General features: G+C 43.3%; 1 protein-coding gene across 1 annotated transcript; it reads right to left on the bottom strand.

Annotated features, from left to right (window-relative positions):
- Positions 1 to 42495: 42495 nt before the first annotated feature.
- Positions 42496 to 69226, bottom strand: LOC145813680 (uncharacterized). Its single transcript, XM_082909480.1, has 8 exons — positions 69095 to 69226; positions 66973 to 67629; positions 66683 to 66844; positions 65996 to 66589; positions 65816 to 65914; positions 65468 to 65607; positions 42875 to 43684; positions 42496 to 42703 (listed from the first exon to the last, which is right to left on the bottom strand). Exons 2-8 carry the CDS (start codon positions 67477 to 67479, stop codon positions 42496 to 42498), a joined length of 2520 nt encoding a protein of 839 aa, XP_082765606.1. The 5' UTR covers positions 67480 to 67629; positions 69095 to 69226.
- Positions 69227 to 72089: the final 2863 nt, after the last annotated feature.

Here is a 72089-nt window from a genome sequence, read left to right as displayed (position 1 = left end):
TCAACTTTAACCAATATGTATTAATTTCTATTTCTGCCCCTCATAGAAATAGAAATTATACAACTAGTATCTACACATTAGGTCCATAACACATATACCCTTAAGCCTATTAACTAAATTGAATCACTTAAATTGTAGGCTTCTTATAAATGATAACACCAGATTTAATTATGTAGTCCCATTGAGACATTATCTAACATTAGACCCATTCATGATTAATGTTGCACCCACCAAAAAAAATTGTTTGTTTCTAAAATAAAATAAAATTTTCAATGAGAACCAAGAATTCTTCATTTATGTCTAAGTGGAATAGTTTAATCATTAATGCCAATCTCTGATTATTTTAGTGCATTATATGGTTGCTTGACATGAGTTATGTATAACTTTGCTGATAATATCAATATTTTTCATTCTTTTATTTTGTTTTGCTTTGTTTGTTTTATTTTCTTCTTCAAAAGAGGCACGATGGTCAAGACAACTCATCTAATAAATAATCAATTAGTGTGCAAATTTTGAATACGACCTTGACCTTATAACAAGAAACTTAGGGTTGGTTTGGGGTGTACTAAAAAAGTGTACTTTTTGTCTTTTTATGAAAAGATGTGCAGAAAAGTAGAGAGGTGATGTGATGGAAAAAAGATAAAAAGATAAAAAGATGGATTATATAGTAGATGACAAACAAGACTTTAATACTGTATCATGTCGGGCACTATAAACGGTGGGTGAAGAAAAATGAAAATAATAAGTTAAAAAAATAAATATAAATAAATTAAATGGGAAACTTGTTCTATTTGAGTGATATTACTAATTAATAAAAAAATGAAATTAGATGGAACACTTCTTATTTTCCGTTAATCCAATTGTATCTTACTATGAAATTTTTCATTTCAAACCAATTCAAACTAGACCATTTTTTTTTTGATCAGTAAAGAAAAATTTCATTAACAGCATGAAATTAAAGATACAGGAAGATGACATGCATCGAGAGAGATTCGGAAAGTATAAAATATCCCTACTACTGCTACTCATACTCATATAACCAACCCCTTGGCCTCACGTTTTTTTTTTAAACAAAAAAAAAGTTAAGAAGAACTTGACTAAAAAAAAAAAAAAATACATGAATCCTCACCAAATTAGCCCACAAAACCCAAAGCCACCGCCAACACCCAATACCAAAACCAAATCTGCTTCACTCTCTACGCCAACTTGCTATTTTATAAAACCAAGTCTATTAACCTATGCTGCTACAACGGGAACAGATCGTCGGTCGCCCCCAAAACGACGTCGTTTTGGGGGCGAATTTTCAAAAAAAAAAAAACGCAGAAGAGGGAGGAAGGAGAGGAAGAGGGAGGGAGGAGGGAGGAGGAGGAGGAGGAGGAGGAGGAGGAGGAGGGGAAGGGCCGGACTGGAGGGGGCCATAAATACAGGGGAGGAGGAGGAGGAGGTGGAGACGGGTCGGAGGCGGAGGTGACGGCGGTCGCAGGTGGTGCGACGAGGTGGAGCTGCTGCGACGGCTGCAACGGCGGCGAGGGACGAGGACGGCGAGCTCGCAGCCTCCTCCTCCTCCTCCTCCCTCCTTCCTCCTCCCTCTCCCTCTTCCTCTTCTTCCTTCCTCTTTTCTGCGTTTTTTTTTTTTAAAATTTGCCCCCAAAACGATGTCGTTTTGGGGGCGACAGGGGAAGGCGACAGGGGAAGGCGACGGGTGATCCGGATTCCTGCTACAACACCCAACGACACCTGCTACACTCCCACGCCTGACAACACTAGTCTATTCACCTATATGCTGCTACACACCCACGCCTGCTACACTCCCACGCCGAACCTGCCAGCCATGGAGAACCCTGCACAACTTTGCCAGCCCAGAACCCTGCACAACGCCCACCTGCCGACTCCTCCCTTCACATTAACACTCCTACTAGTAATCTACCACACTGTGTGAGCCGATACAATAAGTACAAAAGTTGTGCAAAATATGATCCTATAAAGACACATCACTGGACGTTCCATGGCCGGAAAACTCCATAGCCAACATGGCCGGAAAAACTCCTTGCCTCCACCGCTGCACAAACCCGGCAGACCTGCCTTCTCCCACGCCTAAAGAAACTCCTTCCACTAGCCGTCTCCCACGCCTGACATCTCCGTTCTGCTGTGCTGCTACTCAAATTCTTTGGCGGAACTCCCACGCCGTAGCACTGCTCCCTTTGCAGTACTTCCAATATCGAGACACCCACCGAGACAAACACTTACACCCAACAAGAACCCCCACGATTTGCTGTTCTGCTATGGCCGTAACTCCCACGCCGGACTTCACCCACTTCGGACTCCCCCAAGACCAACAACTCTTTAATCGGCCCAATGCCGGCCTCCACAGATCTGACTGAAATCCACCCCTCAAACTCCCACTTGCATAGGAGCGCACGAATGAAGTTCCAAAACAAATCCAACCCTCCCATATTCAAGGCGCCTTCCATGATCGAAATCCCCCAAGACTGAAACCCACCCCAAACACCCAACAGAACTGAAAAGAAATGAAAAAACTATGGGGATTCAAGTTTATTAAAATAGAAAACAACGATCATGCACGAAAGAGGCGAGGCCAGCCGACCGCCATCGCCAAAGGCGACGGCCGGCTGGCCAACAGCGAGACCCGGGGTGGAGGTTTATATCCAATGCATACTCAAAATTTGTTCATTTTGTTCTGATCTTGTCCCATGGATTAGGCTCTGAAAATAAATTACTCACATATATTACTCAAAATTTATATAAAATAAATTAAATTACTCACATAAAATGAAAAAAAATTTATATCCAGTACATACTCAAAATTTATATCCAGTATATCCAGTACATACTCACATTTATTACTCACATCATCAGACCACTTACTTCCAACCGGAGATTCTGCTTCTCTTGCTCGGATCCATCTGATGGTTACTTGTCTCCGTGTTGGGACATAGCGACCCTTAGTTTGCACTGATGACACCGTGTGTTATCCATTACTCCGGGCTTTGGCTGCTCAACTTCTCCTTGTGATGAACCTACTTGCTTCTCTTGGGCCGTTTATTTTCTAGCGTGAGATATGTAAGATATCTGAATGAATATTGTATTTTTTATATCTGTTGGTTACAAGAGTGATGCTCATTTATAGGGAAAGCACCGAAAGGAGAAGACATAATAATGAAAGTGTGTGAGTGGTGTTTGACATAATAATGAAAGTGTGTGAGTGGTGTTTGGTCTTTACAACCGAAAGAAGAAGAGAATCCTATGCCCTATGCTTTCTATATTTTATCTTATAATATATTATACTATATACATTACATTATACATTAACAGCCCTCCTCAGACTCAAGGTGGAAAAACATTGACCAACTGGAGTTTGGAGACAAGTTCAATGAAGCGGCCAGGAGAATGAGCTTTGGTGAAGATATCAGCAGGTTGATCAACAGAAGAGATCGGATGAAGATGGACAGTACCACGAATAACGTGTTGACGAATAAAATGACAGTCAATCTCAATGTGCTTGGTGCGATCATGAAAAACATCATTGTGAGCAATTTGAAGAGCACTGTGATTGTCACAAAAGAGGTCAGTAGCACCAGATGAGGTAACACCCAGATCAGCAAGAAGCCAACGAAGCCAGAGAAGCTCCTGAGTAGTATCAGTAAGAGCACGGTATTCGGCCTCAGTACTGGAACGAGCAGTAAGAGATTGTTTCTTGCTGCGCCAAGAAATAAGAGAATCACCCAGAAAAAAGCAGAACCCAGTAGTAGAGCGGCGGTCAGTAGGATCTCCAACCCAATCATCATTGGAAAAAGCACGAAGCTGGAGAGAGGAGCGGGCGGAATAATGAAGACCATGAAACATGGTGCCTTTGAGATACCGAAGGATACGAATTAAGGCAGTATAATGAGGGGTACGAGGAGCCGACATAAACTGGCTGACAATATGAACGGCATAGGCAATATCAGGACGAGTAACAGTGAGATAGACAAGACTGCCAACCAGCTGACGATATAGGGTAGCATCAGAGAGAAGAGTGCCATCAAGAGGTGTAAGACGACTCTGAGGCTCGAGGGGAGTGGAGGCAGTCTTGCAATCCGTAAGACCAGCACGGGTGAGAAGATCAGAGGTATACTTAGCCTGAGAGAGAAAAGAACCCGTAGAATCATGGAAGATTTCAAGACCCAAAAAATAGCTGAGAGGACCAAGGTCTTTCATCTCAAAATGATGGCTAAGAAACTGTTTAAGGCGAAGAATACCATCGATATCATCACCGGTGATAATCATGTCATCCACATAAAGGAAAAGCAGGGTGGTCCCTTGTGCTGTTTTCCGGATAAAAAGAGCAGTATCATAAGAGCTGGAGGTGAAACCACATTCATGAATAGTAGAGCTGAACTTGGCAAACCAAGCGCGTAGAGCTTGTTTGAGACCGTATAAGGCACGCTGAAGTTTGTAGACTTTATGAGGTGGATAAGTAGACCCAGGGGGAGGTTGCATATAGACCTCCTCGAGAAGAACACCATTAAGAAGAGCATTGGTTACGTCCAGTTGATAAAGATCCCATTGGCGGGAGGTAGCAACAACAATCAAGCTGCGAACAGAGGTGAGACGAGCAACAGGAGCAAAGGTCTCTTCATAGTCAATACCATATTCTTGGTTAAAGCCTTTGGCAACAAGGCGGGCTTTGTAGCGCTCAATAGATCCATCAGAACAAGTCTTGATTTTGTATACCTATTTGCAGCCAATGGCAGACTTGCCAGGAGGAAGATCAACAATGTCCCAAGTATGAGTTTTGGCTAAAGCCTGCAATTCAGTAGTCATAGCTTGCTGCTAAAGAGGATTAGAGCGAGCCTCACGATAGGAGGTCGGTTCATAAGTAGAAAAAGCAGTAGAACCAACAATAAAGTCACGGAGACGAGTAGAAGGTTGGGTTACCCGGCGTGGTCGAGCAGACGGAGGAGGAGCCAGAGGAAGAGACTCAGCAGGAGGGGAGGAGCCCAAGGGAGCAAGAGCAGGACCATCAGAGGGAGCAGGGGCATGGGACAGACCAGGAGGCAAGGCGATCTCGAGAGAAACTGGCAGGGGCGGTGGAGTAAGCGGATCAGAAAACTCGAGAGAGACTGGCAGGGGTGGTGGAGTAAGATCATCAGAAAACAGATCGGTGGAAGGATCAGTAAAAAACAGAGAGGGTGAGGGAACGGACAAACGGAAGAGAGAGAGAGGAAACCATTTTGTGTTCCCAAAAGACCACATGACGAGAGATACGAAGTCGTTGGGAGAGAGGATCCCAACAACGATACCCTTTATGTTCAATACCATAGCCCAAGAAGCAACAAAGGCGGGAACGAGGTTCAAGTTTGGTACGTTCATGAGGTTGGAGAAGAACAAAACAGGCAGAGCCAAAGACCCTAAGGTGGGTGTAAGGGGGACGGGTGCCATGCAGACGCTCATAAGGAGTGTGATTATGAATGACAAGTGTAGGGATACAATTGATAGTATAAGCAGCAGTGAGAGCTGCCTCTCCCCAAAAATGTTCCGGACAAGAGGAAGATAGAAGAAGAGCACAAGTAGTGTCGAGAATATGCCGATGTTTCCGTTCAGCACGTCCATTTTGTTGAGACGTATCGGGAGAGGAACGATGAGGTTGAGTACCATGACTCTGAAAGAAGGAAAGAAAGTCAAAATCTTTATATTCCATGGCACTGTCGGAGCGAAAAAGCTTAATAGTTTTAGAAAATTGTGTGTTAACCATTGCAGCAAAATTGTAATAAAGTTGTTTGAGCTCAGAGCGAGTTTTCATAAGGAACAACCATGTAAAACGGGAAAAATCATCTATAAAAACAACAAAATAGCGGGCTCCGCCCATAGTGGGAGTAGGAGAGGATCCCCAAATATCAGAATGGATGAGATCAAATGGTGCAAGAGAAACAGAGTCACTTTTATTAAACAACAAAGCAGGTTGTTTAGGAAGTTGACAGGACACACAATTTAAAGCATCAGAACTTACAGGACCTAAATGACCACTAGAAATTAAAGTTTTTAAACGACCAGCAGAAAGATGGCCTAAACGACAGTGCCAAAGCTGAAAATGAGATAAACGAGGAGCAGTGGTAGCAGTGGTAGGAGCTGTGATCTGAGAGGAATCCGGAACATGAAGATGGATAAGTTCGTAGAGGCGTCCATGCTTACGGCTTATCCCAAGAGTTTGCCCCGTCTGAGGGTCCTGCACCAAACAACCAGTATGAGAAAAGGTAACAGTTAGACCATGCTCACATAATTGACTAATGGAGATAAGATTTAAAGTGAGAGCAGGCATAAGATAGACATGGGATAAAGATAAGTGAGAGGTGGAAACAGAACCAACATGACTTACAGACAGAAGAGACCTATCAGCAGTATGGATAGAAGGAACATGAGGAGTAAAAATAGTAGAGTCAAAGGTCATGTGATTACAACAAGCGGAGTCAAAGCACCAGGAAGTGTTACCTGCGGTGACAGACAAAGCAGTAGAGGAAGGGGTACCGGATTTTTGCCAAAAATGTTGAAACATGGCTTCGACATCTGTTTGAGAGAAGACTGGAGTGGAAGGATCTATAGGGACAGGGGAAGGTAAATCCTCTAAGGCAGCAGCAGCAGTGCGTTGAGCAGGGAGTGGTTTAAACGGAGTCCCAGAACGATGTGAGGTGCTGCGGGAAAAATGCCCGGGGGAAGGACCATTGCGAGAAGCACGGGCGGGATTGCGGAAGCAATCTTGCTGGAGATGACCAGGACCAGTCTTGTTGCAAAACCGACAGAGGCGAACAGGACAATTAACCAGAAGATGAGTCGACGGAAGACGGCGATTTTGACAGTAGTTGCAGAAAGTTGACTTCTGTGGTGAAGGTGAGGAAGGAGAATTCCGAGTCTGGGGAGTAGCAAGAACAGAGTCCACAGGGTGCGGATGGAGAGTACCAAGACGGGTTTCCTCTGACAGGAGTTCAGAAATTGCTTGCTCAAGAGTGGGTAAAGGAGTGCGATGAAGGAGAGATGCGCGTACTGGCTCAAAATGGGAAGTAAGAGCCATGAGAAACTGAACCAAGCGATGTTAGTCACGGTAAGTAGTAAACAAGGCAGCATCCTTAGTACAATCCCATGGAGGTTCAGAAAGAGCGAGCTGATCCCAAACATAATACATTTGGGAGAGGAAATCATTAATGGTCTGAGTTGTTTCTTGGCGCATACGGTGAAGATGACTCAGAAGCTGATATTGGTGAGCAAGGCCAGTAGTCTGATAGCGTTCTTGTAAAAAATCCCAGATGGCCTTGGCTGGAGAGGAAGCAGAGTCACGTTAGAACCGACCAAACTGAAGGCTGATAGATGTAATAGAAGTATTGCGAAACCAGGTAGTGATCTGATAGTTTTTACTATCCCAATCCTCCAGACGGTCGACATATTTGGCAGCGGAGTCCGTGGTGGCAGCGGATTTCGTGGTTCCTTGGATGGGTTTGCACACATCCCCAGTGATGATGCGCCAAAGTTTCTTTCCTTTGAGAAACCCAGGCATAGCTTGTGCCCATAAGACATAGTTAGTCCCGTCAAGAACAACGGAAATAGGGTGGTTAGAGGAGTCGAGGCGATCCATGAGGGAAAAATCGTACTTTCGAGGTAGAATTTAAAAAATCCGAGGGTACCAGTGAATTCAGAGGGTCGAAATCAGTGGGAAAGGAGTGAACTGACAAAAAAAATAGGACCAGAAAGGCACTAAATTGGCTTGTCAAAGTGAGTGGAGTGGTCTGGTCAACAAATCCGGTCAAACAGATGATGTCACGGGCGACAGTGATGATGTCACAGGTGCGGCGCACGTTAGCAGAGAGGTGCGCGGCGCACGATAGCAGAGGAGAGCAGGCGGCGCACGAAAGCAGCTAGGGCTGACGTCGGCTGACGTCAGAAACATGCGGCTCACGTTAGCAGAGGAGGCCACGGTGCACAGTAGCACGGGACAGTGTAAGAGGCGCGTAGAGCGCGTCGGAGAACGAGGATGCGCGTGGCCTGAAGTTCTGGCGGCGCGTGGAGGCGCGTGGAACGTTGGCTGGTGATGAATTTGGTGGCGGTGGATTCATCGTGAGGAGACGAAAGTACTGGTGTGGTCCAATAAGGAAGACAGATAAGGTCGAGATGTGCAACAATCTGTCAAAATGTGATGCAGACGAGAGACACAACAATCTGCGAAGAAGAAAAGAAAAAATGTAGTGCAGCGGAAGAAAAGACTAGGCAAAACACCTGTGCTCTGATATCATGTGAGATATGTAAGATATCTGAATGAATATTGTATTTTCTATATCTGTTGGTTACAAGAGTGATGCTCATTTATAGGGAAAGCACCGAAAGGAGAAAACATAATAATGAAAGTGTGTGAGTGGTGTTTGGTCTTTACAACCGAAAGAAGAAGAGAATCCTATACCCTACGCTTTCTATATTTTATCTTATAATATAGTATACTATATACATTACATTAGACATTAACATCTAGAATGTCGTACTGCTATGGTTGATGAGTTTAGTGCTCTCCTTAAAAATCAAACTTGAATCTTGTTCCTCTCTCACTGCATCAAAATACTGTGGGCTGCAAGTGGGTTCTTAAAGTTAAAGCGATAAGTTGATGGCACCATTGAATGCCACAGAGCCTGTCTTATGGTTTGGACTATGATGGGACCTTTTGTACTGTTGTTAAGCATACCACTATCCGGATTTTTCTAAGAGTGGCCATTTTCTTTGGGTGGTCTCTACGATTGTTCGTTCGATGTCAAGAATGCCTTAATGGTTTTTGTCAGAAGAATTTTTTTGACTCAGTCTTCTAGGTTTGTTGATACTCAGTGCTCATCATGTTTGTTAGCTTTAGAAGCCTATCTATGCTCTCATACAGGCTCCTTGTGCTTGGTTTCAACGGTTTATCTCATTCATTATCCGATATAGGTTCACTCAGGCGCACCGACCACTGTTTGTCCTTAAGAACTCCTCTTTCTTAGATGATTTTTATTTTATTTTATTTTATATGTTGATGATATTGTGCTTATTGGGAACACACTGTCTCTGATTTCATCATTTATCTCCACGTCTGGTACGGAATTTGTGATCAAGGATCTTGGCTTGCTTTACTATTTTTTGTTTTTGGGTCTTGAGGTGTTTCTTTGAGTTTTGGTTTACATCTCTCCCATACTTGATACTTTATTGATCTCTTGCACCATAGTTCCTTGAATGAGTGCAAGCCCTGTAGTACACCCTTATTTGCAACTTTCTGCACTCTTCTGAGTATCGTCACTTGGTCGACTCTATTCAATATCTGACTTTGACTTGTCCTATAGTGCCTTCGCAGTTCATGTTGCTTAGTTCATGAGTGCCCTTCAGACCACTCATCTTGCTGTTGGTAAATGCATTTTGCGTTGCCCCAAAGGCACCCTAGATCAATTAAACCAACTGCAGCAAAATATCACTTGTAACATTACTCTCATATTTTTAGATGCAAATTACTGATTAAGCTTACACAATCTAACTTATCTGCTATCCCCTTTTCTATAGATAACATGGTTAATCTATTCAATCTTTGTTATGACATGGATGACTGAAGATAAGATTATGGACTTTCAGTAAGTTGGATTAGACCCTCATTTTTGGACCTTCTACAAAGCTAAAATTATTTGGGGCCCTTTGAATTTTTTCAAAATTTGGGGGTCCAAGGTGGTGGCCTTCTTGGCTAACCTTAGGGCCGGCCCTGCTCGACGGTGTGTGCAAAATCAATAGCCCTAAAGCTACCAGCATGCATCATTTAACTGTCATATAATCATGTAATGTTAATCGATGTTATGTTGGGATCTGCATCATTGCTGCTATTATGTTTTTTCAGCCTTTTGATTAGGTGTGGAGAACATTGAAACTTCGCTTCTGTAGCTGTTGAATAATTTCTGTTATTGATTATCCTCTGCAATTTCTCCATTTGAAGCAGGTGTCCTATTTTATTATTATTATTTTTTGATTAGCAAAGAAAATCCTTTATTGATAAAAAAACATACAATACATATGAGATAACATCAAGAAGAAAGAGAAAAGAGGGCAAGAAAAGGGACCGGGCATAGTGTTGGTGAGAAACCAACACTAGCTTACAAGACCACAAACACTTGAAGTCGAAGCCCAAAAACTAGCTAACAAAGCTTATGACCCACTGAAGACTCCCTCTAAAACTTACTTATTGCCATCCTATAACATTTTTACGACCAGACCCTCCTATTTGGATCTCTCTTTGTCCATTAGTTCTAGTTCAATAATCTTGTTTGGCACATCATCTTCTTCCCCATTGAAATTGATGCCAAGAGATTTACCAAGTTGAAGCAGGTGTCCTATTGATGCTATTGCATTTAATTTTTGTTACTTTCTATGACCTCCTTCTCTTCTCCCTTTTTAGCTTAGCCAATAAGTACTCAGGGCCGGCCCTCAGTTATTAGGGGCGGAAGGCGAATTTTTTAAATTAGGCCCTTCATGTATCATTACTTTAAAAAAAAATTATTTGGATAAAATAAAAAGGATAAAAATTTATTTCTATTGCATTACAATTTAACAAAATTTAGATAACAAATATATATATATATATATATATAAAATAGTTGAACTTCAATTAGTCGAATCAAATTTTTTTTTTAGCTTACCAATGCTATGAAAACTAAAATTAATTTGGGGTAAGGATGAAAATTTTCGACACAACTCAAGCAATATATAAAATTAGTAAGTTAGGATTGACTAGTTTTCAACATGAATCTAAGCATGACACGACTCAATAATATGAATTATTATTTATATATTTTAATGTTTACTAAGGGATGCCATAATATTTTTTTAATCTTTTATTTAACTCCATCTAACTGAATAAAAAAGTATGTAAAATAATAATTAAGGCTAATATCTTTTTTTCATTTAAGATATGTATTTTTTTATTACCTATTTTAGAGAAAATCTAATAAAAAATATATAGTAATAAGGTACAATTTCTTTAATTAGAAAAATGTAATTGAATTAAAATAAAAAATTCTATGAATAATTTCATGTAGTAGAAATAAATTTTATAAAATTCCACTTATGGGAAAAAGTTTAATCTCTTCATACACTGCTAAGTTAATTTTAACTAAAATTAAAAGTTTTCACATTAAATATCAATTAGACATAAATCAAAATAACACCATACAACAATATGAAAATAAATAAATTGAACTAATATTAAAGTAATCATAAAATAAAATGACATGATACACTCCCTTAATTGGGGACCTTAAATTTTGTTCAAAATTAGGTTCCCGAGGCGACCGCCTTAGTGGCCTCACCTCAGGGCCGGCCCTGTAAGTACTGTAAAGGGACAATTCTTCAATCGTTATCTTGTGTTTGGTTGATTGTGAGTATAATTCACGGTTTCAAGTAAATGAGTAAACCCTTGGCTCTGTTTAGAGGAAAATGAGGTTTTATTTTTTTTAAAAGCAAAAATTATAGAATGTAGCATTTGTGGGATACATGTAGCAACTATAATAATGGAGATTGTGTGCATGCTGTTGCTGCATTTCCCCCCAGAGGGGACAACCTGCCTGTGCAAAATTTTGTATTAAGATTGTTTGGCTATGCACAACGAAGACCAGTAACAGCAGAGTCTTTAACTTGTAAGGAAGACTGACAATATCCATATTGGCGATTTGGCAGTAATGATAGGGGGAACAAGAAGATCAAAATTAACATGGATTGAGATGGTAAGAAGCATGGTAACATGTGGTTTTAATTTTAGAGAAAACAAGTAAGCATGTTGTCTAACTGAAGTGATGGCCCTCAATAAAGCAAATAGGTGAAGCAAGATACATGTAGGTGACCACAAGTAACTGGGACAAAAGTCATTATTGTGTTGAGTTCTTTTTGTGAGTTTGTTAATTTATATACATAAAGTGGAACAATTTAAAGCCAGGATGTTGACATGTTGGAAGTAGATCCTTCAGGATGGATTACAATGTTTTGTTTTAAATGTTAATCCAGTTATTGTATCACATTCACATAATTATGGCCTAATCATTTAATTTTGGTTTTAGGTGCTCAATCCTTCAGATAAAGCAAAGCCTAAACTCGGGCAGCCTCAGCCTCAGCCTCAAATATCATCTTCTCACTTTGCTAATCACTCTCCTCGTAGTGGGCCTGTGAAGTCTGATATTTCAAGGACGTCTAGTGTGGGAAAGCTTCATGTGCTCAAACTGACATCTAGTCATTTTTTCAATGATTTTAACTAGCTTTTTAATATTGTTTGGATCTCTTAAAATTGTTGGGCGACTACTTTCTTGTTTCTCTGTGCAGTACATTAAACCTAGAAGCCATCCTCGAGAATTTTCCAAGTAATGCAGCCGAAGTTTTTAGTGCCGCTCAATTTGCGCATGGGGAGTGTTGGTGGTGGTGCTTCATCCGGATCAAGCTCATCCAACTCCAAGTTAGAATCTTAATTAACCTAATCTCTCACCCTTGATAGGTTCTTTGTGGGTTTTGTTTTATTGAATTGAAATTGAGTTGGAAATCTGAGGAGCCAGTGAGGGCACCAGGAAAAGAGAAGTGGATATATGCTTGTGCTATTTTTTGTGGAAGTAAATAGAATAAGTTACAAATGGTCCTTTTTGCCCCTGGGTGACTTGGGATGTGCTGTTGACTTTCTAAAATCTTTTTGAGGTTAAAGGTTTGATGGAAGAGAATAGGAATTTAGGGTTTCTTTAGGTCTGCTGATGTTAGAAGCTGCTGTGGTAGATCTGGATGCTTGTCAGTTTTGGTTTTTTTTTTTTTTTGACAGGGCCTCAAATCAACAAATTGGTTCCTTTTAATTTTAGTTATTTTCAACAGGAAAGAAAAAAAGCAAGAAATTTTTATGTTCTTTTACATTCTCTGTGCCCTTGCTGTTAGTTTGCTCAAGTTCTGTTTTCTTTGTTTTGCCCATGCTAGTTCTGTGTATCTGATGACTCAATTCTTTCACTCACTCTCAAACACACATGCACTGCTTTTGACATGCATCCGGAATTTTGTTTTTGTTTAGTTTTTATTTTTTTAATATTTTTTGTGGCCACGGGATCCAAGAAATCTAGCTATACTATACTACACATGTGTGGAGAATTTGTGGAGTTTGAGGGGGCCTCAAATCAAAGAGGCTATTTGGTTATCTTACAGTACAGAATGGAAACTCCTGGTTGCAGTATGGCCAAGTAATTGATGGCATTGCCTGCATTGTCGTGTTTTCTTGCATATCATATGAAGGTCATCGGTTTAAATTGGTGTTAGGTTATGCTATTGTGGTGTTTGGTTAACACCCCATCGGTTTAAATTGGTGTTAGATTATTCGGGGCTAATTACATATATATTTTTTCTTTCAACAATTCTTTTTTTTAAAGGTAAAGGATAAAAGATTTGTGTCAAAATCATAAAAAATACTTAATATTACATTATAACAACTAATAAGTATTACTTGATCCTCGCTCTTCTTGTATTTTTAGAAGCAAATAAATCAATTACACTTGTATAATTTAGTTTTTTTGCAAAATCATTTTCAATGGGTAACAATACTAATCCATTCAATCTTTCTTGTGACATGGTTGATTGAAAGTAATTTTTGATCATTTTCAACTTTGAAAAGCTTATTTCTCCCTATGCAACTGTAGCCGTAATGGTCAAAGGTATTCTATAAGCAACCCATGAATTTGGAAAACAATTTGTCAATAACTAAAGATGATTGAGCACTTCAATTGGTTTAATGACTTCTTTTAGTAATATCTCTTTCAAGACTTTTAGCTCCATTAATAAATCTCTTCCATAAATATCGAAAATCTCATCATGTTTTAAAATTTTTTGAAGGTTCACACATCCCGCCTTCAATGATTCATCACTGCATTTTTTCAAGTCAAACAAAAAGCCAACGGTTCGCCTCGTATATTTTGAATTGTTCGAATCTATTTTTGAGTGAACGAAGGACTTGATCAACAAAATAGAAGAAGTAACTAACTCTAAGTTAGCTTGGGATTTTTGATTTTGAATGAGCCTTTTAATTTTTTAATAGATCAATTTATTTTAAGTTGGTTTAGGCCTTTTTTAATTTTTTTTAAACTTAAAATATATCTAATATATGACATTAAATTATAATAGGAGGGGCTCCTTTTTTAGGTCTATTTTAAAGGATCCTAAGCCATGGCCTAGTAGACTTATGCCCAGGACCGACCTTGATTATAATGTTGGTGTTAACTAGTAAATGCAAAGTTGGTCACGGTCCAATGTAATATATTTAGTTATGTCTCATACAGTGATAATTAGGACTTACTGTGGCAACTTTTGGCTATGACGAAGTTAGTATTCGGTTATATACTAAACTGGTATTGTCTACAACCTAATGGAGCGATTAATGACTTACTTTCATTTTAAATATTTGATGACTGAAAATAATAGTGTATATGGTTTTTATACCTTTTTATGGTATGTAGTAAGATTTTCCTTTCTTTCTACCTTTTTTGTGATGTGTAATATGATTTTCTTTTTCTTTTACTACAAGAATCTGTACTTTTAGCAATTACTTTTCACGACTAATATAAAAGTTGGTAGCTAAAAGTTATCTTTTGGTGACCAAATATTAATTAGTCGCGAATGATCATTATTTTTGGCAACTAAATATGAGTTGGTCGTAGAAGGTCGTATTTTGGCGACCAAAAAATGAGTTGGTCACAGAAAAATTATTTTTAGCAACAAAAAAAAAATTAGTCGCCAAATTAGTACTTTTAGCGACTAATATTTTAGTCGACGTTGATTGAGATTTAGCGACTAAAAAAGTTTGTTGGTGAAGGTACCATTTCTGTGACTAATCTGGTCTTTTAGTCGCCAAAAGTTTGGGAGGGAAATTTGAAACGTGGACATTACAACAAAAAAGGCCTTTGGTGACAGACTGATTTTTTCTCCAAACATCAAAATTTCGTCACTAAAGTGATCTGTGACGAAAAAAATTTGTCACCACGTTCGTGGCCTATATGTCGTCACAAAAAGTACCTGGTGACGAAAAACAGTTTCGTCACCTATTTTTCATTTTTGGCAACGAAATGTTTCGTCTCCAAATGTTGAATTTTTTGTCCTCTAAAACACCAATTTCGTCACCAAAACTAAATAATATTTTATTTTAATTGTTTTTTGCGACGAAATATTTCGTCACCAAATATATTTTAGTGACGAAAGTTTTCCTCACCAATGATATGGATTAAGGTGACAAAAAAATTCGTCACTAAAATGAGCGAAAAAGAAAATTATTCAATGATAAAAAATATTTTGTCACCAAATATTTCAATTTAGTGACGAAATATTCAGTAAATGTGACGAAATTATTTGTTTCGTACTATATTATTAGTGACAAAATTATTCGTCATGTTTTTTAAAAACTAATAGCGACATTTTTTATTTCGTCACTGATAAAAATTAAAATTTTTGAAAATGGGGGTACTATTTTCTTCCGAATTTTTTTCTTTTCAGTAACAATTCTCTGCGCATTTCAATAACCTGTTTAATAAAATATCTATTACAAATCAATACAAAAATCTGTTTATTTTCATAAACATCACAATCGAATTTTAGCACTATCCACAAAAATACAATATGAACTACATGCAGATTATAAACATGTCTCCTAATATCCACAAAAAATGTCTACTAATATCCACAAAAATATAATATAAACCGTATGTAGATTACCAAACACATCTCCTAATATCCAACAAAAAACAAGTCTACTAATATCAACAAAAATAAAATATCCAGGGCAGATTACCAAACATGCCCCGTAATACCAAAAAAAATATAAAATTTACAACACAACCAAAATACAGGTAAGGTAATATGAACAAAAACAAAAAATGAGCTACCATCTGCCCTCCAAATTACCAAACACGTCTATATCAAATCTCGAATCTGCAAAAAATGAAACACAACAAAAAAGAAAAATGCCAGTTAGACAATTATTATCTTATCCATAACTGTAGACACCCCATTTTTGACCGACCTTAAGACTCAGACGTCACCGATTGAGCGCTTGGTGATGTTGCATATTGTGCTCGTTCGGAAGTCGCGGAGTATTGGCTGCGAGCCTTGCCTTCGAACTTTCGGACTCTTTCACGCCTTATCTCGGTTTGCGAACCAGGCTCGGTTTTCTCTGTTTCTCTTCCCGAAGGGAGGGAGAGGTCCCGCAGATTATCTCTCAGTGGCTGTAGGCTACGTTTCGTGGTCGTAGGTCATTTTTGCCCGTTTGGAGTCCGGCTCTCGGTTTTTCGGAATCGTTGGCCGTGTTCCTCGGTTCGGGACCGCTTAACCATCTCCGTTTGCTCCGGTTTTTGGCATACTTCTTATTTACTCCCTTTTGAGGGACACTGCTGTCCGAGAGACCAACTTCGTGGTCGGACACCACTTCCGGTGCCTAACAGCCCACTTTCGGGGCCCCGAACTGCGCGTTTCGGCCCCCGAACCTTCATTTTGCATCGGTTTTGGTTCGTTTTTGGCAGGGACCTCTGTTTAATTGGTAAGAAGGCCGTAGAAGGGTGGGAGGCCAGTAATTGTTCTGTCAGCCAACTTTATCCCTTCATCGCCCTCCGTCGCCCTATTTTCCTCGCTTCAAAGCCAATGTTGACCATCCTTAGGCCATTTTCTTGCACCTAAACCCTATATTTGTGATGTACACATCTGGGAGGCCACCAATATTTGGTGGCCGGCCCGTAATTGTTGTTGAACCTTTTGAACCCCTTTGAAAAGTGGGTTGTTCTCTCTCCTGGTTCACTATTTCCAGTGTTTAACCACAGGGTTGTGTTGTGCACACATCAGAGGCTCTCTTTTTGGGGTGGCCGGCCACTAATGCTTCTTGACCCTTTTGACCCCTAGCCGACCGGCCATGGGAGGTAGCCGGCCGGCCACCTAAACCCTAGATAGCTGGCCGGTCATGATCGTTGCACCCTGTTCCTTACAGCTGTATATTCTGTTTCCCCCCAGATTGTGTATCCGGGGGGGTGCATTTTTGGGGGAAAACTTGATTCATTTCCCTCCATTTTTCCCCCCTTTTTCCTCCCTCTTTTGTCTATATAACAGCAGCTCCAGCTCTGTTATTAGGGTTACAAAATTTCCCCCCAAGCCTCTTGCATTACATCTCCCTCTCTCTACACTTCAACCTTCCAAACCTTTAAGTTCCTACACCCCATTTCTTCACTAACCCATAGCACCATACCTCCAACCTCCATTGCAGCCACTTGAAGCTGTTTTCCAGAGCTAAGGAGTCACCAAACTCAAGCCAAGAGGCTGTCAAGGCATAGTCTTCAAGGGTGAGCACCATTTTCTCTCTTTTTAGCTTGTTTTTGCATGCTTTCTAAGTCATACTTGCTTGCTGTTTTGGGCTCCAACCCTAACTGGAGTTAATCTTATTTTGAGATATTTTTCATGTTTGTTTAAGGGCCTCTCACTGTTTGAGGCCTCCTTGTTGCACTTGCTTCATTACTCCCCTTGTATGCCATTTTCTTGTGTAGTATTTTTGGCCTATGTATAAATTGTTTTGAGGTATGCCATAAACTGTAAAAAAGCTTATTTTGAGCCCTTCTTCAACATTGTTGAAGGGCTAATCACTGTTTGTGGCTTCCATTTGCCACTTGCCTTTATATCTCTCTTTTGGCTCTATTTTTGCATGATTTGTAAGCCTCTTATGCTTCTGTTTTTGGGCTCTGGTCCGAACTACAAATGACCTTATTTTGACCCTCTATTCATGTTTCATTAAGAGTCTTTCACTTTTTGAGGCTTTCATTTATCACTTGCCTTTATAGCTCTCTTTTTGGCCTTTTTTTTGCATAGTATTTTGAGCATTCTTGTACACTGTTTTGGGTATGGCCAACAACTGGAAAATATCATATTTTGGGCCCCTCTTCAACTTTGTTGAAGGGCCCTCTCTTATTTGGGGTCAGCAGCTGTGACTTGCTTCTTTATCTCACATTTAGGGCCATTTTTGCATGCTAGTTTTGCCCTATTTGTGTTTATTGTTTGACCTTTCTTAGAACTGTGAATGTGCTTATTTTTGGGCTTTCTTGACTCTGTATTTACATTCCATGTTCAAATAGTGCATGTTTTGTATAGCTATAGGCCATTGCGCATGCCTAATTTTGCATTTCGGGTCCCATTCCATGCATCGGGTGCCATTTTTCCATGATTCGGGACTGTTTTAGGTCATATTTTAGTGCTGAAATTTGCATTCTTGTATGCCATATTCCATGCCTTGCCATGTCTTGTTAGAGTGGCATTTTGTGCCTTAGGATCGGTCCTCGGTTTGCGTGCACGCGTGCGCGCATCTCGAGTTGTCTCATTTTCATCTCATGGCCTCTTATGTGAGTGTGGCTGAGGTCCACTCATGTTGGTGTAAGTCCATTATGCATTGTGTATGCCATTTCATTTCATAGCATTGCGTATGCTAGGTTGTATGTTAGCGCATTGTGTATGCTATGTTATCTCGTGCATCGTGTATGCCATTTCATAGCATTGTGTATGTTAGGTTGTATCTTAGTTGCATTTCATGCATATCATGCATATTGCATTGTGCTTGGGATAGGAATTAGCCCAGGCACGGGAAACGAGGTACGTTTCGTACTCCGAGTGACGGAACGTGTCTTAATTCCCAGTCACCGACACTCCGGATTGTCCATGATGGAGCTAGGTTTTAGTTGAGTTTTTATATGCATTCATTCTATATTGAGTTGCACAATTCGACTCCTCGGCCATCATGCATCAAGATGCGTGATTGGTGGCAGGATGATGGAGGCATGCATACATTTGTGAAAATACATTGGTATGCCCCTTTCTTGCTCTCTGTTGCAGCAAATCAAGAATTAGCAACCTCCTGGAGCTTGGCGCTTTCCAAGAATAATTGCAAAACAGAGGCTAATTAGGGCATCCCAGTGGATTTCCGCGCAAGGCAGCCCAAACATACATCATTCATCAGAGTCGAGGCAATCCCTGGCTTGCATGCCAGTTTATTGTTTTCCTAGTTTAATTGGTTAATTAATTAGGATTTTTGTACATATTTGGACTGTATTATTTATTCGGACTGTATTATTTGGACTGTATTATTTATTTGGGACTGTATTATTCTTTTGGACCCTCTGCGCGAGGGCAATGTTGTAATAAGTGTGCGTGTGTGTGATGTATGTCTTCCAACCCCACGTTTTTCTCCCTTTTATTTACCCGTTTATGATGGTTAGATTAGGGCATGTTTTAATTAGCATACAGTATGATAACATGTTTGCATTAATTCATCTGTTTTGCATGCACCGGGCTCGGCGCATCATACTAACTGCATTGTATTTTCAATTCCAAGTTGAATACATGTTAGCTGTAGCATTTCATATGCCATGTTTAGAATAGCCGAGCCTACTATAGTTGCATTTTTGCATGTGTTGCATTAGGCATTTCCGTATAATTAGGATCATGCATGGATTTCTAATTAGCTTCTGTTTTGGCTTGGAGTACTCAGTAAGTTTTATGCTTTAGCATCTTTGCATGCGTGTGAGTGACTGCCATGATAGCATGTTTACCATGAGGCTAATTGCTTATGTGATATAACTGCCTGAATGCCTGTGGGTGAAGGTTGGGTTATTTGGATTGGAACAATTCATTCACTGTGTGTTTTAAGCCCACTAGATAGTGGCAAAATCATGTTTTCTAAGCCCACCTGAGAGTGGCAAATCCACGTCTTAGCCTACTTGCGAGTAGCACCATCAAACCATTTTCAAACAAACAAACATGAAATGTTTTGTTCCAATTCAAGCGATCCAGTCTATACTTGTATGCTGTGCGCATCACATAGTAAATCTAGGCTAATAACCGGAATAAGAACGCATAATGTTTTCAAAAATAGATATCATGGTTAGTAGAGGCCGATCTTTGATCGGGCGAGCGGGGGTGCTCACGAAGTGACCTTCCCCAATCGTACCCATGCTCCCGAGCCGAGGCAACTTTGGTGATGACGGACACGTGGCCTGAGGCAGACGAGTCAGGGTTTCCTAAATTTTCCCAAAATAAAATATTTAGGTGGTGACTCTGTATCTGGCAAAGCAGTCCATGTTTGGCACTTCTTTCAAAAAATCTGTTTTCTCAAAACGATTTGCCGGATTTGGACTCTTTGGTTCAGACTTAGAACCGTGACAATTATTCGAGTCTGAACTGTAGTGAGCCCAATATCGAACGGAACGGGGGGGACTCGTTCCTCCCGGGGGCGTTCGGGGACGTCTATAGTTTTTGGCGACTCTGCTGGGGATTTAGAGAACTTGACTCGAACTCATGATATCTTGTTGTGATTACACTTATGTGTTTCTTTGCATTGCATTTGCATTGGTGTGCCTAGGACACCGTGTTTGCCATCTGCTATTCCTGAACGGTTTGCTGGAGGCTTATCTTGTCAAGGCATGACCATAAGGCTGATCGGTTGTGGGCTCTGCCAGTATGGGAACACAAACCCCGATTTTACCGGGGCACCCTTTTTGACCATTCGACCTAGTGCATATTCAGAATCCGTAGTGACCATTCCAAACTAGGACAGGTTGCTTACCCGATAGGTTGTTTGAAACCACTGCGTGCGTAGTGAAACTCTAGCTCCTGACAAAATAGGACAGGGAAACCCTACCCCACCATAGGGGTGTTTTGGCTCTCATTTTCTTGTTATGTGCTTTTAGAGTGCGTCTCTACAAGAATGCATGTATCAGTTTACAGGTTTGGGCATCAGGCCTGCGGGCACCAGTTCAGTGTTTCTGGGTATCAAGGGCCTGCGGGCACCAGTTCAGCATTTTGGGAATCAGTTATATCTGCGGGTATCAGATTCAGTTTTGGGGAGGGAGTAATTTTGGGAACAGTGATCAGTAGTCGAATGCAGTTATTCAGTTATGCTCATGTCTGTATTAGTGGGATTGGGCTGAGATGCCGCATATTTTCTCTTTCAGGGGGGGTTCAGAGACTCGGTTCAGAGCAACCAGTGTTCTCCTTTACTGAGGCAAGACAGAAAAAGGCTCACCGGTTCTTTAGATCCGTTAGTCACCAGTCCGGTCCATCTGATCCATCAGTCACCGGTCTGGTCCATCTGATCCGTCAGTCACCAGTCCGGTCCATCTGATCTGTCAATCACTAGTGACATCACCTCTGTTCAGTTCAGCAAAACTCGTGATGACGCAAAATTCGGAAGAAATTATGGCAGCCGCATCAGACCAAGGAATCACATTGCAAGGTGATACCGATGTTGAAGTGCCACACCCACCCAGGTCACCTGTCGTACATCCGATCTGGGAACCCCAGTTATGTCTAACCCGTGAGCCCACCACATTCGAGTTGATGGGAATGATTGGTGACCTTCAAAGATCTATGGCGGATCTAGCCTGCGGAATGTCGGCTCCGCCACCAACCACATCGTATGCTGGGAACTTCATACCGGAGGAGCCCCCGCTACTGGGACGAATTGTAATCGAACTTAGCCAACCTGAAGCCATCCTAAGTTCCGGCAATGGCATGTCGACAACAACGGGGCTCCGCTTTGATGTAGCAACTCAAACCTTCTACCAAGTCGAGGCGAGTGGTAAGAACAAGATGAAGGTGGACACCGATCCCTACGAACAACTCCTGTGGGTTGTTGAGGCTTTGAAAGCCGGAGGATTGAATAAACAGCAGGTGTTCGCTGTTGCTGTAAAAACTGTGGATGACATCTTCCCCACCCAAGCCGAGAGCAGTTTAAGCCGAAAGGAAAATCGAGATGGGGACCGTCGTACCAGAACAGTTCCTTCCAATCCTAACCCTGCACCTGGAAAAGATCAGAGAGCCAAGGCAGCACCTGCCGACCCTTTTTCGAGTGCGTCCGGCAAAAGTTAGCAAACCTTGAAGTATCCGCCCCGAGGTCGCAGGGTCTTCCATGCCCTCTACATGCCTTTGTCTAAGGCCCTTCAAATCCTCGTCAAAGGCACCTCAAACCCCTCGAGCCTCGGCCTCTCCCGAGTCCCCTTCCAGCTAAGCATGATGGTACCCAGTATTGTGCATACCATCAACAAACCGGTCACAGCACCGACAACTACTTCCGTTTTCGCCACGAAGTGCAAGATTTGTTTGACAATGAAGTCATCCTCCCTCCAAGCTCGGCAAAGTCTGTCACCACCGGGTTGTTGGATTTCGAGGATAATGCAAGTATGTGAACGGGGGATGAACCACCTGCAGGCAGCGCTCGATTAACTCCAGACGTGGGAATGGCATGCACTGTTCTGAGCAATATGCAAATACCAGTTTTTGTGCTTTCTGACTTGGGCATTGGGTCAGTCTTGTTGTGTCGTACAGAGTCAGTCTTTTCTTACTGAGTCAGTTGGGTCTGTCTTGTTGTACCGAGTCAGTCCTGAGTCAGGTGATTCCAGGGGTGTTACCTCGGGCATCACTGTTTTTTTTTGTGTTTGTCTTTTTGCTTTCTTTTGAGTCTATTTCTGTCTTGGAGCCAGTAATGCCAACATATTTGAATGAACAGCAGAGATTTTCACATTCTTGTGTTCGCTTTGCCTTGTGTCAGTTGTGCCAGAAGTTCTGAATGAAACGACAGTGCTTTTCACCTGCTTTTCTGTGCTTTGAAAATCATTGCATTGACCTAAGTTTTTCAAAACCTTTTAAACATTGTGATGAAAACAAAGAGGAAGGAATTCCTCGGGATTTGCAAAACTTTGATCAAATTGAGAGAAAGAGAGGTGTGCTAAGCCCTTAATGAATGAAATCATGTTTGTTAACGTGAGTACTGAGAAGGATCCTGGCTTGATCCAAATTGGTTCCACACCGTCTTCAGCGCGAGCGATTAGTCGCTTTCTTAAAAGATTTCAAAAAAAAATGTTTTGCGCGGTCCTGCGAAGACCTGTGTGGAATCGCTCTTGAGATTGTGCAGCCTAGGATCGCTCTCAGCCTCGAGACTCGACCCCTTGCTTTCAAACCTCAAACACGGCCTCAGAAAGTTCAAAGGTCAACCATAATGCGAGGCCTGCGTGGCCAGATTCGAAGCAGCCCTTGGACTAGGGGCAAGGAAAGTCAGATCAAGAAGATCAAGTGTTTTCAAAGGAAGCTTGCGAAGCTAGATCAAAAGCCCTCAAACTAGGGGCAAAACTGTTAGATGTGCTTGAAGAGTCAAAAAAATTGGGATGTTTCTCAAGCTAACAAAGATCGGCAAGAATGCCAAATCCTAGAGGGGAAGAAAGAAGAAAGTATTGCTAAAGAAAAATTGAGCTCCGATCTATAACACTAGGGGCAAATTCAGCCCCCCCATTGGATAGACTCCTACATCATCAACGAACAGCAGCCATTCTCTTGGATTCAGATGGATTCGAGATCTCAGAACCATTTGACATGGACCAAGCTACACTTTTACCCTTGAGAGGCTTGCTGGGCCGAAAACCCAGAAGGGCGACCCAGGCAAAAGTTAGAGCGAGACAAAAAATGCAAAAAGAAAAGAAAAAGAAAAATGCAAAAAAATATATCAAAAAAAAAAAAAGAAAGAAAAATTGAGAAAAAGAAAAAAGAAGAACAAAGCTCGCAAGGCTGAAAACCCGGAAGGACGGCTTTGGCAAAAGTTAGAGCGCAAAAGGAAAGGTTAAATACCCGAGTGTACCTTAACCCCGAACTACGTAAGGCTTGATTCCCATCTTTGGGATATGTAGGCAACTTCATTCTGAAGTCCAGCCGTAAAACACTTCAAATTCGATTGTGTCCATGCGATGGTTTTGGTCATCTTTGTCTTCTCTGTATCTGAGAGTCTGGTTGTGTTCGTCGCTCTGAGGACTGACTACAATGCGCTGCGATGCTATCCAAACAAGGGGCAACTTTCCGTTGCCATTCAAAACGCCGCAGTGTCATTTCAAACAAGGGGTAACTTTCCGTTGTCATGCAGTGTCCGTCAGACAAGGGGCAATTTTCCATTGCTATGGGTCTGAAGTTGTGCATCTCAAGAGTAGGTTCCGTGCTCGTTGAGCAGTGGTCGTTTGCAAAATAGTTTTTGAGAATTTTTACTGAGGTTGACTAATCTTCTCGAAAAGTACTCCATTTTTCAAAATTGGACCATTTCTTGGACCCAAAAAAGGAAAATTTTCAGTGCTCATAACCTAATTTGCATGATTTGAAATCAGAAAATCGAAAAAGCATGTTAATCTAACTCTCATGTTGGTCAAAATTGTTTTAGCAGAACGTCAAAAATAAAAAAATGGTCAAAATAATGAACTAGGGGCTCAGTTAAGTCAGGTGTTCTGTCTTCTCCCCGTTGTCAACATATTTGCCGGAAAAGGGCACTCTACTTGCCAGAAAGGACACTCTACTCGCCAGAAAAGGGCATAACTGAAGTTAACAACAAAAGGCTGAAAGCTTTCTCATCCTCCAAGCAGCGAGGTATCAAGCCAAGTGCGAAGCACGAATTGGCATGGATCGAGATGCTTCATTCCCTCATCCGGCGCATCGACAGATGTCACCAGAGGAAATAGCTGCGAGCTGATTATGTTGGGCGTGAGCCCGCAATTTCCTATTCATCCATCAACCACCCAGGGGAGGGATAAAAAAATGAGAGATTAAAGAATAGAGAGATGTGCGCTGAGAGAAAAAGTGAGGAAAAGGGCTTTTTCAGCAAAAACAGAGCCTGAGGGCCGAGTAATGTGAGAATCACAAATGAGAAAGGGCGGGAAACAATACCCGAAGAAACTGGCTCCTCGCGTACTGAGAGGTCTCTCGTCTTTGCAACACGTCTGTGTGTCGTGTCTTTTGTTGTGTTTGTCTCGATTCTTGCTTTGAGTTGTTCCGAGTGTGTCTCGATGCTTTTAGGTTGTTTACCTTTTCTTTTTCATGGTTCAGTCTTTTTCGCTGTGTTCAGTCGTAGGCTCAATGCCCAGTTAAGAACACATTTCTTAATTTCAAAAAATTGTCTCGTGCTCAGAGTGCCGTATCGTTCTCCACATTTGTTCAAAACAAGATTTTGTTCTTTCGAAAAAACGCAGGGTTCAACCCGAGCCATGTGGGAACAGTAAAGCCAGAACCCATCTGAAGCTATATAGGTTCCAAACTTCAAAGCAAAAGGAAAAGAGGAAGATGTCGGACATTTGAGTTTGTTTCAACTTTTGCAAGTTCCGTCATCGCATCCTGTAGGTTCAGAATGAGCTGTGTGTTCAAAATTAAAAGACTACTGAGTTATGGGCCGTGTGTTCAAATTGAGCAGTGTTATGTTATGAGCTGCGTGTTCAAAAATTGAAGTATATGAGCTGTGTGTTCAGAATTGCAGTACGTGAGCTGCGTGTTCAACATAAAGTATATGAGCTGTGTGTTCGGAATTGAAGTATATGAGTTGTGTGTTCAGAATCGAAGTATATGAGCTGTGTGTTCAGAATTGAAGTATGTGAGCTGCGTGTTCAACATGAAGTGAATGAGCTGTGAGTTCAGAAGTGAAAATTTATGAGCTGCGTGTTCAGAATTAAGAATGAGCTGCGTGCAAATGAATGAGCTGCGCGTTCAGAATTGAAATATGTGAGCTGCGTGTTCAAAACCGAAAAATGAGCTGTGTGTTCAGAAGTGAAGTGTATGAACTGTGTGTTCAGTATAAGCTGCGTGCAAATGGTATGAATGAGCTGCGTGTTCAGAAGAGAAATGTGTGGGCTGCGTGTTCACAAGTGAAATGTGTGAGCTGTGTGTTCAAAGTGTGATGTATAAGCTGCGTGCAAATGAAATGAATGAGCTGCGTGTTCGACTTCTAAAAACTGTGGGCTGTGTGTTCACCATCAAGAGTTCGGACTGCGTGTTCAACTTTCAAAAATGGGCTGGGTGTTCAGAAGTTCAAAAGTTTGAGCTACATGTTTAACTTTTAACGAATGTGTGCTGTGTGTTCACAATCAAAAAAATGGGTTGCGTGTTCAGAAATTCAGAAGTTTGGGCTGCGTGTTCGACTTTCAACAAGTGTGCGCCGCTTGTTCACAATCAAAAAATGGGCTGCGTGTTCAGAAGTTCAAAAGTTTGAGCTGCGTGTTCAACTTTCAACAAGTGTGTGCTGCGTGTTCACAATCAAAAAATGGGCTGCGTGTTCAGAAGTTCAAAAGTTTGAGTCGCGTGTTCAACTTTCAACAAATGTGTGCTGCGTGTTCACAACCAAAAAATGGGCTGCGTGTTCAGGAATTCAAAAGTTTGGGCAGCGTGTTCGACTTTCAACAAGTGTGCGCCGCGTGTTCACAATCAAAAAATGGGCTGCGTGTTCAGAAATTCAACAGTTTGGGCTGCGTGTTCAACTCTCAACTAGTGTGTGCTGTGTGTTCACCATCAATTTGGACTGCGTGTTTAGAAAATCAGTGTTTGGGCTGCGTGTTCAACTCTCAATCAGTGTGGGCTGCGTGTTCACCTTCAATTTGGACTGGGTGTTCAGAAAATCAGTGTTTGGGCCGCGTGCTCAACTCTCAATCAGTGTGGACTGCGTGTTCACCTTCAATTTGGACTGCGTGTTCAGAAAATCAGTGTTTGGGCTGCGTGCTCAACTCTCAATCAGTGTGGGCTGCGTGTTCACCTTCAATTTGGACTGCGTGTTCAGAAAATCGATGTTTGGGCTGCGTGCTCAACTCTCAATCAGTGTGGGCTGCGTGTTCACCTTCAATTTGGACTGCGTGTTCAGAAAATCAGTGTTTGGGCTGTGTGTTCAACTCTCAATCAGTGTGGGCTACATGTTCACCTTTAATTTGGACTGTGTGTTCAGAAAATCAGTGTTTGGGCCGCGTGCTCAACTCTCAATTAGTGTGGGCTGCGTGTTCACCTTCAATTTGGACTGCGTGTTCAGAAAATCAGTGTTTGGGCTGCGTGCTCAACTCTCAATCAGTGTGGGCTGCGTGTTCACCTTCAATTTGGACTGCGTGTTCAGAAAATCAGTGTTTGGGCTGCGTGCTCAACTCTCAATCAGTGTGGGCTGCGTGTTCACTTTCAATTTGGACTGTGTGTTCAGAAAATCAGTGTTTGGGCTGCGTGCTCAACTCTCAATCAGTGTGGGCTGCGTGTTCACCTTCAATTTGGACTGTGTGTTCAGAAAATCAGTGTTTGGGCCGTGTGCTCAACTCTCAATCAGTGTGGGCTACGTGTTCACCTTCAATTTGGACTGCGTGTTCAGAAAATCAGTGTTTGGGCCGCGTGCTCAACTCTCAATCAGTGTGGGCTGCGTGTTCACCTTCAATTTGGACTGTGTGTTCAGAGAATCAGTGTTTGGGCTGCGTGATCACGACAAAGAGTATGAGCTGCGTGTTCAGAAATTCAAGTGCTTGAGCTGTGTGTTCAAAAATGAAAACCAAAATGAGCTGTGTGCTCGGAGACGAGCTGTGTGCCCGAAGAAAGGAGCTGTGTGCCCGATAAACGAGTTGTGTGCCCGGAAATGAGTTGCGTGCTCGGAAAACGAGCTGTGGGCCCGAAAAATGAGCTGTGTGCCCGAAAAATGAGCTTTGTGCCTGAAAAGGAGTTGTGTGCCCGAGAAAGGAGCTGTGTGCCCGAAAAATGAGCTGTGTGCTTGGAAAATGAGCTGTGTGCCTGAAAAGGAGCTGTGTGCCCGAAAACGAGCTGTGTACTCAAAAAACGAGCTGTGTGCCCGAAAATAGCTGCGTGCCCAAAATAAGCTGCGTGCCCGAAATGAGCTGTATGCCCGAATGAGCTGTGTGCCCGAAAGAGCTGTGTGCCCAGATTAAATAGAGTGTTGTGTTTCGAGCTGCATGCCAAATGAACAGAATATTGTGTTGTGAGCGGTGGACCAAACGAACAAAGTGTTGTGTTGTGAGCTGTGTGCCAACTGAATGGAATGCTATGTCATAAGCTGTGTGCTAAGTCTTGCATTGCGCATGCATCTCATCGCGCTATTTCGCGCACCTCAATCGCACCGTCCTGTGTACTCACCTCGTCTAGGAAACCTCAAATCCTCCGGTCTAAGGAGACCTTAAATCCTGCATCATCATTCGCGCCATTTCGCGCATCGCACTTGCATTTCATCGCACTATCTTGTGCGCTCCTGGTCTAGGAGACCTTAAATCCTCTAAGGGTGCAATTCCTTTGGTGTTGGTCGTGCCCGAACGACTTCCAGTGGTCGGGTATAGCCACCTACCTGTGTTTACGGTGAGTTCCTAGGAGACCAACTGAGACGGTGGAAACTAGAGTTCGAATGGTTCTTGCCTAGAACGCAAAAGTTCGGGATTTCCGAGACTAAAGTCTGGTTTAAATACCCAGGGGTATATCCTCGGCTTGAAATCTGTATGGCAGCCCCATAGATTGAGATAGCATGTGTATGCGCCTCAATTCTAGATACTGAATCAACCTAGTCTGTCACCCTGTTGGAGAATAGGGAAAGCTGTGACCATAGTCAGGGAGAAAAGTAGTACCTGTGGTTCAACCAAAAAGAAGCGAGAAATCCCCAGCACCATGAGGCACGATATTGTATGTACGGTTCATTTGAGACTGGTGCGACCAGACGAACCGCGTAGGTATTGTATCTTCTCCGTGTGAGACGTGGCGAAAATTTAATGATTCTTCACACTCTTCAACTGCATGAAATGTAGTTTCGCTTCGCATTCTTGCTTAAAACTGTTGCATCTATTGTGAATATGTGCTTCATTACAGCTTGCTGTATTTGCATGATCATGAGCTATATTCGGCTCTGTGCATATCATTTTGCATCTTGCCCCCCCTGCCCGCGGGCATGCCTGCGGGCACATCTCTATTTATCACGCCTGTTTGTCTAAGTCTTCGGCCTTGTCAAAAATGGGTCGTCTCTGGGCTTTGACATTCACTCCCGTCACTTATGACTTTCGAGTTCTGTCAAAGAGGGGCAACTGTAGACACCCCATTTTTGACCAACCTTAAGACTCATACGTCACCGATTAAGTGCTTGGTGATGTTGCATATTGTGCTCGTTCGGAAGTCGCGGAGTCTTGGCTGCGAGCCTTGCCTTCGAACTTTCGGACTCTTTCACGCCTTACCTCGGTTTGCGAACCAGGCTCGGTTTTCTCTGTTTCTCTTCCCGAAGAGAGGGAGAGGTCCCGCAGATCATCTCTCAGTGGCCGTAGGCTACGTTTCGTGGTCGTAGGCCATTTTTGCCCGTTTGGAGTCCGGTTCCCGATTTTTCGGAATCGTTGGCCGTGTACCTCGGTTCGGGACCGCTTAACCATCTCCGTTTGCTCCGGTTTTTGGCATACTTCTTATTTACTCCCTTTTGAGGGACACTACGGTCCGAGAGACCAACTTCGTGGTCGGACACCACTTCCGGTGCCTAACAGCCCACTTTCGGGGCCCCGAACTGCGCGTTTCAGCCCCCGAACCTTCATTTTGCATCGGTTTTGGTTCGTTTTTGGCAGGGACCTCTGTTTCATTGGTAAAAAGGCTGTAGAAGGGTGGGAGGCCAGTAATTGTTCTGTCAGCCAACTTTATCCCTTCATCGCCCTCCGTCGCCCGATTTTCCTCGCTTCAAAGCCAATGTTGACCATCCTTGGGCCATTTTCTTGCACCCTAAACCCCATATTTGTGATGTACACATCTGGGAGGCCACCAATATTTGGTGGCCGGCCAGTAATTGTTGTTGAACCTTTTGAACCCCTTTGAAAAGTGGGTTGTTCTCTCTCCTGGTTCACTATTTCTAGTGTTTAACCACAGGGTTGTGTTGTGCACACATCAGAGGCTCTCTTTTTGGGGTGGCCGGCCACTAATGCTTCTTGACCCTTTTGACCCCTAGCCGACCGGCCATGGGAGGTAGCCGGCCGGCCACCTAAACCCTAGATAGCTGGCCGGTCATGATCCTTGCACCCTGTTCCTTACAGCTGTATATTCTGTTTCCCCCCAGATTGTGTATCCGGGGGGGTGCATTTTTGGGGAGAAACTTGATTCATTTCCCTCCATTTTTCCCCCCTATTTTGTCTATATAACAGCAGCTCCAGCTCTGTTATTAGGGTTACAAAATTCCCCCCCAAGCCTCTTGCATTACATCTCCCTTTCTCTACACTTCAACCTTCCAAACCTTTAAGTTCCTACACCCCATTTCTTCACCAACCCATAGCACCATACCTCCAACCTCCATTGCAGCCACTTGAAGCTGTTTTCTAGAGCTAAGGAGTCACCAAACTCAAGCCAAGAGGCTGTCAAGGCATAGTCTTCAAGGGTGAGCACCATTTTCTCTCTTTTTAGCTTGTTTTTGCATGCTTTCTAAGTCATACTTTCTTGCTGTTTTGGGCTCCGACCCTAACTGGATTTAAGCTTATTTTGAGCTATTTTTCATGTTTGTTTAAGGGCCTCTCACTGTTTGAGGCCTCCTTGTTGCACTTGCTTCATTACTCCCCTTGTATGCCATTTTCTTGTGTAGTATTTTTGGCCTATGTATAAATTGTTTTGAGGCATGTTATAAACTATAAAGAAGCTTATTTTGAGCCCTTCTTCAACATTGTTGAAGGGATCATCACTTTTTGTGGCTTCCATTTGCCACTTGCCTTTATATCTCTCTTTTGGCTCCATTTTTGCATGATTTGTTGGCCTCTTATGCTTCTGTTTTTGGGCTCTGGTCCGAACTACAAATGACCTTATTTTGACCCTCTCTTCATGTTTCATTAAGAGTCTTTCACTGTTTGAGGCTTTCATTTATCACTTTCCTTTATAGTTCTCTTTTTGGCCTTTTTTTTGCATAGTATTTTGAGCATTCTTGTACACTGTTTTGGGTCTGGCCAACAATTGAAAAATATCATGTTTTGGGCCCCTCTTCAATTTTGTTGAAGGGTCCTCTCTTGTTTGGGGTCAGCAGCTGTGACTTGCTTCTTTATCTCACATTTAGGGCCATTTTTGCATGCTAGTTTTGCCCTATTTGTGTTTATTGTTTGACCTTGATTAGAAATGTGAATGTGCTTATTTTTGGGCTTTCTTGACTCTGTATTTACATTCCATGTTCAAATAGTGTATGTTTTGTATAGCTATAGGCCATTGCGCATGCCTAATTTTGCATTTCGGGTCCCATTCCATGCATCGGGTGCCATTTTTCCATGATTCGGGACTGTTTTAGGTCATATTTTAGTTCTGAAATTTGCATGCTTGTATGCCATATTCCATGCCTTGCCATGTCTTGTTAGAGTGGCATTTTATGCCTTAGGATCGGTCCTCGGTTTGCGTGCACGCGTGCGCGCATCTCGAGTTGTCTCATTTTCATCTCATGGCCTCTTATGTGAGTGTGGCTGAGGTCCACTCATGTTGGTGTAAGTCCATTATGCATTGTGTATGCCATTTCATTTCATAACATTGCGTATGCTAGGTTGTATGTTAGCGCATTGTGTATGCCATGTTATCTCGTGCATCGTGTATGCCATTTCATAGCATTATGTATGTTAGGTTGTATCTTAGTTGCATTTCATGCATATCATGCATATTGCATTGTGCTTGGGATAGGAATTAGCCCAGGCACGGGAAACGAGGTACGTTTCGTACTCCGAGTGACGGAACGTGTCTCAATTCCCAATCACCGACACTCCGGATTGTCCATGATGGAGCTAGGTTTTAGTTGAGTTTTTATATGCATTCATTCTATATTGAGTTACACAATTCGACTCCTCGGCCATCATGCATCGAGATGCGTGATTGGTGGCACGAGGATCGAGGCATGCATACATTTGTGAAAATACATTGCTATGCCCCTTTCCTGCTCTCTGTTGCAGCAAATCAAGAATTAGCAACCTCCCGGAGCTTGGCACTTTCCAAGAATAATTGCAAAACAGAGGCTAATTGGGGCATCCCAGTGGATTTCCGCGCAAGGCAGCCCAAACATACATCATTCATTAGAGTCGAGGCAGTCCCTGGCTTGCATGCCAGTTTATTGTTTTCCTAGTTTAATTGGTTAATTAATTAAGATTTTTGTACATATTTGGACTGTATTATTTATTCGGGACTGTATTATTCTTTTGGACCCTCTGCGCGAGGGCAATGTTGTAATAAGTGTGCGTGTGTGTGATGTATGTCTTCCAACCCCACGTCTTTCTCCCTTTTATTTACCCGCTTATGATGGTTAGATTAGGGCATGTTTTAATTAGCATACAATATGATAGCATGTTTGCATTCATTCATCTGTTTTGCATGCACCGGGCTCGGCGCATCATACTAACTGCATTGTATTTTCAATTTCAAGTTGAATACATGTTAGCTGTAGCATTTCATATGCCATGTTTGGAATAGCCGAGCCTGCTATAGTTGCATTTTTGCATGTGTTACATTAGGCATTTCCGTATAATTAGGATCATGCATGGATTTCTAATTAGCTTCTGTTTTGGCTTGGAGTACTCGGTAAGTTTTATGCTTTAGCATCTTTGCATGCGTGTGAGTGACTGCCATGATAGCATGTTTACCATGAGGCTAATTGCTTATGTGATATAATTGCCTGAATGCCTGTGGGTGAAGGTTGGGTTATTTGGATTGGAACAATTCATTCACTGTGTGTTTTAAGCCCACTAGATAGTGGCAAAATCATGTTTTCTAAGCCCACCTGAGGGTGGCAAATCCACGTCTTAGCCTACTTGCGAGTAGCACCATCAAACCATTTAAAAAAAAACAAACATGAAATGTTTTGTTCCAATTCAGGCGATCCAGTCTATACTTGTATGATGTGTGCATCACATAGTAAATCTAGGCTAATAACCGGAATAAGAACGCATAATGTTTTCAAAAATAGATATCATGGTTAGTAGAGGCCAATCTTTGATCGGGCGAGCGGGGGTGCTCACGAAGTGACCTTCCCCAATCGTACCCAAGTTCCCGAGCCGAGGCAACTTTGGTGATGACGGACACGTGGCCTTAGGCAAACGAGTCAGGGTTTCCTAAATTTCCCCAAAATAAAATATTTAGGTGGCGACTCTGTATCTGGCAAAGCAGTCCATGTTTGGTACTTTTTTCAAAAAATCTGTTTTCTCAAAACGATTTGCTGGATTTGGACTCTTTGGTTCAGACTTAGAACCGTGACAATTATTCGAGTTCGAACTGTAGTGAGCCCAATATCGAACGGAACGGGGGGGACTCGTTCCTCCTAGGGGCGTTCGGGGACGTCTACAATAACATATACAATTTAACATGCATTTTTGAACTTCGTTTTCAAACCGGGAGTCCCGTGCTAGTTCCGTAAGTTTTCACAACTCATATTGGTCCATCTCGAGGTGTTTGAGGTGTTTCCCGGGCCGTCTCGTGGCTATTGCACGATTTTGGCCCCCGAAGGTCTATTTTCAAGCTTAAGTGTGAAAAAGTACATTTTTGGACTTAGTTTTCAAACCGGGAGTCCCGTGCTAGTTCTGTAAGTTTTCATAACTCACATTGGTCCATCCCGAGGTGTTTGAGGTGTTTTCGGGTCGTCTCGTGGCTGTTGCGCTATTTTGGCCCCCGAAGGCCTATTTTGAAGCTTAAGTGTGAATAAGTGCAATTTTGGACTTAGATTTCAAATCGGGAGTCCCGTGCTAGTTCCGTAAGTTTTCAAAACTCATATTGGTCCCTCTCGAGGTGTTTGAGGTGTTTCCTGGGCCGTCTCGTGGCTGCTGCACGATTTTGGCCCCTGATGGCTTATTTTCAAGCTTAAGTGTGGAAAAGTAAATTTTTAGACTTACTTTTCAAACCGGGAGTCCCGTGCTAGTTTTGTAATTTTTCAAAACTCACATTGGTCCCTCTCGAGGTGTTTGAGGTGTTTCCCGGGCCGTCTCGTGGCTGTTGCACGATTTTGGCCCCTGAAGGCTTATTTTCAAGCTTAAGTGTGAAAAAGTGAATTTTTGGACTTACTTTTCAAACCGGGAGTCCCGTGCTAGTTCTGTAAGTTTCCAAACTCACATTGGTCCGTCCCGAGGTGTTTGAGGTATTTCTCGGGCCGTCTCGTGGCTGTTGCACGTTTTTGGCCCCCGAAGGCCTATTTTCAAGCTTAAGTGTAGAAAAGTGCATTTTTGGACTTAGTTTTCAAACCGGGAGTCCCGTGCTAGTTCCGTAAGTTTCCACAACTCAAATTGGTCCCTCCTGAGGTGTTTGAGGTATTTCTCGGGCCGTCTCGTGGCTGTTGCACGATTTTGGCCCCCGAAGGCCTATTTTAAAGCTTAAGTGTGGAAAAGTGCATTTTTGGAGTTAGTTTTCAAACCGGGAGTCCCGTGCTAGTTCCGTAAGTTTCCATAACTCACATTGGTCCCTCCCGAGGTGTTTGAGGTGTTCCCTAGGCCGTTTCGTGGCTGTTGCACGATTTTGGGCCCCGAAGGCCTATTTTTAAGTTTAAGTGTGGAAAAGTGCATTTTTGAACTTAGTTTTCCAACCGGGAGTCCCGTGCCAGTTTCGTAAGTTTCCACAACTCACATTGGTCCCTCTCGAGGTGTTCCCCGGGCCGTCTCGTGGCTGTTGCACGATTTTGGCCCCAGAAGGCCTATTTTCAAGCTTAAGTGTGGAAAAGTGCATTTTTGGACTTAGTTTTCAAACCGGGAGTCCTGTGCTAGTTCCGTAAGTTTCCACAACTCACATTGGTCTCTCTCGAGGTGTTTGAGGTGTTCCCCAGGCCGTCTCGTGGCTGTTGCACGATTTTGGCCCCCGAAGGCCTATTTTCAAGCTTAAGTGTGGAAAAGTGCATTTTTGAACTTAGTTTTCCAACCGGGAGTCCCATGCTAGTTCCGTAAGTTTCCACAACTCACATTGGTCCCTCTCGAGGTGTTTGAGGTGTTCCCCGGGCCGTCTCGTGGCTGTTGCACGATTTTGGCCCCAGAAGGCCTATTTTCAAGCTTAAGTGTGGAAAAGTGCATTTTTGGACTTAGTTTTCAAACTGGGAGTCCTGTGCTAGTTCCGTAAGTTTCCACAACTCACATTGGTCCCTCCCGAGGTGTTTGAGGTGTTCCCCGGGCCGTCTCGTGGCTGTTGCACGATTTTGGCCCCCGAAGGCCTATTTTCAAGCTTAAGTGTGGAAAAGTGCATTTTTGAACTTAGTTTTCCAACCGGGAGTCCCGTGCTTGTTCCGTAAGTTTCCACAACTCACATTGGTCCCTCTCGAGGTGTTTGAGGTGTTCCCTAGGCCGTCTCGTGGCTGTTGCACGATTTTGGCCCCCGAAGGCCTATTTTCAAGCTTAAGTGTGGAAATGTGCATTTTTGGACTTAGTTTTGAAACCGGGAGTCTCGTTCTAGTTCTGTAAGTTTCTACAACTCACATTGGTCCGTCCTAAGGTGTTTGAGGTGTTTCCCAGGCCGTCTCGTGGCTGTTGCATGATTTTGGCCCCTGAAGGTCTATTTTCAATCTTAAGTGTGGAAATGTGCATTTTTGGACTTAGTTTTCAAATCGGGAGTCTCGTGCTAGTTCCGTAAGTTTCTACAACTCACATTGGATCGTCCCGAGGTGTATAAGGTGTTTTCCGGGCCGTCTCGTGGCTGTTGCACGATTTTGGCCCCTGAAGGCTTATTTTAAAGCTTAAGTGTGGAAAAGTGAATTTTTAGACTTACTTTTCAAACCGGGAGTCCCGTGCTAGTTTCGTAAGTTTCCACAACTCACATTGGTCCCTCCCGAGGTGTTTGAGGTGTTTCCCGGGCCGCCTCGTGGCTGTTGCACGATTTTGGCCCCCGAAGGCCTATTTTCAAGTTTAGGTGTGAAAAAGTGCATTTTTGGACTTAGTTTTCAAACCGGGAGTCTCGTGCTAGTTCCGTAAGTTTTCATAACTCACATTGGTCCCTCTCGAGGTGTTTGAGGTGTTTTTCGAGCCGTCTCGTGGCTGTTGCACGATTTTGGCCCCCGAAGGCCTATTTTCAAGTTTAAGTGTGAAAAAGTGCATTTTTGAACTTAGTTTTCCAACCGGGAGTCTCGTGCTAGTTCCATAAGTTTCTACAACTCACATTGGTCCGTCCCAAGGTGTATAAGGTGTTTCCCGGGCCGTCTCGTGGCTGTTGCACGATTTTGGCCCCTGAAGGCTTATTTTAAAGCTTAAGTGTGGAAAAGTGAATTTTTAGACTTACTTTTCAAACCGGGAGTCCCGTGCTAGTTTCGTAAGTTTCCACAACTCACATTGGTCCCTCCCGAGGTGTTTGAGGTGTTTCCCGGGCCGTCTCGTGGCTGTTGCACGATTTTGGCCCCCGAAGGCCTATTTTCAAGCGTAGGTGTGAAAAAGTGCATTTTTGGACTTAGTTTTCAAACCGGGAGTCTCGTGCTGGTTCCGTAAGTTTCCATAACTCACATTGGTCCCTCCCGAGGTGTTTGAGGTGTTTCCCGGGCCGTCTCATGGCTGTTGCACGATTTTGGCCCCCGAAGGCCTATTTTCAAGTTTAAGTGTGGAAAAGTGCATTTTTGAACTTAGTTTTCCAACCGGGAGTCCCGTGCTAGTTCCGTAAGTTTTCACAACTCACATTGGTCCCTCCTGAGGTATTTGAGGTGTTTCCTGGGCCGTCTCGTGGCTGTTGCACGATTTTAGCCCCTGAAGGCCTATTTTCAAGCTTAAGTGTGGAAATGTGCATATTTGGACTTAGTTTTTAAACTGGGAGTCCCGTGCTAGTTCCGTAAGTTTTCATAACTCACATTGGTCGTCCCGAGGTGTTGAGGTGTTCCCCGGGCTGTCTCGTGGCTGTTGCACGATTTTGGCCCACGAAGGCCTATTTTCAAGCTTAAGTGTGGAAATGTGCATTTTTGGACTTAGTTTTCAAACCGGGAGTCTCGTGCTAGTTTCGTAAGTTTCTACAACTGACATTGGTCCGTCCCAAGGTGTTTGAGGTGTTTCCCAGGCCGTCTCGTGGCTGTTGCACGATTTTGGCCCCTAAAGGTCTATTTTCAAGCTTAAGTGTGGAAATATGCATTTTTAGACTTAGTTTTCAAACCGAGAGTCCCATGCTAGTTCCATAAGTTTTCACAACTCACATTGGTCCATCCTGAGGTGTTTGAGGTGTTCCCTGGGCCGTCTTGTGGCTGTTACACGATTTTGGCCCTCGAAGGCCTATTTTCAAGCTTAAGTGTGGAAATGTACATTTTTGGACTTAGTTTTCAAATCGGGAGTCTCGTGCTAGTTCCGTAAGTTTCTACAACTCACATTGGTCCGTCTTGAGGTGTTTGAGGTGTTTCTTGGGCCGTCTCGTGGCTGTTGCACGATTTTGGTCCCCGAAGGTCTATTTTCAAGCTTAAGTATGGAAAAGTGCATTTTTGGACTTAGTTTTTAAACTAAGAGTCCCGTGCTAGTTCCGTAAGTTTCCACAACTCACATTGGTCCATCCCAAGGTGTTTGAGGTGTTCCCCAGGCTGTCTCGTGGCTGTTGCACAATTTTGGCCCTCGAAGGCCTATTTTCAAGCTTAAGTGTAGAAATGTGCATTTTTGGACTTAGTCTTCAAACCGGAAGTCTCGTGCTAGTTCCGTAAGTTTATACAACTCACATTGGTTCGTCCCGAGGTATTTAAGGTGTTTCCCGGGCCGTCTCGTGGCTGTTGCACGATTTTGACCACCGAAGGCCTATTTTCAAGCTTAAGTGTGGAAATGTGCATTTTTGGACTTAGTTTTCAAACCGAGAGTCCTGTGCTAGTTCCGTAAGTTTCCACAACTCACATTGGACCCTCCCAAGATTTTTGAGGTGTTCCCTGGGCCGTCTCGTGGCTGTTGCACGTTTTTTTGACTAGTTCCATGCCTACATGTTGGAATAGTTTTCGACTTAGTTTCATGCCTACATGTGTTCGAATAGTGCAAATGTCAAAGTAGTTTCCTAATTGGAAGCCACGTGCATATTTCGGTGTTTGTGATGTTTCTCGGGCTTTTACGTGCATAGTTCACTATCTTAGTTGAAGAAGAAATTTCTACTAAATTAGCATAGAAACATAATATACTAACCAAGAATCTTGTCAATCAGAATCTGAACTTTCCCCACTCTCAAAATGTCCCGTGATACCTTTCTGCCTCAAACACTCAATGATACTTTGTATCTTCTTGCTTTGTTTCTTCTCTGATTTTTCAAACCTTGCAATTTGTTCATTTTGTTGTGTTATTTGCAGCTCGAGGCGTTGAACATAGTCACTATTTTCAGCAGGTGCAACAGTTGTATTCACAGAAGAAGAAGGCCTCATACCGAGTCCTTTCACATAACCTGGCCTTGGCTGAAGCACCTTGACTGACAACTCTTTTGGGGTCAAGGGGATCGCACTAGTTTGCGAGAGGTGTTCTGCTTGCGTCTGTATCAGGTTGTCCTATTAATTTGAAATAAATCAAACAAGTATTAGCTATTCTACCTTACACAGCAAAATAAATAATATTATCAAAATTGAAAGACATTGCCTTGTACATACATAATTAACTTGGCTCTCCGATGAAATCCATTCATGCGTGTCTGAATTGTAGTGGATGGACTTGTAAAATTCTGCTAAATCGGGTACTTTGCCATTTGCAATTATCTGCTTCATTTGTTTGTCAATGTTAATTCAATGATTTAAATAAATAACCTACTAATCCAATAAAATAAATTAGTAGAACGCACCGAGCTGTGTACCCTGACTGGGATTGATTTTGATCCACATCGATGTTTTGTTTTCATTTGCATCCTATTATTCACATTAGCTAGTGATTGTTCCTACACAATTGAAATACCAATACAAACAAGAAAAGATAACATTAGTAAGAAAAAACTTAATTTTTGACAATTAACATACATTAAACATTTTACCTTGTATTTTTGACTATTCCACTTGTCAATTAGAGATGTCCACTGATTGAGAGTAACTCTTGCAGGTGGGTGGCTTCTCGCGTAATCCTCCCCTCTTGCATCCTTAAGTTGCTTGTATTGTTTGTGCAACTTATAGGTGAAACCACTCAATCGTCGACCAAACTGTGTGTCTAAAGCCTTTGCTACATCAGTCTGATTGCCTTGTAGATCAAACTGATCCTGCAAAATAAAAAAAAATTAAAAATTACAAAGAAACAAAGCCTAAACATGAAAAGAGTTTGTCAATAATTACCGCTAAGCGTTGGATCATCGGCTCCTTATCAGCAACATTCACGTTCTTCCACCTACGAACGCTCAAGTCTGGTAATTGCGTTCGAACCTCTATACCAATCTTGGAGACTAGCTTGGAGGCATTGTCTCCTACTGGTACACAAAACTGTTTAGGTATAGGAACTAACATCTTCCCATCCTTCTCGACAATGCGATGGGCCTGTATGCCGCGTGTCGGGCCACGACCACGTCTGCCATGTGATACTGTAAGCATAAAATATTAATTGAGTTAGTAAATAAACAAATGCAAGTTAAACCTTAAAAACAACTTTATAAACTTACCAACGATGGTAGATGCAGTCACCTCGTCCTCAGGTTGCACATTATGAGGTGGTAAGGGTTGGGTACCGACCTCCTCACTTAGGGGATCCATCATTTCCTCTGGGGTGGGAGGTAATGGCCTTGAATGAGACCATAAACGGAGTCCTAGTGCCATATGTTGTTCCTGAAAGAATATAATCAAATAGTAAAAACGAGATTTAAAAATAGTTAAAATATATTTTAAAAAAGATATGATGTGTAAGATATGTGAAGAAGAAATGTAAGTGTGGAAAAGACATGTTCACACACAAATATAAAATGTGTATAATACCTCGCGGTCAAAGGAACCCAATGACTCATCATCATTGTCATCCTCACTCTCTGAAGGGTTATCCTCAACATCATTATCTACCTCAACCCTAATTCCCTTTTCCCTTGCAGTTGCACATTTGGGCTGAACCACACTCCCTAAAGAATTTGTAATATTCTTCACTCCAAGATTGTTCATTACCTCACAGTTCTCCTTGATTCGCTAATTTCTTTGTTTCTCGTATTCTGTTAGCTTCTTGGTTCTCAAATCACCTGGTTTCAGCCATTGTTTTTTGCCTCGGACCATTTTCTACAACTATATAACATAATTCAACGTTAATTGAAAAATATAGACAATGTCATCATTCACCATTACATAAAAGAAGAAAAAGAAAGTAACATAATCATATAAAATAAAAATTACATTAATTAATAATATATGTTCGAAAATAAAGTGATATACTAAAAATTACATATCATAATCTATATCAGGATCCATATCAACATCAAGAATGTTATGTTCTTCATTTCCTTCATCATCTCTATTCTCTTCCATTATCGCATCTGATGACCCTACTTCCAAAATAACATTGAATTCAACATCATCCCTACAGTATCGAACAATTGGGTCAATGTCAATTGGAACAACATCAGTAATGTTTTCTTGTTGGAACACATCATTATTTTCTAAAGGATCTAATAATTCTCCATCACTAGTGTCTGAAACATCAAAGACACCCCTATGTTGCACCCTTTGTATGACATTCCAAGGTTCACCCAATTTGGTATCATTCAGACAGAAGACTTGCTTAGCTTGACTAGGTAGGATAAATGGGTCAGATTGGTACCACCGACTTGTGACGTCAATGCTTGTGCAATATGTATCAAGTCGTATTGTTCTGTTTCTACCAGTGTTACCGGTGTTGTACCATTCACACTGGAACAAAACAACCTTTTTACCACATATGTAGTCAAATTCCAAAACCTTGCACAAGTGACCGTAGAAGTCATGCAATTTTCCTTCATGATCCCTGTGTGTAAGCACACCACTATTCTGACTCGTATGATGGTTGTCTAGATCTCAAGTATGGAACCGGCTGCTATTGATTATACAACCTGAGTACTCTTTCACTAGCAAATTAGGACCATTTGCTAATGACCACAATTCATTAGTTACCTGTAATGACTCTTCCATTCTCAATGTATTTATCTACAATGACATGTAACAAACAATAAGTAAATAATTTATGAATGACAACATTTTATAAAACTTTAATTTTGTTGAAGTTGTAAATGTCGAAAAATTATAAATATTTTACCCTGTCTTTGAACCACTTGGGAAATTCTTGTCATTGTATGTGGGTTATGTCATGTCCAGCTTGAGTTTGTAATAGATTTTTATGTTCCCTACTCAAAAAAAAAAAAAAGTGATTACTATGTAATTCCGCAAATAAAAAAGCAAGTAGAAACATAATTCAATGAAACACATACTCCAAATACTTTTCAATCTCCGGGCTATTGTACAACACAAACCAATAAGCAATATCACGAATTTCTTGAGACATTTCAGCATCTCGTGTGATTAGACCAATTGGACGTGCAGTTTCTATGAATACTGTCAACCCTTGTTGACGTTCACCGCGATCTTCATTCCGTTCTGCTCGATTGTGCACGGTTTCAATCCCAACAACATACATTGAACAAAAAGTAATGCACTCTTTGACAATGTAAGCCTCGGCAATTGAACCTTCTGGTCGAGCTCGGTTGGTCACATATTTTTTTAATGCTCCAATAAACCTTCAAGAGAGAACGAATTAGGAGTATAATTACATATGTGACACACTTATGGAAATTTTATTTACAAGTATAAGTGTGAAAAATACATTTCAATTGGGTACATCCATCGATATTGTACGGGTCCTCCAAGAATAGCCTTACGAAGCAAATGAACAGCCAAGTGGATCATCACATCGAAGAAGGCTGGAGGAAAGATCTTTTCAAGCTTGCATAAAATGTGTATTATACGTTCCTCTAATTTCTCCAATTCGCTCCGCCTTAGTGTCCTAGAGCATAGCTCTTGGAAGAAATTGCCTAACTCAAAAAGGGTTGTGCTAATTTCTTTATCCACGTAACCACGCATTCCAATGGAAAGAATTCTTTGTATTAGTACATGGCAGTCGTGGCTTTTTAGGCCTGTTAGTCTACTATTTCTTGCATTCACTGATTTGGATATGTTTGCTGCATACCAATCTGGATACTTGACAGTTTTTAAAAATTCAAAGAAACCCTCCTTCTTTGCAGGTGTCAATGAAAAACTTGCTCGAGGCTTGACATATGACCCATCGGGTCGTTGTGTTAGCCATAACTCTTTCCTTATACCCATATCTTCTAAGTCTAACGTGTCTTGTCTGTGTCCTTATTCTTTCCATCAATGCCTAACATAGTTCCGAAAACATTTTCACTAAAATTTTTCTCCACATGCATGACATCAATGTTGTGTTGAAGTTTTCGCTTCTTCCAATAGGGTAACTCATACAAGATGCTTACCTTTGTCCAATTAGGTGCTTGACGGGGCCTTTTTTTATTACTTGGATGCTTTCCATATATGACACCTGTCACGTTGTCCAATTGGTCTTGTATCTTTTCCGCCGGCAACTCCAAAGATCTCTTCCGTTTCTCAATCTTACCATTATAAGCCTTACTTTTTCACCTTTCTGGGTGGTCCTCAGGCAAGTAACATCGATGGTTAGTGTACCCCGTCTTATTTCTCAGAGATTGAAAATACGGTTCATCATTGCAAGTGTAACAAGAATAATGACCCTTTGTTCTCGACCCAGATATGTCACCAAATGCAGGCCAATTATGTATTGTCCATAACAAAGCTGCATGCATTCAAAAAGTCTCATTGGTGGAGGCGTCGTAAGTCAATGCACCATTTGTCCATAAATCATTCAACTCATCCACCAATGGTCGCATGTAGACGTCAATATCAATCCCTGGTTGCGATTCTCCAGGAATAAGTAATGACATCAAAGAAAATGGATCCTTCATAACCAACCAAGGTGGCAAGTTATATGGAATGAGTATGATGGGCCACAAACTATAAGAGTGGTTCATGTTCCCAAAAGGGTTAAACCTAACAGCGGCCAACCCTAGCCTCACATTTCGAGGCTTCAAGGCAAACTCGGGATGTTGTGCATCAAATTCCTTTCACTTATCACTGTCAGCGGGATGCCTCAATATCTCGTCGTCCACTCATTTGTCTTTGTACCATCTCATATCCTCAGCCCTCTTCCTTGACATGTACAATCTTTTCAACCTTGGTGTCAAAGGAAAGTACCGCAATACTTTATGAGGGATATTCTTATCCCTTCCACGATTGATCTTGTATCTAGATGTCTTACAAGTTGGACATTTATCTAGTGTTGCATTCTCCTTCCAAAATAATACACAATCATTTATGCAAGCACGAATGAGCTCATATGACAAGCCCATGTCACGTAGTATTTTCTTAGCTTCATAAGTTGACTTTGGAACCAAATTTTCTTTCAGTAAAAGTCTACTTAAAAACTCTAGCATCATATCAACTGACTTATTGCTCCAATGATTTGTTACCTTCATATTAAGCACCTCAATCACAAACTTCAACAAAGTATAATTTGTACAATTTGGGAACAGCTCACGCTTGACATCAGTCAACAATTGATCAAAAGTTCTCACTTCCTCCCCTTGGGTTGTATCAGTCGATTCCTCTCTTATTCGATCTTCCACTAAGGCTTCAATACCACCTATAATTTCATCACCATCAAGTCGCATCTCATCATCATGGTAAGCCTTGTTTGAAACACGGGGTTCCCCGTGCTGGTGCCATACAGTGTAAGTTTGCATAATCCCATATTGGAGCAAATGAATTTCCACATTTTGAAGATTTTGTCTACAAACATTCACACACTTTATACATGGGCACAACAAATTACCATTCTGGTCTATAACCCCCATTGCAAATTGAAGAAATAACTTGACCCCATCATTATATGGTTTGCTCATCCTTCCATTAGCCGTCCTACCTAGGGCAATCCAACTTTTATCCATGTTTGATCACAAATGAAAGATTAAGAACAATATAGTATAATGTAGACTTGTGTATTTATGAACTAATTAAATTGAAAAATTCAAAAACAACTTCACCAAATATATGTCCAGATCTTTAATGAAGATTCTTATACAAGTTCTAATGTTATATGCAAATAAGGAATAAAAACTAACAAAAATGGTCATTATTGATTTTAACATTCTAACACCACCATTCTAACACCATTCCAATTGCAATACAAAAGCAAAATACTACACCAGCAGAACTCCCACACTGAAGGCTACTGATGTTACACTTACTAACCTAGGCCCCTTCTAACCAGAACAGAAATCCCACAAAAACAAAACCAAAAATGATAGCCACTTCTGAACATAACATTCTAACAAAAGTTCTTAGCTATACCTCATGTGATATTTAATTATAACTTCTTTTTCTGTTTTTAAGTTACGATCCTTATAGTATTGAGTTATGTTATTTCTTTTAATCAAATTTACAAATGACATAATTTCCATATGATATATATCCTCCTTTTATAAGAAATGATTAAGAGTATGACTAATATGCCTATCTTCATACAAAGCCATCTTACCTAAAATTAATTAGGGCAAAAAATTTCAGGGGTATTATGGTCATTATTCATGGGCTTAATGAGCATAGGTAAAATAGATGACTTCAGTTTGACCTTCTCATTCTCTTTTGGAGCATATTATTGCACATGGTGTTAGTGCTGAACTATCAACGGTTAAAACTGCAACATTTGATTTAGGACTGCTAACATAAGAAGCTCATTAACGTATCATTTTATATAATGGAATAGTAACTCTACATGTTGTTGCAGACACTGTAAGTTAAGTTGTTTCCATAACTAGTTCACCCTGCTACTTTTACTCAACTGAGTGAAAGACAAGAATATATTTCTAATTACCCTTTTATATTGATAATCTGCTCCTTTTAAATAGGTTTCTAATTTCTTTAAAAACTATATTAAACTTAATATGATAATCTGCTCCTTTTAAATAGATTTCTAATTACCCTTCTATATTGATAATCTGCTCCTAATAGATTTCTAATTTCTTTAAAAACTATATTAAACTTAATATGATAATCTGCGCCTTTTAAATAGATTTCTAATTACCCTTCTATATTGATAATCTGCTCCTAATAGATTTCTAATTTCTTTAAAAACTATATTAAACTTAATATATAAAAAAATTAAAGCATCAATTGCCTATCTATTGATAATCCAGCAGGCACATCATTGTTTGTACCTAGGAGAGATCCAATTCAAAACAGGTTTCCATTAGGTTTTTTTTTTTTTTGGTTTCCAATTGGAACATTGAATATGTATATAGAGCATTATATGTATACAGAGCATATACAGAGCATATTTTATATGTATATAGAGCATATTTCATATGTATACGGAGCATATACATCAGACAAATACATCATAGGGAGCATCGAGAGAGAGAGAGAGAGAGAGAGAAAGACTAACAGCGGTGGTGTTCTCCGATCGGCACAGTAGCGGCGGTGAGGAATGATGGGCTAACGATTGGCAGCAAGGGTAGCAGAAACCAACGGCGGCGGTGAGGGCTATCGGCGGTGGGTTGATGCAATGGTAGTAGCGACGGTGAGGGAAATAGGTTTGAACCGAGTATAACCTCTGTGTGTGTGTGTGTGTGTGTGAGAAATAAGTTTGAACCGAAAAATTATTGTGTGTGTTTGAGGCGCCAAAACATTTTTTTTCCCTCCTAAAATATTTAGTGACTAAATTATTTATTGGTGACAAAATTTTTTCTTCACTAAAGATAAAAATATTGGCCACAAAAATCGTTTTGTCACTAAATGATATTAAAATATTAAAAATTATTGGTGACAAAAATATATTCGTCATTAATAATTTTATAATTGGTGACCAATTTTTTCATCACCAAAAGTCTCAAAATTTTGGCACCCCTCGAAAATATTAGCGGGAAAATATTTGGTGACAAAAAAAATAATAATAATGATGAAAAATAATTTTGTCACCTAATTTTTTTATTATGATTTAGATTGGCGATGAAATTTTATTTGTCTCAAAAAATGGTATATTTGGAGACGAAATATGATTTTCGTCATTAAAAGATACGTATTTCGTGACAAAAAAAATTTTCGTCATTAGTTTTCGTCTCTAAAGACTATTTTTGTTGTAGTGGGAGGCAGGAATTGAAATTTTTTTGTGACAAAAAAAATTGGTCGCCGATTGTAAAACGACGTCGTTTTGTACCAGGAAAACAGAAAAAATAAAATAAAAAAAGCCCTAATCTCCCCTCTGTCTCTAGCTCGTTCTCTGTGTCTCTCTATGTTGGTCCGCCCTCTCCCTCTTTCTGTGTTCTCTCTTTCAATCGGTCCCTACTCTCTCTAGCTCACTGAAGTCCCTCACTACCGTTGCTCACGTCCGTCGCACATCGCCACCGCCGCAAATCGCCATCGCCATCGCCCTCCGTCTTTCTCTCACAAAGATCCTCAGACCACACTCAACCGACGACCACACTGATCTCTCGTTGATCCTCATATCCTCAGACCACACTTGCCATCACCCTCTGTTGCTCTCTCTCTCACACAGATTCATTTGGTGACTTTTATTTTGTCTCAGATCATACTCGACCGACGACCCTCTCTATCTCTCTGTTCGGTCTCTTTTCTGTATCTCTGTCTTCTTGTCTCCCTCTGTAATTTGGGTTCAAGTGAGTGTTTGTCGACTCTGATCTCTCTTTGATTCTGTGTTCTTTCCTCTATTTTGGTATCAGAGCTCAATGAATTCATTTGAATTGGGAATTAGTTGAGCTCAAGTAACTGCTTTATGCATTTTTTATAATATATATTTATTTGTCTCATAGTTATTCTTATAGTTTTTAGTTGCATCCTAAATAATTGGTTATAGGTAAATGGTTTTCTCTTAGCTGCTGGGTCAAATTTGACAGCTTTTGATTCACAAAAGTCATATTGTGACGGGGAGGAAGCTCAGGATCAAGTATTCTCACCTCCTTTGCTAATGGACTCCTCAGAAGTCATGTTGTGAGTATATTCCTTCTCCACCCTGAACAACCACCATCGACCCTCTTTTCCCTTTTACCCCTGTTTCTCCCCTCTCACTCTCTCTCTATATATACTATATAATTGTTATATGAATTTGGCTATGGTGAGAGTATGTGGATGACCTGTTCGATGAAATTCCAAAATGGGTTTTGAATTAGAGAAATCATGATAGTCTGTTGGATGAACTGGGTTTGGACTGATTGTCTTTTTATTATATTAAAAGATGTTAGAAATAAGAAGAATACAATGAATGTTACTCTATATAAGCAGTATGAATTTATTGCTTTGTGGTTCTGTTTAGCTTGGAGTGGACAAGTTATGTGGATATAAATTATTCTTATATTACTGGTCATTTTTTGGGTTTTCTTTGAGCTTCTATTAGTTGTTAGAAAAAGAGTAAGAGACATGTTCACCAGCTAATGTTCTAACAGCACTTAACATGGGAAAATGTGTTCTACACATTTGGCCTGCTGTGATTTTGTCTTGTGAATTGTAATGTAAAATTTCATCTAGAATGATGATTTAAGTTTACATTTAAAACTTTAGGGAATTTTCACATGCTTGATATTTCTCTGAAATTCTGATTAACTTTTGGAGCTGTTCTTATTTGGAAAAAGAATTATGGTGTAGTGCCTGTTATTTATCCATTGGTTGGTATATAAATTTTTTCAAATATAACACCGTACTACCATATACCTTCTTATTTTTGTATTTTTTTTTTATAAATGAAATTACTTCACATTTTTTTGTGTGCCAAATGCCACATCCTTGCCTAGGTGCCGATTTTAGCCATGGAACTTTTACATGGTTATTTGTTTTTATTTGCTGAATCCTGATGTTTCTCTGTCGATCTTTGTTTCTCCAGTGATGTATTCATCAATCATGTTAATGGTTGATCTTTGTTTCTCAAGTGATCTATTCATCAATCATGTTAATGGTATCGAAGCTAGAGTTTTATTTATATGTGGCTATTTCAAGTTACATTTCTTTGTTGCTTTGAAGCTGTAATGGTATTGAATATGTAATTATTCCCCTGGTGATCAAGTGATTCCATTTTAATTGATTAGCTCATATCTAAATAATGTTGTTGTTGTTGTTGTTTTTTCCTCTTTTTTTTTTTTGATGAAGCAAAATTGTCATCTGGTACCGAAACTGTGAGCAATTTTTAATTATGGTTCTTAATATGAACATACAGGGGCTTATGTTGGTGAAACTGCTTGTCAACATGTATCATGCATATGGTTGTCTTAAATATGGTTTGAGTCCCTGTACATATGAGGTTTGTATCATTGTCATTGAGTTAATAATAAAAAATTTTGTAGCTATTTCAGTGTCATTTAACCTGGTAGCTATTTCAGTGTTAGATCTGTTTGTGACATGGCCTCTTCAGATTTTTGATCTTTGGATCTGTTGTCTTTTAGAATGAGCCCCTTTGGCTATTCGGCTATCTTGTTTGTTTTCTCTTGAGGTTTTTGTTTCTATTGATTCAAAGGTAAGCAATGGAAGATAACAAGAACCCTAACACGATGGTCAGATGCAACTTGATGTGAGCATTACTACATTAACTGTTATTACGGTGTGGGTTTAAGGCAGTTGATGGTTCAATGCATTACTCCATCCTACTTGTAGTTGACTCATGGGATTGATGTCCCTGAAAATTGTAGTTATTGGTTAATTCTGTGCCAATGTATTGTGTAATTTTGTATAACATTAATTTCATTAGACATCGATTATTATTTTATTGATTTTTCCCTCGAGAACATTTGTTAGTGGTATAATTCTTTAAAAACATCCATGACAAACTCAAGTCAAGTCAAGTGGTTGTTCATGTTTTGTTGAAGATGTATTTCCCTGTGTAGGGAATTGTAGACACCCCATTTTTGACCGACCTTAAGACTCAGACGTCACCGATTGAGTGCTTGGTGATGTTGCATAATGTGCTCGTTCAGAAGTTTTAGAGTCGCGGCCGTGAGCCCTGCCTCCGGACTTCCGAACCCTCTTCTGTGCCTTGTCTCGGTTTGCGAACCAGACTCGGTTTTCTCTGTTTCTTTTCCTGAGGGGAGGGGGAGGTCCCGTAGACCATCTCTCAATGTCCGTAGGCTACATTTGGTGGCCGTAGGCCATTTTTCCCATTTCCGAGTCCGGTTTCCGGTTTTCGGAGCCGTCAGGCCGTGTGCCTCGATTCGGGACCGCTTAACCATCTCCTATTGCTCTAATTTTTGGCATACTTCCTATTTTCTCCCTTTTGAGGGACACTGGGGGCTGAGAAGCCCACTTCGTGGCCGAATGCCACTTTCGGTGCTTAACAGCCCATTTTCGGGACCCCGAACTGCGCGTTTTGGTCCCCGAGCATTCGTTTTGCAACGGTTTTCGTTCATTTTTGGCAGGTACCTCTGTTTTATCACCGGGGAGGTCACTGAAGGGTGGGTGGCCAGCAATTATTGCAGCAACCAGTTATACATCCTCCGACGGCCTCCGGCGCCCGTTTTTCGCACTTCCGGGCTAATGTTGAACCCCTTGGGCCCATTTTCTTGAACTTTGAACCATATATTTGTGATGTACACACATGGGAGGACCCTAAAAGTTGGTGGCCGGCCATTAATTCCACCTGACCCTTTTGAACCCCTCTTTCCGAGCTAATGTTGAACCCCTTGGGCCCATTTTCTTGAACTTTGAACCACATATTTGTGATGTACACACATGAGAGGACCCTAAAAGTTCATGACCGGCCATTAATTCAACTTGACCCTTTTTGACCCCCTCCTTCCGGGCTAATGTTGAACCCCTTGGACCCACTTTCTTGGACTTTTAACCACAGGGTTGTGTTGTACACAGATAGGAGGACCCCACCAGTTGGTGGCCGGCCAGAAAATCTGATTGACCTTTTTGACCCCTAGCCGGCCGGCTAGGGGGTGTGGCCGGCCGGCCACCTGCAGCAAAAGTACCAGGCCGGCCGAGCTCCTTGCACTGTTCCCTTTACAGCTGTGGGGCTTTATCCCCCAGAAAAGATCTTTATCCGGGGGATATTTTGTGGGGGAAAGTTACTCTCCTTTTCCCCCACCTTTACACCCCCTTTTTGGCCTATATAGCAAGCAAGATATATCCTTTGTTGGGGTTAGAAAACTTCATCTTCAAGCTTCCATACACAACTCCATTTCTATACCTCTCATTTCCTTGAAAAACCTTAAGTCCTTAAGCACCATTTCTTCTACACCACCAAGCTCTACCACCACCACCTCATTTCCAGCAACAAGGAAGGTTTCTCAAAGGCCAAAGAAGCTGCAAATTGATCCAAGAAGCAACAAAAGTCTTAGTCTTCAAGGGTGAGTAACCTTTCTCTTCTTTGACCCCTTTTCTTGATCCATTTGTAAGCCTCACTTGCTTTTTGTTTCAAGCTCCGGCCCTAACTGAAGAGGGCCCTCTTTTGAGCTCATTTTCACTTTTCATTAAGGGCTCAACCCTGTTTGAGCCTTCCATGATACACTTGCTTCATTGATCCTCTTATATGTCATAATTTTGCATGCTATTTTTGGCCCATGGGTAATCTGTTTTTGAGCATGTTGTAAACTTATATTAGGCTTATTTTGAGCCCCTCTTCAACATTGAAGAAGGGCTCAACACCATTTGGGACTTCCATGTTATACCTACCTTTATACTCCTCTTTTCTTCCCCATTCTTGCATGCAATGGCAGCCTACCATGCTTTTGTTTTTGGCCATTTTGCAGTTCTGAAAAGGTCCTTATTTTGGTCCATTCTTCATTTTTCATTTAGGTCCTTTCATGGTTTGGGACCTCCATAGGTCACTTCATGTTATATCTCTCTTTTATTCCCCATTCTTGCATGTTTAGTTAGCCTACCATGCTTTTGTTTTTGGCCATTTTACAGTTCTGAAAAAGTGCTTATTTTGGCTCATTCTACATGTTTTATTAAGGGTCTTTGGCTGTTTGGTGATTATTTTGTATACCTCATGTTATAGCCATTTTTGAGCCTTATTTTGCATCACATTTCTATCATGTTTGTATACTGATTTTGAGGCTGCCATATACTTTAAATATTCATATTTGTGGTCCCTCTTCAGTGTTGTAGAAGGAAATTTTTCAGTTTGGGTTTTGCTTATATCACTTGCTTCATTACCCCTCTCTTGGCCCCTATTCTTGCATGCTATTTTTGCCCTACCTATGCTTGCTGTTTGGCCATGTTTATAACTGTGAAAGTGCCTTTTTTGGGACTGTCTAGCTTCTGTCTTTGCATTGCATGTCCATATTATGCATGCATTGCATAGCTACAGGCCATTACGGGTGCCAAAATTAGCATTTCGGGACAATTTCATGCATTTGGTGTCATTTCGCTTCATTTCGGGACTGTTTTCCCCCATATTTTCTTGCTGAAATTCTGTTGGGATGATTGCATGTCATTTCATGTCATTTGTATCACATTCTACCACCGCCTCGGTTTGCGTGCCCGTGTGCACGCATTTCGAGGCACTTCATTTTTATCCGCCGGCATCCTATGTGAGTGTGGCTGAGGCTCATTCATGTTGGTATAAGCCCATATCATCATTTCATGTTATTACATCGCATTTTGTCATTGCCTGGGTTTGCGTGCCCGTGTGCACGCATTTCGAGGCACTTCATTTTTATCCGCCGGCATCCTATGTGAGTGTGGCTGAGGCTCACTCATGTTGGTATAAGCCCATATCATCATTTCATGTTATTACATCGCATTTTGTTACCGCCTCGGTTTGCGTGCCCGTGTGCACGCATTTTGAGGCACTTCATTTTTATCCGCCGGCATCCTATGTGAGTGTGGCTGAGGCTCACTCATGTTGGTATAAGCCCATATCATGTTTTCATGGCATTACATTGCATTCTGTCATTTTCTCGGTTTGCGTGCCCGAGTGCACGCACTTCGAGGCATCTCATTTTCATAGCATTGTGCATACTAGGTTGTATCTTAGATTGCATTCTGTCATTTTCTCGGTTTGCGTACCCGAGTGCACGCACTTCGAGGCATCTCATTTTCATAGCATTGTGCATACTAGGTTGTATCTTAGATTGCATTCTGTCATTTTCTCGGTTTGCGTGCTCGTGTGCACGCATGTCGAGGCATATCATTTTCATAGCATTGTGCATACTAGGTTGTATCTTAGATTGCATTCTGTCATTTTCTCGGTTTGCGTGCCCTTGTGCACGCATGTCGAGGCATATCATTTTCATAGCATTGTGTATGTTAGGATTGTATCTTAGTTGCATTTCATGCATATCATGCATATTGCATCGTGTCCGGAATAGGAGTTAGTCCGGGCACGGGAAACGAGGTGCGTTTCGTACTCCGAGTGACGGAATGTGTCTCAATTCCCCAGTCACCGACACTCCGGATTATCCATGATGGAGTTAGGTTTTAGCTGTAGTTTCATGTGCATTCATTCTATATTGAGTTGTGCATTTCGACTCCTCGGCCATCATGCCTCGGTATGCGTGATTGGTGGCACGAGGATCGAGACATGCATATATCTGTGCAAATACATTGCTATGCCCCTTTCCTGCTCTCTGTTGCAGCAAAATCAGGAATTAGCAACTTTTTGGGGCTTGGCACGCATTTCAAGAACAGGTGTAAACAGAGGCTAATTGGGGCATTCCGGTGGATTTCCGCGCAAGACAACCCGGACATGCATCATCCATCAGAAGCAAGGCAGTCCCTAGCTTGCACGCCAGTTTTACTTGTTTTCTTAGTTAATTTGTTAATTAATTAGGATTCTGTAATATTTTGGACTGTAATATTCTTTTATTCGGGACTGTAATATTTGGACTGTATTATTTATTCGGACCCTCTCTGCGAGGGCATAACTGTAATAAGTGTGCGTGAGTGTGTTGTATGTCTTCTAACCCCACGTCTTTCTCCCTTTTATTTATCCGCTTACGATGGTTAGATTAGGGCATATTTCAATTAGCATACAGTATGACAGCATGTTTGCATTCATTCATCAGTTTCGCATGCACTAGGCTCGGCGCATCATACTAACTGTATTGTATTTCCAATTTCAAAATTGAATACATGATAGTTGTAGCATTTCATATACCATCTTAGAATAGCCGAGCCTGCTATAATTGCATTTTGTATGTGTTGCATTAGGCATTTCTGTATACTTAGAATTCATGCATGATTTCTAATGAGTTTCTATTTTGGCTTGGAGTATTCGGTAAGCTTTATGCTTTAGCATCCTTGCATGCGTGTGAGTGCTGCCATGAATAGCATGCTTACCATGAGGCTATGTGCTTATATGATATAACTGCCTGAATGCTTGTGGGTGAAGGTTGGGTTATCTGAATTGGAATAAATCATCAAATGTTTCAAGCCTACCTGCGGGTAGCAAACCATTTTCAAAAACAAGCATGAAATGTTTTGTTCCAATTCAGGCGATCCAGTCTATACTTGTATGCTGTGAGCATCACATAGTAACTTAGGCTAATAACCGGAATAAGAGCATACAATGTTTTCAAAAATTGATATCATGGTTAGTAGAGGCCGGTCTATGACCGGGCGAGCGGGGGTGCTCACGAAGTGACCTTCCCCAATCGTACCCAAGTTCCCGAGCCGAGGCAACTTTGGTGATGACGGACACGTGGCCTTTTGGCACCGAGACAGGGTTTCCTAAATTTCCCAAAATAAAATATTTAGGTGGCGACTCTATATCTGGCAAAGCAGTCCATATTTGGCACTACTTTTTCAAAAAATCAGTTTCTCAAAACGATTTGCCGGATTTGGACTCTTTGGTTCAGATTAGGAACCGTGACATTTAAGAGTCCGAGCTGTAGTGACCCCAAATGAACAGAACTGGACTAACCCTCCCGGGGCGTTCGGGGACGTCTACAGTTTCTGGCGACTCTGCTGGGGATTTAGAGAACTTGACTCGAACTCGTGATATCTGCTTTTGACTACACTTGTGTGTTTCTTTGCATTGCATTTGCATTGGTGCGCCTAGGACACCGTGTTTGCCATCTGCTATTCCTGAACGGTTTGCCGGAGGCTTGTCTTGTCAAGGCATGACCATAAGGCTGACCGGTTGTGGGCTCTGCCAGTATGGGAACACAAACCCCGGTTTTACCGGGGCACCCTCTTTGACCATTCGACCTAGTGCATATTCGGATCCATAGTGACCATTCCCAAATTAGGACAGGTTGCTTACCCGTTTATAGGTTGTTTAAAACCGCTGCGTGCGTAATGAAACCCTAGCTCCTGACACAATAGGACAGGGAAACCCTACCCCAACATAGGGGTGTTTTGGCTCTCACTTATCTGTTATGTGCTTTAGAGTGCGTCTCTACAGGAATGCATGTATCAGTATATGAGTTTGGGCATCAAGCCTGCGGGCATCAGCTCAGTATTGTCAGTATCAGGCCTGCGGGCATCAGATTAGTATATGAGTTTGAGTATCAAGCCTGCGGGCATCAGTTCAGTATTGTCAGCATCAGGCCTGCGGGCATCAGTTCAGTACATGAGTCTGGGTATCAGGCCTGCGGGCATCAACCAAGTATTTGAGAATCAGCTATCTGCGGGTATCAGATTCTGTTTTAGGGGACAGTGATACAGGGATAATAATCAGTGTTTGAGGACAGTGTGTATTCAGCTTATTGACTGTGTGTTGATTATGCCCGGCTGTGTGTCATGCATTTTATTTTAAGCTGTTATGCTGTCCGTTTATCTGTTTATTTATTTCCTTTTCGCTTTATTTATCTTTTGCTAGGTCAGTTTTAGCACGATTGCTTCCAACCCAGCAGGCATTCCCCAAGCACTTTGGACACGAGGTCGTCGACTCCATCGATCTGAGGATCTAATCGACGGACAGCCAGTGTTCCATTCTTTACCCCCTGTTACAAGAAGGAAGTAGAAAAAGCGCAGTGTATCTGAACAAAGAGCACCAGAACAGTGGTATCCCCCATCAGTGGACAGTTGGATTGAGATCCCCATTGAGACAGATCTGCCAGTAGTTCAGACAAGTCAAAACAGTATGACGGCACCAACAGGAGTTGAGGAGATGATACGCCAAATGCAGGAAACCATGCGGGCCATGCAGCAGGATGCCGTTCACCGGGATGAACTCGCTAAGCAACAAGCTGAGATTATGACCCAGCAAGCTGAGCTGATTACCAGACTGCAACAACAGAGTACAGCATCTGCTTCACACCAAATTCCTCCTCCGGCAGGAGCCCCATTACCTGAGCAGGCACTTGCTGTTCAGAACGCTCCTCCAAACACCCAGAATACTGTGCCGACTATCCAAAATCTGCAAGAAGACACAAATCTTCTAACAGGGCCAGCTCCGCCCCCGCTTCCACCACAATTGTCCAAGGTCCATACACCCAATCACCCGGACTCTCCATTCGAGGTCGAGGTTGATCATACAGCCCTGAAATTGAGCAAACTGGAGAAGCTCTTTAAGAAATCCCAAGGGGTCAAGGCTATGCCGGATATCGAAGATGGATATACCGAGGAGGCCGTAACACTCCCCGATAGGTTCAAAATGCCACAAATCGACCGCTTTGACGGGACCGGCGACCCCATGGTCCATATCCGACTGTTTGCAGACGTCTTGCGGCCAATGGGCCTAACACGACCACAAAAGCTCTCACTATTCGGCCGAACCCTGTCGGGTGTGGCCTCCCATTGGTACGCAAGATTACAAGATGAAGTGAAAAAGAATTGGGATGAAATGGCTGAGGCCTTTGTCACGCAATATTCGTACAACACTCAGATCGAGATCACAACCCGTGACCTTGAAACGACAAGGCAAGAGCCCAAGGAATCTTTCTCGGACTTTGTGATCCGATGGAGGGCAAAGGCGTCAACGATGACCCTAAGGCCCACTGACAAAGATCAAATCCGGATGATTGTGTGCAATCTCCACCCGAAGTTGATGCAGAGAATGATTGTAGTCCCCTTCCCTACTTTCGCAGATTTACATGATATGGGGGTGCAAATCGAAGACGCAATGAAACAAGGGCTGTTTGACCACGACATAGAACAACCGAGGAGGACGTTCAACCGTAACAACAATGCGGGCCCGAGTGGCGCTGCAAATACAAGAGCCTCGGAAGTTAGTATGGTCACCACCACTCCCCCTCCCCTTCCAAGGCCCATAACCGCCACACCCTTCTCCGGCGCGTCCGGAAGTAACACACAAAACAACAGATTCCAACCGCGAGGCCAAAGAACCTTTACCCCACTATATATGCCCCTGACCAAAGTTCTGGGAATATTGATCAGAAAAAATCATTTAAAACCCCTGGAGCCAAAGCCATTACCAAATCCACTCCCCCCCTCTTACGACCCGTCAAAGTATTGCGCATATCACCAACAACACGGTCATGACACCGACCGTTGTTACAGATTGCGTCATGAGATCCAAGATCTTATTGACAAACAGGTGATCGCGCCTCCTGATAAACCCAATGTCACAACCAACCCTCTCCCACCACATAACCAACCTCCCTCTCCCAAAAGAATTAATTTTATCCAGACTGGGGTCGCATCTTACGATCCTAGCGTCTATATTACTCCCACCCACCTACCCAAGCCGGAGGTGCTCCTCCCCGACTGCACAGATTTCTTGTGCATGGTGGACATCTCCAAAACCCAACCAGAACCGATGGTGGTGACCGTCGAAGACAGGGCAGGGCAGATTTTGGGAGAGAGTGAGATTGTTGAATCTGTGACTGGACAGAATTTTGCTGGGAAAGCCTATGATCCAAGCAAGTACATCCTATCAATGAGCCGAATTGGGCTAAGTATAGAATTGCCAGAGACAGGAGAGCTATGCATGATCCGAGGGGATGGATCTGGGCTATGGGCAGATGATCTGACAGCCGTAGAGGAAGACTTTGCCAACTTGCAATTTCTCGATGACCAGGAACTGGAGGATGCGTCAATCAATTGGTATGATTATGAGGGATCAGCGGAGGCCACTGGATGGCTCGAGGATCAACCAGATGCAGTGGGGGAAGCCCAACCAGAACAGAGCCCGGCAGGGGCGGAAGTATCAGTTGTGGCCGGAATGGCCGAAAGTCAAGTTGTATCGCCGGAGAGCGCCGGTGCTAAGAATTCCGCTCAAGACATGGGCATTGTAAATACAGGAATTGTTAAACAACCAGCTGTACCGATGCAGTTGGAACAAGAAAAGTTTGAGGCTACTGAGAGAGCCAGGAAGGCAAAGGGCCCTGAGGGGACTGAAAGTGCTGTGTGCACAAAAATAGAGAATGCTGCGAGCATTGGGACGGAGAGCACTACAAGTGCAACTAAACCGGAGCCAGATAGGTGTCTGTTTGCTGCCAGCAGAATGTTGTGGGAAGATGACGACTTGTGTCTTGCCCACACCGATGAAGACTGGGGAAGTGGCCAGCCGGATGATACTTGGTATCTTGATGAAGTAGATCACATGACAAGAAGTGGGCGGTACTTCAAACCCCCACACCTGGACCAACCCGAGGCATCCGGGAAGGATAGAGAAGCGGAGAGACAAAAGGAGAAGCAGATTGAAGATGAAGCTGTGCTGAAACAATTAAAAAAGATACAAGCAGACATCTCCATCTGGGGACTGCTAATGGCATCACGAGTACACAGAGAAGCTGTCCTATCTGCCATGGACAAGTCTAAACTCTCCATAGACACCACGCCTGAACAGCTGGTTGGGCTGGTTTTTCCGGGAGGAGGTTCCTCGGCATTAACCTTTTCGGACAAGGAGCTACCGCCTGAGGGCACAAGTCATAACAAACCTCTCTATATTTCTGTGGAATGTAGAGATAAGTGGATACCGGTGGTACTTGTTGATACCGGGTCTGCAATTAATGTCTGCCCAACCAGAACAACATATGCAATCGGGTTAAAACCCGCGGACTTCGTCCCAACCACCCAAGTGATTAGAGCATACGACAATACCAGCAGAGAAGTGATGGGGACTGTTAAAATTCAAACTAAGGTTGGTCCAGGACAACACAACATCGAATTTCATATCTTGGACGTTCCCGCAACCTTTAACCTACTTTTGGGGCGACCGTGGTTGCACCAGGTCAAAGCAGTCTCTTCCACTCTACATCAAATGCTAAAATACCCCCATGGGAAAGGGGTAGCGATCGTTTTTGGGAATTCATCAATCCATCCGCCGCCGGAAGTGTCCACACCTGTCTTGGAGATCGAGCACGGCACGGAGGATGTGTTTTTGTCGGGGTTCACTTTGGCCGAGGCTCAAGTGGTGCAGAATGTCATGGCTGTGAATGAGGGCATGTATGTTAGTACTCAATCTATATACCTCATGAACAAGCTAAAGCATACCCCTGGGATGGGATTAGGGAGAAGCGGCCGGAAGGGCGTCTCAGTGTTGGCCGAAGTGCCACACAACCCTTACGCCTTTGGACTGGGTTATCTGCCCACCAAAGAGGACTGGGTGAGAAAAGGAAAAGAAATGGCCGGAAGGGCCAGAGCAAAGAAGGCCGGGAAGCCATTTGAGTTAATGCACAGGCCCATCTGGGGTACCCTAAACGGACGTTTCGTCCGGGAGGGGGAAGATTTTCCATTCTGCGGCTTCCCGGAGCCATGGCTAAACGCGGAGGGGACGCGCGTGCCTGGTTTTGAAATCTTCTTCGACATACAATTATCTGGGGATGACGTTGCCGAAGCGCAGACAGACCCACCAACTGAGGTTGAGCAATGTGAAACAGTGGATCCTGAGGGCACAAAGCTTGAAATGGGGGTAGCACTGGCAAGTCTACTATCAGATCCTCCGATCGGCCAAGAGTGCTTGGGGGATAACTCTTCGGTTTCTGTGATTGGAGATGAAATAGCTGTGGGCTTTCCAGCGCCGATCTTGGATGCATCTATCGCACCTTCTCTCATCTGGCAATATGAAGAAGGCTTTTTATCTAGCAGTTCCGGGTCAGGTAGTGAGCCGGAATCTGATTCTACCGAATCTTGTACGTCGGAATCAGATTCCAGCTCGACTGAGTCTGAGTCCGGTATTCCTGGGGGTGATAACCCGGATGCCACAGTCCTGTCTAGGTCGTCTTTTTCATTTTCTTTTGAGTCTGTTGTAACAGAGGAATCTGACGGCTTGGAAATATTTAATGAGAATGATGTGGATGTGGTTTCCGAGTATTTTTCTGTGCCTTTGATTTATTGCTTAAATCAGGATTTTCAAAATTTTGATGAAAACAGCGAGGGAGAAATTCCCCCAGTTTTGCAACGATTAATTAATCAAGAGCAGGAAAGATTTGTTAAACCTTTAATGGATGAAATCACTACTGTGAATGTTGGTACTGAGAAGGACCCGCGGCTGGTCCAGATCGGGTCCACGTTGTCTTCAGAGGAGCGCGAGCGCTTAGTCGCTTTATTAAAAGATTTCAAAGATGTTTTCGCATGGTCCTACGAAGACATGCCTGGAATCGATCCTGAGATTGTACAGCACCGGATCCCTCTTGATCCTGAGGCCCGCCCTGTCAAACAGAAACTCAGAAGGATTCGCCCGGACTGGGCTCTCAAAATTAAGGACGAGGTCACCAAGCAAATTGACGCAGGGTTCCTGCTGGTATCTGAATATCCAACTTGGTTGGCCAATATTGTTCCGGTGCCAAAGAAGGATGACAGAATTCGAGTCTGTGTAGACTTCAGAGATTTGAACAGGGCCAGTCCGAAGGACGACTTCCCCTTGCCGCACATCGATGAATTGGTGGATTTCACGGCAGGACACGCCTTGCTTTCGTCTATGGATGGTTTCTCAGGCTATAATCAGATAGTAATGGCACCCGAAGACCGGGAGAAGACTGCGTTCACTACCCCGTGGGGTACATATTGTTATAGAGTGATGCCATTCGGGTTGAAAAATGCTGGAGCTACGTATCAACGGGCAGCAACTACAATATTACATGATATGATCCATAAGGAGGTCGAGGTGTATGTGGATGACATGATTGTCAAGTCCAAAGATAGAGAGGGCCACTACACCGCCTTACAAAAATTCTTTCAGAGGATCAAAGAGTTTCGGCTGCGACTGAATCCCCAGAAATGCATGTTTGGTGTTACAGCAGGGAAGATGCTAGGGTTTCTGATCACACAAAGGGGCATCGAGGTCGACCCTTCCAAAATCAAGGCCATCTTAGAAATGCCACCACCAAGGACTGAAAAGGAGGTGCGAGGCTTTCTGGGTAAAGTGCAATTCATAAGACGGTTTATTTCTAAATTAACCTTGACTTGTGAACCACTTTTTGGTCTCCTGAAGAAAGGAAAGAAATTCCAATGGGACGGCCGATGTCAAGCAGCTTTTGAGCAGATCAAATAGTATCTACAGAACCCACCCGTGCTGTCACCACCAGAGCCGGGGAGACCGTTGATATTGTACCTTTCGGTAACTGAGACTACCATGGGCTGCATGCTCGCGCAGGAGTCAGAAGACAAAGTGAAAAGGGCCATATACTATCTGAGCAAAAAGATGCTGGATTACGAGACCCGCTATACACCGCTGGAGAAGGCTTGTTTGGCCTTGGTATGGGCAACCAGGAAGCTGCGGCACTACCTGTTAGCCCACTCTGTAATGTTGGTTTCGCGTTTGGATCCCATCAAATATCTTTTCGAAAAACCAGCACTTACGGGTAGGCTAGCTCGTTGGCTGCTGTTGCTCTCCGAATTTGATTTGAAGTATGTAACGCGTAAGTCAGTAAAAGGCAGAGCGGTAGCGGAGTTCCTTGCCGACCACCCGGTTGAGGGGGATGAAGCGGTTGAGTATCTATTCCCAGATGAAGCCATTCTGCACGTCGAAGATGAAACTTGGACGATGTACTTTGACGGAGCGTCAAACCAGTATGGGTATGGGATAGGGGTGTTGCTGATAGCGCCTGACGATTCCCGTATCCCTCTAGCATTCAAGCTCCGGTTCAAAGTTTCCATCAATGAAGCAGAGTATGAGGCATGTATTGCTGGCCTGGAAGCAGCCCTAGAACTAGGGGCAAGACGGTTGGACGTCATTGGGGACTCGAACCTTGTTGTGTCTCAAGCAAAAGGAGATTGGAAAGTCAAGGAGGAAAGGATGATAATCTACCACCAAACCTTGGATTTGTTAATTCCTCGGTCTGAGAAGCTAAATTTCACCCACCTCGTAAGAGAGAACAACAGGTTTGCAGATTCATTAGCAACTCTATCTTCTATGATAGACATTCCGTCCGGAGTCCGGATGCGTCCAGTCATTATTGATCAGAAGTTTGCGCCAGCATACGAGTCGATTTCCACCATAGATGAGGTTCAAGACGGCAACCCCTGGTATTACGACATCTGGAACTTCTTGGAAAAGGAGATATATCCACTAGGGGAAAATGCCAAAGATAAGAGGGCTGTCAGGAGAATGGCTGCTCAGTTTATCATCTGCGGGGGTAAGCTGTACAAAAGAGGTCATCTGGGAATGCATAAGCTCTGTGTAGAAGCTGAAGAGTCGAGACGCCTGATGGAAGCCATCCATGGGGGAGAGTGCGGTGCACACATGAATGGGGTAATGCTGGCCAGAAAGATCCTCAGGCAGGGCTACTACTGGTCAACCATGGAGGAGGATTGTATTAGTTTTGTTCGGCGATGCCACAAGTGTCAAATTCATGCAAATCGCATGAACATCCCGCCGTCAAAACTGTACAACATGACTTCGCCATGGCCTTTTTCAGTCTGGGGAATTGATGTGATCGGAGCTGTTACCCCGAAGGGGTCAAACGGGCATGAGTTTATCCTAGTAGCGATAGATTATTTCACAAAGTGGGTCGAGGCCCAATCATACGTGGTGTTGAAGGCGTCGCATGTCGCAAAGTTCATCAGAAACAACATCATCTGTCGCTACGGGGTGCCAAACGAGATAATTTCAGATAATGGTTCCCACTTCAAGAAAGAAGTGATAGACTTGTTGGAGAAATACAATGTGGCTTTCCATAAGTCATCTACATACAGGCCGCAGACCAACGGAGCAGTTGAGGCCGCCAACAAGAATATCAAGCATATACTGCAGAAGATGGTGGGAACCTATCGAGATTGGCCAGACAAGCTGCCATTTGCTCTGTGGGGCTACAGGACTTCAATCAGAACTTCTACTGGAGCAACTCCATATTCATTAGTCTATGGAATGGAGGCTGTTCTACCCATTGAGATTGAGGTTCCGTCGTTACGAGTATTGGCTGAATGCCAGATAGCCGAAGCAGATTGGCCGCAAAGCAGATTCGAAGAACTCATGCTCTTTGATGAAAGAAGACTGAAAGCACTGTACCACATCCAAGGCTATCAGCGCAGAATTTCCCGGGCTTTTAACAAGAAGGTTAAGTCCAGGAATCTGAAAGAGGGAGATTTGGTGCTCAAAGACAACCGAGCTCCCATCCACGACCCAAGGGGCAAGTTCAAACCCAATTGGACTGGTCCTTATATCATCAAAGCTATCTGGTCAGGTGGAGCTGTGGTTCTGATGGATCTAGATGGCTTGGAGTTCTCACAACCGATCAATATGGACAAGTTGAAGAAATACTATCCTTGAGAGGCTCGCTAGGCCGAAAACTCGAAAGGGCGACCTAGGCAAAAGTCAGAGCACAAAAAATTAGAAAATATAAAAACTGAGCTCGCAAGGTTGAAAACCCGCAAAGGGCGGCCTTGGCAAAAGTTAGAGCGCAAAAGGAGAGTGAAAATACTCGAGTGAACCTTAGCCTGAACTACGTAAGGCTTGATTCCCATCTTTGGGATACGTAGGCAACTTCACCTTGAAGTTCAGCCATAAACTTTTCCCCGATCAACTCTGTCCATTTTGATCATCTCAGTCATCTTTATCCATCAGCATTTATCGCGATCTCCGGTACAGTGCTGTTCAAACTAGGGGCAACTTTCCGTTGCCGCGACGGTGCAAAGTTACTCAGACTAGGGGCAACTTTCCGTTGCTATGAAGTGCCGCATTGTTCTTCAGACTAGGGGCAACTTTCCAGTTGCGGGGATCTGGGGTTGTGCATTTCAGTGACAGATCTCCGGCATGTCCAGTTCTGATCCACATCGAAAATAGTTTTGAAAAGTTTTAATAAAAGTTGACTTTGTTCAAATCAATCTTTTTACGACTAAGACCATTTTTGGACCAAAAGCGGAAAATTTTCAGTACCACAACTTTCAATTTCATTGATTTCAAAACTGAGTTCTCTTGCTCTTGCATTACAATCGAGGTTGCTTTTTTAGTACATTCATAACGAAAACTTGAAAATGCTAAATAAGCAATAAATTTGGGGCATAGTTGAATCAAGTATCTCTGCGTCCCCTCCCAGAGCTGGACGGAGCATCTGATGCCAAGCTAGGCCCAACCTGTGCCTCCTCATTGAGCCAATCCAAGCACTCATCAGACAAAGTGCAACTGAAAGTGGAAGCAGGGACCAGGAGCTCTCTAGTCCTCCATGCTGTGGCATATCGGGCAAGCTGTGCACCCCGGATCGGGAAAGCGGCTGGGTACTCAATCCCCTCCGGTGGGCAGGTCTGATCATGACCAAACTGACGCAGGAGCCGGAACGGAAAATAGAATACGCAGTGGGTTAGACCAACCAATTGGATCCCAATCAGCCGGGACATACTATAGCTTATTGCCGGGAGGTTGAGCCAAGGGCAACGCCAAGCAATGTCGTCTGCGGACAAATTGCACATCCAATCGAACCACCACCTTTCGTCAAGAGCATTGACTAGGCGCTGCCGAAAGAGGTAGCCTCGAGCTAAATAGGTCGGGCAAGAGTCCACAACCTGCAACTTGTCCATTAACCATACCTAGGGGAGGGATGGAAAATGAGAGAATAAAGAACAGAGAGATGTACGATGAGAGAAAAGTAAGACAAGGGTTTTGTGAGAAAAACCGAGCCTGAGGGTCGGGTGATATGAGCAAATATATATGTGAGGTCGAGTGGGAAACATTACCTGCAGCAGCAGTGGACTCCCAGCAAACCTAGTCGCCTCCCGGCGATAGACAGAATCTAAGCCCATCAGTGTCTCGGCCAAGGTCATGGCAATACAGCTCTTTCCATCTCTCAAACCTTGGGCGACTTCAATCAGGCGAATGCTAGCCCCGCTGAAGCCCGAGGAAAGCAGAAAGTGAGACAACAAACATAAGCAGAGGGCGTGTTGCCGGAAACCCTGCCAATAATGGTTGCTGCGGTCACCGGCGTCGGAAAAACGATGGATCAAGCCGAGGATGTCCAGCTCCCCACTGCAGATTAAAGATCGAGCATCACGCGCCGTGAGCCCACACATCCGCCCTAAAGCCTGGGCGTGACCAAAACGGAGCTGGGGCAAGATCACTTCAGAGCATTCAGACTCCATCAAAACCCGAAAATCTTCGAAAGTGGGACACATCTCTTGGCCGCCAAAGCTAAAAACATGCGTCACTGGATTCCAGAACCTTGCCGCGGCATGGAGAAAAGGAAGCTGTAGCGGAGTACGGCTCAGTGTGAATAGTGCATTCAAGCCGAAACCCCGGAAATTCAGCTTTTCCGAGCCATCTAGAGAAGAGATCCAAGATGCGACATTTTCTGCGAGAAACGCCTCCATCTTTGTCTAAAACTAAGATGAATTGAATGTTCCCGAAGTTGAGGCTTTTATAGAAGGAAAAATACTATTCACGGGGACACGTGTCAAAAATCTGGTGGCTGCAGGACTGAATGGCCGGCCGGCCACCTTTTCTGGCTGGCCAGCCATTTACTTTTTGCAGAAATGGCCGGCCAGCTGTCTCTCTCCACAAAAATGGCCGGCCGGCTCCCAGGGATGGCCGGCAATGCTGCAGTGTATCTCCTTGGCCCTGTTTTACCCTTCGAGGGAGAGTTCCAAGCATTTCCATGCAACGGGAGAGTCAAAGGCCTTTATCTCCCTCCGTTTCGGATACGTTTCGATGCCCAGATTGTCAGAAGAACACTCTGTTGTTGTTGTGTTTTGTTTATCGAGTTGTTGTTTTGCTTATCGAGTTGTTTGTCGAGCGGACGTGTTTCGTGTGTTTTAGTCATTGCTCTCTGTCTAAGCAATCTTTGTTAAAGTCTTGTTTATTTGCGTTGTTGCATTTTGCTTATCGAGTTGTAAACTTCCTAAGGTTCTGTTATATCTTAGTAAGTTGAGTTGCTTAGTTTGTTGCGTCGGTTCACTACCTGACTTGGTGATTACACAATGCGCATTTCCATTCAATTTCATTTTTGTGCAAAATAAAATGATGCGATACGATGCTAAAAGTTTAAAATACAAACACCTTTTCAAAAGCTATTTCATTTCATCATGCCTTACAACAAACAAAGGTATAAGTTTTACAAAAAAATAAAACTGCCTAACAATGTGCAAAGTGCTACAAACTACTAGCAAAAAGAAAAATAAAGTAGGAAATAACAGCATCAAAGTCCTCGGGAACGGGAACGAGAAGCACTCCTCATCCTCTTTTGCGGGACAACCTCCGCACCATCATCATCATTTGAGTCGGAGCTGTCGTCCTCAGGATCCCCCTCAGCCTCACCTCTATTCCCCGAGCCAAAACCGGAGCCCCCCTCCTCAGCAGATGTCTCTGACTGACGATCGGTAGCCTCCTCCTCCTCCTCAGTATCCTCCTCCTCCTCATCAGGCTCCACCTCCACAACGTGAGCCCTGCGTCTGCGGACAGGCCCCCCTCGAGCTCCTCGAAAAGGTTTAGATGACCCGGCTCCTCGGAAAGGCCCAGATGGCCCCGCCCCCTGAAAAGGCCCGGATGACCCAACTCCCTGAAAAGACCCAGATGGCCCAGCTCCCCAAGGAGGCCCAGGTGGCCTGGCCTGCGGCTGACCGGACCATGAAGGCATCTGACAACAAAGAGTTCAATTCAAATGCATCAGTCCAAATATATACATCAGATGCAGATACAAGCAAAGGCTACATGAAGTGGGTGCATGTAAATACAGTGTACAAGTGGGGTGTGTGTCAGATGTGCTCTACACAAATAGTCTATCGATGCAGTAGAAATCAGCATCTCATCAGAAGTATGATAAATGCCAGAAAACTGAAGGGTACCTGAATGCCCGCGACAGACAACTGTGCCTCCCTACGCAGGACCATGCCCTCGAGTGTGGCCACCAGTCCAACCACCTCCTCTATGTACCCTCGCGATGGCTGCAAAAATGAGCTCATAATCATCAGTGAACAGAAGAGTGTCTAAACATCTGAATGATAAATGAAAAAAGTGGAGCATACCGGCGGTGAGTCCGGATCAATGGCGTATCGATCACTGGGCATCGGAGGCTCTAGCGGGATCGGAGTCGGAGAGATAGCCCCATACTGCCACGCCATCAACTCAGTCGGCATATCTGGCCATCCGGGATGAGGATGAGTCGACGGAACCGGAGGAACCGGTCTACTCCCACCTCTAGATGTACCAGCCCTGCTAGTAGAAGGGGCGTCTGCAGCCCGAGCCCGAGCCTGGCCCGAGGATGACATACCGGCAGGCCTCATCATCGGGATATGAGCTCCCGTCAATGGAGGCATCAAATATATGTGACGGTAAGTGGCGTAGTCCCCCTCCTCAACATATAGTAAAGCATCACTGCCCAGCATGGCGCCGACTACCTCCGAGTAAGAGAGCCTGTCAGCAGTCCGCATACTGGCTGGGGGTACTGCGGGAGGATCCTGAGAAAGATACCCCCATACCTGGCGCAGAAAGCGTTCCCCCAAGAACCATGCCCTGCCAACCGGTCCTTCAAGCAGGACCCTATACTGGGAGATGTCCGACGCTCCGGTATACTGAAGTCGGAGACCATCACCCAGGGACACCCAGGGCTGCCATGTGATCTGCGGATGATAAATGCATAAACCAATCAGAAATCGAGAATATACAGAGCAAATCAAAGATGAAAATGAAAGGAACTGAAAGTTCTGAGGTACCTCTGAATGTCGCACAGTGTCAAAGTACTGTCGCAGGTTAAGGAGGGTCTCTCGAGGTCTCGGCCGGTGCGGGCCCTCGAACACCAATGAATATGGGGTCATGAGAATCCCCGCCACCTCCAACTCTGGGGCTAATGATGGGAAGTATACATAGACCCATAGCTGAAAAAAGCAATGCAGAATGTAAGTACGAAATGCTGAGAGCAAAATACAGACTGTAAAAGTGCGCTGTGTGTGCAATGTACAAGTAATGAAAAGCAGAAATGTAAATCAAGAGGACAGAAAAGTACCTCCCAGGCTCTCCAGTAGCCGCCAAGTAAATCACCCCGCCCGCGGGAGGTCGCGCTCATATAAAAGTAAAGGGTAGCCAGGCCGGCGCCACCCCAGTCATATCGATGGACCTGTGATAGGTCAACCAGAGCGCTCAGCAGGTATAGCCCAACTGTGTTCCCTCTGTCGGCAAACAGGGTAGTCCCGAAGAGGAACATAAGGAAACCACGGGCATACTGCTCTGTCTCCTCGGGAGTCTCAGGCACCATCTCCGCCCGCCGAAAATGGGAAGAGAACCAAGTGTATCGGACTCTCCCAGAGACCCTGTCAACAGGTGGGCGAGCCCCCAATAGATACATCCAGGCGGCCTCCCACTCGCCCATATCCTCATCGTAGGGGATGGACCAACCTCCGATGTCAAGGCCGGTCAATACAGCGAAGTCAAAAGGGGTCATGGTCATGTCCCCGGTAGCAGAGAAATGAAAGGAGTTGGTGGTGTCCCACCATCTCTCTACCAAGGCTGCCATCAGTGTCCTCCTGGCAGGACAACGTGACAACCCGACGCAGAAAGGCCCGAATCCTGCCAAATCTACCAAATCTCGGACGGCCTCCGGGAGCTCGGCATACCAGTCCCGCGCGATGGTGGAACCATACCCCCGCACACTGCGGGAACCAACCTGCATTCAGAATGAATACATGTGTCAATAATGAAATGAATGGGCTGTGCGCCAATGAAATGAATGGGTTGTGCGCCAATGGAATGAATGGGCTGAGTGCCAATGAGATTGAACTGGGCTGTGTGCCAATGAGATTAAATAGGCTGTATGCCGATGAAGTGGAATAAGCTACATGCAAATTCAGTTAAATTGTGGGCTGCGTGTTCACTATCTATCTGGGATGCGTGTTCAGAAAATCTGAAGTTTGGGCTGCGTGTTCAACTTTCAGTTAAATTGTGGGCTGCGTGTTCACTATTAATCTGGGCTGCGTGTTCAGAAAATTTGAAGTTTGGGCTGCGTGTTCAACTTTCAGTTAAATTGTGGGCTGCGTGTTCAGAAAATTTGAAGTTTGGGCTGCGTGTTCAACTTTCAGTTAAATTGTGGGCTGCGTGTTCACTATCTACCTGGGCTGCGTGTTCGGAAAATTTGAAATTTGGGCTGCGTGTTCAACTTTCAGTTAAATTGTGGGCTGCGTGTTCACTATCTACCTGGGCTGCGTGTTCAGAAAATTTGAAATTTGGGCTGCGTGTTTAACTTTCAGTTAAATTGTGGGTTGCGTGTTCACTATCTACCTGGGCTGCGTGTTCAGAAAATTTGAAATTTGGGCTGCGTGTTCAACTTTCAGTTAAATTGTGGGCTGCGTGTTCACTATCTATCTGGGCTGCGTGTTCAGAAAATTTGAAATTTGGGCTGCGTGTTCAACTTTCAGTTAAACTGTGGGCTGCGTGTTCACTATCTATCTGGGCTGCGTGTTCAGAAAATTTGAAGTTTGGGCTGCATGTTCAACTTTCGGTTAAATTGTGGGCTGCGTGTTCACTATCTATCTGGGCTGCGTGTTCAGAAAATTTAAAGTTTGGGCTGCGTGTTCAAATTTCAACTAGTGTGGGCTGCGTGTTCACTATCTATCTGGGCTGCGTGTTCAGAAAATTTGAAGTTTGGGCTGCGTGTTCAACTTTCAGTTAAATTGTGGGCTGCGTGTTCACTATCTATCTGGGCTGCGTGTTCAGAAAATTTGAATTTTGGGCTGCGTGTTCAACTTTCAGTTAAATTGTGGGCTGCGTGTTCACTATTAATCTGGGCTGCGTGTTCAGAAAATTTAAAGTTTGGGCTGCGTGTTCAAATTTCAACTAGTGTGGGCTGCGTGTTCACTATCTAATCTGGGCTGCGTGTTCAGAAAATTTAAAGTGTGGGCTGTGTGTTCACTTTCGAATTCGGGCTGTGTGTTCGACAAATCAGTGTTTGAGCCGTGTGTTCTAATGTGGGCTGTGTGTTCGCAATTAATTAATGAGCCGAGTGTTCAGAAATTCGAATGTTGAAACTACATGTTCAGGATGCAAGCAAAGTACTATGTCATAAGCTAAACTGCATGTTCAAGCATGGCAAAGGTGCGAAAATGTACGAAAAATACAGAAAATGAGGAAAATACCTCTCGGGCCTCATGAGAGAGGTGATGCTCCGGCTCTCGGAGAAGCAGATCCCCGGGTGCTCGCTCGTCAAAGCTAGTAAAGTGACGGAAGACAGCACGAGGGAGGACATGTGCAGGCGGACGGTACCTCCCGGGAATAAAAGGTCAGGTCCTCGGGGGTAGAGTCATGGGATCGAAATCATCTCCGGCACCTGGAAAACCTCCGCCGTGGGGAGAGTTACCCGCCATTTTCAAAAGATCTGCAAAAGGGAGCAAAAATGAGCCAAAATTGGGAAAAGTCAACAAAAGTCAACTCTCGGGAAATAAAAAAGTCAACAAAAGTCAACTCCCGAGAAAATCTTCCAAATATTGAGACAAAATTACCTCAAGTGGCGAAAATGCAAAAAGAAGCTCCGAAGCCGGAATTTAATCGCTTCAAAGTGCTTGAAACTGAATGTTTTTGCGGAAACAATTTGCACGGGGCGTTGGAAAACGCGTACGAAACTCAGATCTGGAGGAGAAAATGTTGTGGGAGGCAAGAAAAGGAAGGGGCCTCGGCTGCCTTTTATAGGCTCAAGGTCTTGGTTGAAGAAGCATGAAGGAAGGGAGTGAAAATACCAAAATGCCCTCGGATCTGGGCATATGGCCGGCCGGCCCCCTTTTCTAGCCGGCCAGCTATCTGCTTTTTGGAAAGCTGGCCGGCCAGCCATTAGCTTTATGGAAAACCGGTTGGCCACCTCCCCTTGGGAAGATGAACGGCCGGCCATGTCCCCCACATGCCCACCAAGCTCTCTGCAAATTTTGAGGAAGATCGGAGTTCCCGGGACCTGAAAAAGTTCAAGAAAAGTACACTTCCGGTCGCGAAATAGCTCCGCCGGGACTTCAGCTTCAAGTTCTGACATATGTCTCATCATCATTCATCGAAATCAAAGTGTATCCTTTTTGAATGAGTTGTAACGTTTCAGGGAAGCGGATCGGAGGCCGTAATCGAATCGCCTTCGCCGAAACGCGCATTTCCGTACTCGTTATTTCATGACAAACGAGCACCCTGATTCATGCTCGTTTTGCACTATCATGCACATTATCTTGCATTCTCATGAGCATACCTGCATTATCATGCACATTTCTTGATATTGGCATACCTCTATACTTGGGCATGTGTTGTCACGCATGTTCCACTCTTGCATTACGATGCATTCACTCACCGGCACTGCGTGTGTCGAACTTTCGGAATCACATTGGATATATAGCATATTGTACTTGTTGCAATTTCTCTCTTTTGCAGGCACGATATTGTATGTACGGTTCAATTGAGGCTGGTGCGACCAGACGAATCGCGCAGGTATCGTATCTTCTCCGTGTGAGACGTGGCGGGGATTGAATAATCCTCCGCATTTTTAACTGCATGAAATGTAGTTGTTGCTTTGCATTCTTGCTTAAAACTGTTGCATCTATTTGCGAATACTTGCTTCATTACAGCTTGCTGCATTTGCATGATCATTGGGTTACCTTCGGCTTCTTGCATATCATTTGCATTTTGCCCCCTGCCTGCGGGCATGCCTGCGGGCGCATCTCTGTTTATCCTGTCTGTTTGTCTAAGTCTTCGGCCTTGTCAAAAATGGGTCGTCTCTGGGCTTTGACATTCACTCCCGTCACTTATGACTTCCGAGTTCTGTCAAAGAGGGGCAACTGTAGACACCCCATTTTTGACCGACCTTAAGACTCAGACGTCACCGATTGAGCGCTTGGTGATGTTGCATAATGTGCTCGTTCAGAAGTTTTAGAGTCGCGGCCGTGAGCCCTGCCTCCGGACTTCCGAACCCTCTTCTGTGCCTTGTCTCGGTTTGCGAACCAGACTCGGTTTTCTCTGTTTCTTTTCCTGAGGGGAGGGAGAGGTCCCGTAGACCATCTCTCAATGTCCGTAGGCCATTTTTCCCATTTCGAAGTCCGGTTTCCGATTTTCGGAGCCGTCAGGCCGTGTGCCTCGATTCGGGACCGCTTAACCATCTCCTATTGCTCTAATTTTTGGCATACTTCCTATTTTCTCCCTTTTGAGGGACACTGGGGCTGAGAAGCCCACTTCGTGGCCGAATGCCACTTTCGGTGCTTAACAGCCCATTTTCGGGACCCCGAACTGCGCGTTTTGGTCCCCGAGCATTCGTTTTGCAACGGTTTTCGTTCATTTTTGGCAGGTACCTCTGTTTTATCACCGGGGAGGTCACTGAAGGGTGGGAGGCCAGCAATTGTTGCAGCAACCAGTTATACATCCTCCGACGCCCTCCGGCGCCCGTTTTTCGCACTTCCGGGCTAATGTTGAACCCCTTGGGCCCATTTTCTTGAACTTTGAACCACATATTTGTGATGTACACACATGGGAGGACCCTAAAAGTTGGTGGCCGGCCAGTAATTCCACCTGACCCTTTTGAACCCCTCTTTCCGAGCTAATGTTGAACCCCTTGGGCCCATTTTCTTGAACTTTGAACCACATATTTGTGATGTACACACATGAGAGGACCCTAAAAGTTCATGACCGGCCATTAATTCAACTTGACCCTTTTGACCCCCTCCTTCCGGGCTAATGTTGAACCCCTTGGACCCACTTTCTTGGACTTTTAACCACAGGGTTGTGTTGTACACAGATAGGAGGACCCCACCAGTTGGTGGCCGGCCAGAAAATCTGATTGACCTTTTTGACCCCTAGCCGGCCGGCTAGGGGGTGTGGCCGGCCGGCCACCTGCAGCAAAAGTACCAGGCCGGCCGAGCTCCTTGCACTGTTCCCTTTACAGCTGTGGGGCTTTATCCCCCAGAAAAGATCTTTATCCGGGGGATATTTTGTGGGGGAAAGTTACTCTCCTTTTCCCCCACCTTTACACCCCCTTTTTGGCCTATATAGCAAGCAAGATATATCCTTTGTTGGGGTTAGAAAACTTCATCTTCAAGCTTCCATACACAACTCCATTTCTATACCTCTCATTTCCTTGAAAAACCTTAAGTCCTTAAGCACCATTTCTTCTAC

Source organism: Camellia sinensis, chromosome 2, assembly GCF_055761805.1.
Source record: "Camellia sinensis isolate YWXY chromosome 2, ASM5576180v1, whole genome shotgun sequence".
NCBI classification, from domain to species: domain Eukaryota; kingdom Viridiplantae; phylum Streptophyta; class Magnoliopsida; order Ericales; family Theaceae; genus Camellia; species Camellia sinensis.
The sequence above is the reverse complement of the archived record's forward strand: the minus strand, read 5'-3'. Positions and strand labels throughout refer to the sequence as shown.

Bases quoted from the DNA above. Each gene is read 5' to 3' on its own strand.
- LOC145813680 (XM_082909480.1), bottom strand. From the start codon at position 67,479: ATGGCAGCCTTGGTAGAGAGATGGTGGGACACCACCAACTCCTTTCAT. The intron at 66,590-66,682 runs GTACCTCAGAAC...TATCATCCGCAG, and splicing joins ACACTGTGCGACATTCAGAG to ATCACATGGCAGCCCTGGGT. The intron at 42,704-42,874 runs GTACAAAGACAA...CCACTCTTATAG, and splicing joins AGGGCTGAGGATATGAGATG to TTTGTGGCCCATCATACTCA.